This window comes from Punica granatum, chromosome 2 (assembly GCF_007655135.1).
Source record: "Punica granatum isolate Tunisia-2019 chromosome 2, ASM765513v2, whole genome shotgun sequence".
Taxonomy (NCBI): domain Eukaryota; kingdom Viridiplantae; phylum Streptophyta; class Magnoliopsida; order Myrtales; family Lythraceae; genus Punica; species Punica granatum.
In genome coordinates, this window is record NC_045128.1 from 28,115,140 (window position 1) to 28,186,750 (window position 71,611).

At 36.6% G+C, this 71,611-nt stretch overlaps 6 protein-coding genes and 1 long non-coding RNA gene across 8 annotated transcripts; 5 read left to right on the plus strand and 2 right to left on the minus strand.

Annotated features, from left to right (window-relative positions):
• Window positions 1-9,851: 9,851 nt before the first annotated feature.
• Window positions 9,852-12,046, plus strand: LOC116195115. The gene is made up of 3 exons (XR_004154583.1): window positions 9,852-10,604; window positions 11,024-11,271; window positions 11,438-12,046. It is a non-coding gene; the product is annotated as an uncharacterized LOC116195115 (long non-coding RNA).
• A 5,217-nt stretch (window positions 12,047-17,263) lies between these two features.
• LOC116194450 (serine carboxypeptidase-like 34) lies at window positions 17,264-22,666 on the plus strand. Its single transcript, XM_031523255.1, has 10 exons — window positions 17,264-17,561; window positions 18,197-18,304; window positions 20,249-20,344; window positions 20,440-20,532; window positions 20,651-20,739; window positions 20,979-21,287; window positions 21,525-21,661; window positions 21,789-21,878; window positions 21,992-22,097; window positions 22,315-22,666. The coding sequence occupies exons 1-10, from the start codon at window positions 17,279-17,281 to the stop codon at window positions 22,462-22,464; spliced, it is 1,461 nt and encodes a 486-aa protein (XP_031379115.1). The 5' UTR covers window positions 17,264-17,278; the 3' UTR covers window positions 22,465-22,666.
• A 10,935-nt stretch (window positions 22,667-33,601) lies between these two features.
• LOC116193516 (serine carboxypeptidase-like 34) lies at window positions 33,602-39,940 on the plus strand. The gene is made up of 10 exons (XM_031522251.1): window positions 33,602-33,950; window positions 37,026-37,133; window positions 37,266-37,361; window positions 37,502-37,594; window positions 37,929-38,017; window positions 38,246-38,539; window positions 38,885-39,021; window positions 39,162-39,254; window positions 39,375-39,480; window positions 39,587-39,940. The coding sequence occupies exons 1-10, from the start codon at window positions 33,644-33,646 to the stop codon at window positions 39,734-39,736; spliced, it is 1,473 nt and encodes a 490-aa protein (XP_031378111.1). The 5' UTR covers window positions 33,602-33,643; the 3' UTR covers window positions 39,737-39,940.
• Window positions 39,941-43,402: 3,462 nt separating this feature from the next.
• Window positions 43,403-45,386, plus strand: LOC116195493 (thioredoxin-like protein YLS8). 2 transcript variants are annotated; one of them, XM_031524726.1, is made up of 3 exons: window positions 43,427-43,771; window positions 43,860-43,997; window positions 44,771-45,386. In XM_031524726.1, the coding sequence occupies exon 3, from the start codon at window positions 44,771-44,773 to the stop codon at window positions 45,077-45,079; it is 309 nt and encodes a 102-aa protein (XP_031380586.1). In that variant the 5' UTR covers window positions 43,427-43,771; window positions 43,860-43,997; the 3' UTR covers window positions 45,080-45,386. The 2 variants fall into 2 exon arrangements, with proteins under 2 accessions (XP_031380585.1, XP_031380586.1); XM_031524725.1 differs by lacking the exon at window positions 43,860-43,997 and having other exon boundaries at window positions 43,403-43,771.
• Window positions 45,355-47,520, minus strand: LOC116195491 (chaperone protein dnaJ C76, chloroplastic). The gene is made up of 4 exons (XM_031524724.1): window positions 47,090-47,520; window positions 46,495-46,751; window positions 46,147-46,330; window positions 45,355-46,065 (listed from the first exon to the last, which is right to left on the minus strand). Exons 1-4 carry the CDS (start codon window positions 47,438-47,440, stop codon window positions 45,481-45,483), a joined length of 1,377 nt encoding a protein of 458 aa, XP_031380584.1. The 5' UTR covers window positions 47,441-47,520; the 3' UTR covers window positions 45,355-45,480.
• Window positions 47,521-47,938: 418 nt separating this feature from the next.
• LOC116195490 (pentatricopeptide repeat-containing protein At5g08305) lies at window positions 47,939-50,020 on the minus strand. Its single transcript, XM_031524723.1, has one exon. It carries the CDS (start codon window positions 49,648-49,650, stop codon window positions 48,013-48,015), a length of 1,638 nt encoding a protein of 545 aa, XP_031380583.1. The 5' UTR covers window positions 49,651-50,020; the 3' UTR covers window positions 47,939-48,012.
• A 916-nt stretch (window positions 50,021-50,936) lies between these two features.
• LOC116194850 (sugar transport protein MST6-like) lies at window positions 50,937-53,286 on the plus strand. The gene is made up of 4 exons (XM_031523751.1): window positions 50,937-51,375; window positions 51,499-51,824; window positions 51,933-52,562; window positions 52,658-53,286. The coding sequence occupies exons 1-4, from the start codon at window positions 51,246-51,248 to the stop codon at window positions 53,114-53,116; spliced, it is 1,545 nt and encodes a 514-aa protein (XP_031379611.1). The 5' UTR covers window positions 50,937-51,245; the 3' UTR covers window positions 53,117-53,286.
• The last annotated feature ends 18,325 nt before the right edge of the window (window positions 53,287-71,611 follow it).

Genomic DNA, 71,611 nt, shown 5'->3' on the forward strand with positions numbered 1-71,611 from the left:
ATCAAGAAGCCGAAGGCTCTTCAATTGTTAGCCTCTAAGCCATCTATCTCTGGTTCTTGTCTTGTTATTGAATCTGATTCACACAAATATCATTGGGTGGATTAGCAAGAACTCCGGCATTTCTTCGAAGTACCGAAATATCTTTGTCGACATTAATCTTTCGTCTCTTCACTTCAGTTTGATTTTGTACCAGCAGTCTTCCAGTAAACGCAATTCATTTAATTTGCAGATTGATTAGCTAAGTCAGGTGCTAGTAGAACATAAGATTTTATTGCTTGGTTATAATCCTTCCTTCCTTCGCATTTCTTTTCTTTATTCTTCTTTAGTCCTCTCTTGAGTTTTACACTTATAAGATCTCTTGATCTTTATTGATTGTAACGAGACTCCCTCTAATAGAGATTTATTGATATATCAAAAGACGAATAGAATTTGAAATCTTTTGATTTCGGAACCAAAAGGCATATGATATGCATTAGAACTTGTATTTCTCAATCCAGCTAATTTTGTATTGAAGTTCTATCATCCCATCTTTATGTCAAAATATTAGTACGTGAGTTATAGTAGTATTTGTTGGTAAAATATAATCTAAATGCTTACAAAAATATACTATGAATTTCTTATTTCAGATAACTGAATGTGGTAGGAAGATTAGTAAAAATATTCATCTTTTAAGATTTTTTTTAGATCTTTAAAATATTCATCTTTTCAATCTACTATGAATCTCAAGTTTTTTTTTAGATCTTCAAAATATTCATCTTTTCTTCGTATTTTTCATAGGATTAAGATCCTGCTGAGAGAATTATGAATCTAATAAATTGTAGATCTGCTAAGGATTAAATATAGACCTATTCAATCACATAATATATATATATATATATATATATATATATGCCTGTTGATGAAAAAATTATGTCCACTTTCCAGAATTTAATATTTATATATGGATAGGTAAGCAAAGATTATAACTTTTAAATTAAAAGCAAGTTTAAATAACAGAAAGAAGATGACGGGTGGTATTATATTTTAAGATGCCTAGATAATTTTCCTTTATATGTAATATAATATGTAAGATAAATGGAAGAATTAAATCATAGGTAATTTTTCTAATAATTGGAGTATATAGAAGAATATACAAATCTACATTACTATTTAATCATAAATGTTGCCATCATCGAGAGAAGTTAGCATAAAGGGAGTAGTTACTTCAGTTTTCACTCACTCCACGGATAATCTAGAATCATGATGCCTTCATCTCCAGATTCCAGGTTTGATTATCACGGTGAAAATTCTTTTTACTCATTTATTAGTTATTAAGATTTGTATTCATTGTACTTGGTCCATTGACTTTCCTGTAATTAAAAAAAACTTCTTATTCTTTTATCAACTATTTGAATTTATATTTCATTGTAAAAGGCTCATTGGCATCCCATGTGATAAAAAAATGTATCCATATTGAAATGCATAAATTTCTTTATAATATTCGTGAGTCTCTTTATAGAAAGAAAATTAAAAATGCATGAAGGTTATAAAATCTTCCGAGACTATTTTGGACTGGTATTTCCCCTTTCATTATAAGTTACCACAGCAATAGAAATTCTATCCAAAATTTCAAGAGAAAGAAGAGGAACCAAGAACACATCAGGGCTCATAGAAAGCAAATTTTTTCTCAACTTGCTGGGAATTGACTAAACAATCGACGAAGATAATGCAAAAGTAAGAAAAAATTGCACATAAAATATACATGGCAACGTGAAAATGTTTGAAGGAAACATCCACGGGTAAAGGATGCTCGGCGGTGACTTCTCATTAAGAAACAATCATGGAGTAGAGTACAATAGGAGTGTGTCCCTCACAGGCACAATGGCCAACCACAAACGAGGAACTCTAACTCTCAAAGAGATATCCCATTTCAGGAATACTCTCACTCTCTAAACGCTCACCCTCACTTTATATCAAAACTCTCGATACATATATGTAGTCTGATTTTCTCTCAACGTAATATTCCCTATAATCTCTATCAATAATATCCCAAAATATGTGTATTTTCAAGATATTACCTAACCAAAATATAGAGATTTGATTCTACAAAATAGAAAACAAAATCGGGTCAAAATTCAAGACACAATTCTCAACAATTCCAACGGTCCATGTATGTGAACATTCTGCTAGTCAATAGATGATCGAATAAGAAGTAATCTTTGCACACACATGACTTCGCAGTACGCAACTTGAACGTGACCTTCCACTGCCATGGATGCCAACCCCCCCAGGTGGATTAAGTTTCCATATTACATTATTAATTTAATTAGTTAAGATGTAGGCCCTGTTTGGTTTAGACTTTACAGGGAGTGGTTTCCTCAAACTATCTGGGAAAGAAAAGGGCATTCGATTAGTTGAGTACGGTCCCAATAGAAAATACAAAACAGGGAGCCTGTCCCACATTCTGTGAGGAACCTATCTTGATCATCATGCGATTTGTCAAACAACAATCTGAAATGGCTGGCAGGTATTTGTTTACGATCCCTTTAATTAGTTTTGGATGGTTTGATTTGATCTGTCCGAGTTTCATCTCATGACTTCACTTGTTCATCGAACCCCGGAGATGATCTTTCTGATTCCCAATTATTAATTAACCATCACGCTAGAAATGTGATTAATTATGTGATCCAAAACTTGTAATGTCAGGTCCAGTATGTTCGTGTCAATGGGCAATTGAGAAGCACAAGAACTTGGATTTTTTTTCTTTTGGCCCTCAGAACCATCAACTCAGAGCTCAAACTCAGCCACTGCTCTTGGAATAAAGATAGTCTACGTATACAGGGTTCGATCAAAGGGGGCCGAGGGGGAACTTACCCAATGAAATTTTGACATTTTAAAGAAATTTATGTATTATTTTTTAAATTTTCATGAAATTTCTTATATTAAATTGGCCTATTCAATTCACAAACAATATCTTCTTATTGGCCTCTCAAAAATCTCGTCCCCTCTAAAGTTGGCATTGGTTATGCCCGGACATATTTATTCCCTATATTAATTACAAAATCCTAACACATATACCAAAGTAGAACTGCTACCTACATGCATGTATGTATATAATATTGTAATTCGATGTGATCATACTTAGAAGAAGACATTTTTTTTTTCTCTGAGGAAAGCAGTTAATCTATTTTGAATCAAGTCCTTTAAAAAAAAAAGGTTCACTCTGTACAGAAAAATTATAGAACTAAATATTTTTATTCCAGAAAGATTTGTGAAATTATTAAGTATAGTAATTGTAAGTGAAATTTTATCTTTTATAATTGTAGCATTAACTTCAGTAAGTTTTAACTGTGGATATGTAATTTACACATATGTACGTCTACGTACATATATGATATTCATAACATAATTTATGAATGAAGAATATTTCTTTTTTTTTTAGTAGGAAACGAAGAATATTTCATTCTAGATACCTATTTATCTCCGCACATAATATATATATATATACATATATATTTTATGTTAATAGTTTATGAATAAGAATAAAAATAAATAGTTAAATTATTCATTAAAAAAAGCTAGTTAAATAGTAAAATAAAATTTTTGCTGTCCATAATGGATTTTCTTCCTTACCCTGAAATAATAAAAGAAAAAGAAAGATTGAAAAGACTCTTTGACCACTAACAATTTTTGCTCGGTATCGCTTTTGACGTTGTTACTTCAGGCGAGGGTGGTCCCGTGGCACCACGCCCAACCCATTTCATTCATCCCTGTGTTTTTCTTTTGAAAAGTTATTATTTTTTAATTATTTTTCTAAACTTAAAAAGATACTCTATCACAAAAATATATATTTTGGACAATTTCGACGATAACTTTCCCACAAAGTTAAAAGGTGGCAAGTGACAAGGGCAAATTGACATACTTTTGAAAATATTTATGACCAAAATGATAACAAAAGTGTTATTGGTTAATCTGACAAATTTTTCAAAACATGAGTTACCGAAGTGAGATAAACTAACGTTAATTGCCGAAAAAATGCTACACAAAACCATTTTACCTGTGAAAATAGGGAAAAAAATAGATGTTCTATTTTCTGAGTTTAGTTTCAATTTGCCACTTGAATTTTGAGACGTTCGATTGAAATGTACCATGTCATTGGCTTGTCTTCACTTAACCTTGGAAGTTAATTTCCAAGTCATCTTGATAATTCATCTCAACTAATTACCTGGAGAGATTCTCGTGTAGTCCTCTTCTAACTACCAAGACAAAATTATTGAATGATGATAACTATGATATAATATTGGTATGGACTATGGTTGATTTAATAATTTAAGTTTCCTTTTCTTAACAAAAAAAAAAGAGAGATCATGATACAATATAACTGTCATTTTGGGGTAAATTGAGATGAAATTCAAACTTCAGGGGATGGAACAGAAAAAATATAAATTATAGGGTAGATTTGGATGCTGCATGCATATAAGTTTCAAAATCACAAATCGATGGTATTTAACCCCCAAATTACCTTCCTCTTCCCCTCGTCTAGAACAAGGAGATCACATATATATCCCAATAGTCCATTTATACTTGGCATTGGAAATTATTCTGGGATCGGTTAGATTAAAATTGTGTAGACTGCAAAGGACGATTTACTCAATTTTAAATGTCTTTGGTAGGTCGGGGGATGGATAGTTACCTGCGAGGGCTTGATGATCGCAATGATTGGAAATGCAGGACATGAAGTCCCGAAGTTCATGCCCAAGAGGTCTCTCCAGCTGATCGGGCATTACTTGACCAACAAGAAACTGCCCATATTCTCCCGTCTAGCCAGATTGATATTCAGACTTATGCTTTTGTCAAAATTGAACACCGATTAAATAGTAATGTACAAGTAAACGATTTCATAGTACTAGACTCATGGGTCTCTCTTGTAACTGAAAAAAGAATATATGGGTAATGAGTGTTATAATCATATGACAAACTATTATAATTGTTGTTAATTCTAATAGTTCTATCAATTTCTTTTCTTACCATATTATCGTAGATATGATTTTCCTTTCCAATTGAAGAAAAAAAGAATTGTACCCACCTGGCTGAGGTCATGAAGAAGATTCTAAAGTATATATATGCATGGCCTCACATTTAAATTTGGTGACTATGTAAGATTAGGCAAGTTAAATAACGTTTCTTGATATCAATATGCATGAAGGGTATGGAATCCTCAATGGATTGAATTTTTAATTTTCAAATTCAATTACATATTAGCAAATGTGACTTGAAAATGATGTGGCCCTTAGACATATTTGGTATTAATAATTAATCCGAGCCATCACCATCGATAAAAAATTCTAGACGAAGAAGATCGATCAGAGAGATCAATTACAACATCATGGGTCATTGTTCAGCAGTCTTTTTCAACTGTATGCTTCTTGTATTGTCTTTATCACAATGCGTTGTGTGAATACCACGACCGGAATGACTCAGCCGTGCTGCCTTGGCCCGGCAAGAGGCGGACAGAGTCCACAGGCTCCCCGACCAGCCCAAGGTGGGGTTCAAGCAGTGCGCGAGCTATGTCACGGTGAACAAGAGCCACGGGAGGGCGCTGTTTTACTGGTTTTTCGAAGCCACTGACAAATTGGACGAGAAGCCGGTCCTCTTATGGCTCAATGGAGGTAAGTTTATCGGATCGGCTTTGTTTGGACTGCTCTATAGTCGAACCGATTAAGAGTATTTAGAAATGCATTTCCAAACCAAAATGCATAATAGAGCTCAAAGTATTCAGTTTGAAGCCGACACTCGAGGGCAAAAATTGAATTGTATCACTGCGATAAACCCTTAGTTTAGACTTTAGCGAGTGGTCACATTCTAATACCGATTTGGGGGGGTGATTAATTGAGTACGGTCCTAGCAGAAAGTAGAATTTGGTCCCACATTTTTTATGAGGAACGAACTGGATCATACGATTTGTCAATGGCAACCTACTATCAGCTGGTATGGATAAGATCTTTTTTAATTAGTTTGATTTGATTTGATTTGTCTCATTTTCATCCATTACTTTCATTTATTCATCGAAAAGGACGAAATTCAGTTCTTTTGCACATGTAACATGCTGCTTATGGTTTCTATGGCTTAATAATTGGTAATGCAGAAAAGAAAATCTCCGAGGATCGGCAGTTAAATAAGCCGACACTTCAAAAAAGGATTAAATTGAATTGTTGTGGTCCGCCTGTTTTTTGTAATGTCAGGTCCAGGATGCTCATCAATTGGATATGAAACAGCCGAGCTTGGGCCCTTCTTCCCTCAAAATCATCAGCCCAAGCTCAAGTTGAACCCATACTCGTGGAATAAAGGTAATCAGTTTACATATTTCTCAAATCAGTTTGAAATTTATAGCATATAATAATATCATCAAAGTATAAATTAGACATCCATTTTGACATTTTTCAATATAAGTATGCCTACGTATAAATTTTTTGTATATAAGATAATCACTAGTATAGCACATGAAAATAATGTAATTGCATGTGCTTTTTTGCATCATTTAAAATAAATATTAGCTATTATACAAATATAAAAATCATATATTTTTCATTTTTTCATATTATAATATATTGCTAAGTACCTTTTTTCCCTAATTTCTAAGTTTTTTTTTAAAGTGGGCTTTATTGGTAGCAAGGAAGAATTTTATCTCTACAACGTTCACGAACTCACTTATTAGAAATATGTGGGAGTTATCCAGCCAAAAAAAAAAACAAAAAACAGAAGAGAGAGAAATATGTGGAGTTGCTTCCCTTATTTTAATTAAAATTGGGATGTTAATTAATAAATGGGATGCTAAAATAAGAAATGGAAAGAAAAAGAGTAAAATAAAACTGAGTAATACATTCTAAAATCATTTTCATTTGTGTAAGAGATATACATATGTTTTAAGGCTAGGCCTACTTCCACTCCCATTTTAACTAATCCACTCAATTTGTTACCCATGGTACCAAAATGCCCTCAATAGCACATTAATTGCTCTAACTAAATATTGATAAAGCTCTTAAATCCCTATCTAATTTCTCATTCCTTCTTTTTTTAGACAATGTATTAAACTTTCTCATTTGGAAATATTCTCTGTCCTCTACAAACCTACTTACCACATAATAAATATTTAAAAATTATAACTTGTACATGGATGAGAAGAAAATGATTTAATCTGTAAAATCCAAAAATTATTTTTTTGTAGTATCCTTATTACTGGGGTGAAAAATCTTGATGCATAAAAAATGAAAATACAACCTATATCAGTTATTTGTAAAACACAAAAAATAAATATTTATAACATATATGCCCTCCATGGTGCAATGTTCTAGCTCATTGATTAATTATTCCTCCGAAGATAATTTTCAAATGGGTGGTTGGCGGAAATCACATGCTTTCTATAAGGGCGGTATATGTAGGGTGTTCATGGTGTGGTTCGGCTCGAAAACCAAACCGAACCATTCTAAACTGCAAAGATGGTTCGGTTTGATTACTTGAGTATCGATTCGAACTGAACCATTTGACAACCAAAGAATTTAACTATTTCGAATCGGTTATTTTGGTTCGTTTCGGTTTTGGTTCTTTTTTAACAACCCTAATGTCGAGGGTGAGTCGAAAAGAAAAGAAGAATAATATATATATTTACACTTAAAAGGTTCGGTGCGGTTAATCATAGTTAACCAACTGAAGATGGTTCAGCAACTAACCAAACCGTTCGTGCCCTGTTGAACCGGACTGAAACCGAACCAATTCGAGTGGTTCAATTCGAAATGGTTCGGTTCAGTTCTCCAATTCCGTTTGATATTTTGGTTCTTTTTGAACAGCTCTAGGTATATGTATTATTAATCTTGCATATGTGTTGTAGACTTAAGAGGGTTAAAGAAGAGCTGCGTAGTATTGCAAAAGCTGATAGAAAAGGACTCCAAGAACTTGAGAAGTTACAGGTTGAGCTCGAGGATATTCAGTCCGCAATCTTACATGGACAAGTGGACGAGAAAATTATTAAAGCTGAAAGAGAGAAAACTAAGTAAGGTGGTATTTGTTTCGGCTTAAATAATTAAGTGCTTAAAAGTTAGTTACAAGTTAATTATGAGAGAAAGTGAATGTAAGAAAGAGGGAAAGATGAGATAAAAATTTAAACTACTTAATCATTAAGTAAAAAATCACTTAATTCATTAAATAAAAAAATTTGACTTAATGAAATAAGTCATTCTTCACTTATTGGTGCTCTTTATCTTTCACAAATTATTTCTCATCCTCATTCATTCCTCCCTTCTTCCTATAACTTTCTTTCTTTAACTAATTAAGTGCTTAATCACTTAATTTATTAAACACCACCTAGTTAAACGTCTTTTAACAGTTGAGGAGGCAATTTCGAAGCGAAAGTCTTGTATTCAGTGGCTGCAGCTTGGAGATGGTAATAATGCCTTCTTCCAAAAATCAGTAAAAGCTAGGAATGCTCGTTCTACGATTAGATTTCTTGTTTCGGAGGAGGGTAGGAGACTGGAGGAAGTAAGTGATATAAGAATTGGATTTTTACGCCAAATATTCCATAGTTTCACCTAATTCTCAAATTTATTATATGTTTTAAAAATTACCTAGAAATATCCATGGTTTACATTTGGTTCCAAATCTATTCCAACATTAATTTTTCCGTTAACAATTAAAGGTGTTGCTGACATGGCACGTTTGAAAATTAACAGTACCTACGTGGAGCATTAATGGGATATATTTGAGAAAAAATAAAAACTCCAAGGTTGATTTTAAATAAAAATAAAAATTATGGGATAGATTTAGGAATGCTCGATATATATATATATAAAGAATATAATATCAATCAAAGCAGAATTTCGCAACAACAAGGAGAAAACATGACTCATACTAATCAACCATAGATGATAGATAAAGAAGGTTGTTTCTTCCTAAAGTCCATCTAAGGTTTCATGGCTATTGCATTCCTTGATATGTTTGGCCCCGATCAGTGCAATGACTAGTCCACTTGACTCGATATCACTGAAATCAGTACTAATTGTTTCAAAGCAAAAACAAAGATACTAGTGTAAACTAGCATTGCAGCTCATTGAAATGACAAATGTGCAGAACCATTTAATGAGATAGTGCTTTTTCAACTCTTTTAAAGGGGAATCTATTCCAAACATATATGCCATGGTTCCTTACCTTGACAAGGTACAAATATCTAAATTTAATATTCTTCTAGATACTTTTTCAGATCTATTGCCAATACTAAGTAGCAGTCAAATATTTATGCCCATTTTTCATGATATTATGCATGGTTTATATATATTATGGCGAATTCTTCTTTCTCTTCTATCTCTGCAAAGCTCGCAGCTTCTTCTTGTTCTTCAGGTTTTATATAAAGGGAGAAAAATAGAAGATTTTAGGGGTTGAATTAATATATTTCTTGCTTCTCATTCCTTCCTCTTTCTCTCTCTCTCTCACCGACCAGACCGTCGATCTCTCTCTCTCACGGAAAGATAAGTTTCAATCAACTAATCAAATCTATGATGTAATTTTTTATTTTTTTCTCAAATCTATCCCATAATTTTTATTTTTTTCTCAAATTTATCTTCTAGTTTTATTTTTTTCTCAAATCTATCACGGGCAACGGTCCACCATGACAAGGATAGGCCCACTAATGTTCCATGTAAGCGCCGTTAAATGTAAAACGTGCCATGTCATCAGCACCGTTAAATGTTGACGGAGAAATTAACGCCCGGATAGATTTAGAACCAAATGTAAATCATGAGCCTTTTTGGATAATTTTTAAAGCATGTGATAGATTTGAGAAACGAATGAAACTGTGGGATATTTGACGTAAAAACCCCGATAAGAAACGAAGCTCTAAAATTTTAAGAGACTTTGCTGGGCCATGCAAATAATGATGTTTCCGCCTCAGTCTCTCAATTAGAGAGGATCCTCCAGCACAGAATTTCTGCCAAACAAGCTGATTTTCTTGGAGTTGATGTATCGAGGGAGGAGATCAAAACTACTATGTTCTTTTTGCCCGAGAACAAAGCTCCGGGTCCCGTGGTTTCCCCGCTGAATTCTTTCAATCTACTTGGGACGTCACGTTGTCTTCTGTGGAACAAGCTTTACTAGAGTTCTTCTCTTATGGCAGGCTATTTAAGTAGGTAAACTCCACTATTATCACTCTGGTCCCTAGGAAGTTGAATGCAGATAAAATGAGGGACTTTAGGCCTATCTCATGTTGTAATACATTGTACAAATTCATCATTAAATTGACCGCAAATAGATTAAAATGTGTGGTGCCCTCTCTTGTAAGTAGGAATCAAAGTGCTTTTATAAAGGAGAGGCAGATTTCTGATAATATTCTGCTAGCCCACGAGCTTCTTTTTGAAATTATCACGCAAAAGAAATGAGCCCACGTTGTGCCATCAGGATAGACCTCACGAAAACTTTTGATTCTCTCGATTGGAGTTTCCTCTGTAATTTGTTACAGGCCGTGGGCTGTCCAGATAGGTTGATCAAGTGGATATCTGCTTGTATTACTTCCCCTTGGTATTCTGTTGCCATGAACGGATCGCTTCCAGGACATTTTAAGGGTGGAAAGGGTGTGAGGCAAGGTGACCCCCTTTCCCCATATCTGTTTGTTCTTGCCATGGAGGTATTCTCTTCTAGTGAGGTATCTTGGGTTGCCATTAATTTCTGGTAGCTCTCTGCTAAAGACTTTATTGCTCTCATGGACAAAAAATACCAAACAGAATCAGTTCTTGGACTTCTCGATATTTGTCTTATTCTGGAAGACTGAAATTGATAAATTCAGTCTTATTTAGCATGGCCCATAATTGGTGTTCAACTTTCATTTTGCCAAAGAAGGTTATCACCAGGGTGCAGCAGAGATGTAGTTCTTTCTTGTGGAGTGGGACGCAGACTCATTCTAAAGGGGCAAAAGTAAAATGGGCAGACATATGTGCTTCTAATAATGGAGGAGGTTTAGGTGTGAGGGAATTGGAATAATGGAATAAAGTTCTTATTAATGCAGGGTCCATTGGGTGGCTTGGATAAGGAATTATATGCTTAAGGGGCAGAACTTATGGCAGGCTAATCCTCAGAGGAATAGCTCATGGAGTTGGCGGAAGATATTAAAGCTGAGAGAGATCGCAAAATCTCTTGCAAGCTATAAGGTGGGGGACTAGGGAAAGCATTTCCTTCTGATTCGACAAATGGTGTGAGGAGGGTCCGTTGGTTGACCTCTGCACATCAGGTTTTAGATGCTTCCCTACAATTCCGGTGAGCCAAACTCTGAGTTTTGTCTTTAAAAGAGAACAATGGGAATGGCCTAGAAGTGATGATCAGCAGGCTACTCTTGTTCAGAGCATTACTATGAGTAGTACTGCGAGGCTTGCTGCAAATGATGTCCCTCTTTTGAATGGTAGATCATTGTTTGTCCTTGCAGAGATGTGGAAAGATATTTGCCCAAGCAGGTCAAGAGTGGAGTGGCACAAGCTTATATGGTTCTTTGGTCATGTCCCGAGAGCATCTTTTATTTGTTGGCTCGCGCTGCTTGATAGGCTTACAACAACGGACATGTTGAAGAAGTGGGGTCATTTGGTTACTGATGGTTGTTGCTGTTTTTGTCAAATGGAGGAGGAAAATAGAAGTCATCTATCTTTTACATGCTCATTTACGAAGAGCATATGGGAGAAAATCAGGAATATTTTGTTCCTTGCAGGTCCAACAGGGGATTGGGATAAGGAATACAATGAAGCTCTCGAATGGAAGGGTAAGAAGCTGGAAACTATAATTAAGAAACTGGCATGGACAGTTTATATATACATCGTTTGGAGCGAGAGGAATGTCCGTATCTTTCAGGGAAGGGCAAAATCTGCAGAGGTCTTAACTTGCTCTGAAGATTTTGTGCAGTTCTTTTATTGATTTATTTCGTTCAAGAGAGTTGCTGTAATTGAGTGTTTGAGATTGTTGCTGTACTTGGGTGTTTGAGTGAGGTGCTATATTTGGGTGGATTGTAAGTCAAGACATTGTACTTATTTCGGTTTGAATAGATACTGCATTCATCGAAAAAAATTAATTTTGCATATTATATATCTAATTTAGCGTGCACTGATTTTTATAATTACAAACTTTATGAATATTATTCAATTGGTATATTATAACTTAAAAGATTATGATTTAAATAAATGAAAAAAAATTAAAAGTACGATTATAAGTGCACAACTCCGTAAATCTATTATTTGAAAAAACACAACCCCATTACTTATATGCATTTAAAAAAGAAATATAATCATCAATGCAAATGAAAAATTCACAATTCATATAAACTTAGAGAATCTTTGATATATTCTTTTATTAATTTTAAATTTTTTTTCATGAAATAATTTTATTTGATTATGGAGTTTCCTTTCGTTTTCTTTTGGCATCAAGATTTTTAAATGAGTAATGAATCACAAAGCGAAAAACATTTTGGTTTTCTTGACTAACATTTTATTTGCTGTCAATTATTTTACAAAGGAAAAACATACTTTTTGTTACAAATAATTTTTCAGTCGTGGATATTTATAATAAAGAGAAGAAAAATATTCAAATGGAAATAAATTGTGAGCATAGATCAATAAATAAAGACAAAAGATTGATTTAAGGGTTCTATCCATATTAGTTAAAGTAATTAATATGGCATTGAGGGCATTTTTGTAAGGTGAATAACAAATAGGGTGGATCAGTCATAGAGGGGTGGAAATAATTCTAGCCATATTTTAGTTTCTAATTTAATAGACGTTATAAATCATATTTATATGAAATATCAACTGATTTATTAAGATGGGATCAATGATTTTTTTTTGCTAACCCAGGGTATCCGGGCTTCGCCCGACTAATTCCCGAGGCTCCGTGAACCCCCGGCGGCTCACGGAACAGGTAATCACGCCAAAGGCGCTCCGGTGGCCCCAAGGGGATTCGAAGCCAGGTCTCGGTGCAAACTTGAGTGCACATTAACCACTAGGCCAAATCTCTTGAGATTAGATGAGATCAGTGATGCAAGTTTCGATGTTTTGCTTTGGGATAGCTTCAGACGATGATAGTGGTTCGAGATGAACTTTTGGCGTAAAGTATTTATCGATAATGGTTATTGATAATGAACATTGGTTTCACTTATTATTAACTTATTAAGAATTAAGAAGAGGATAAAATTAGATTAGAATTATGAAAAGTCCGGGAAATATCCATTGAGCTCTATACTTTTACATTATTAATTTTTTTCATTAGGAAATGCTTCACACAAAAGAAATTTTACAACTATACATTTTAAATTCAACTTACAAAATAAGTAGTTGTCGCAAGTAGACTTTAACTTTTTCATTATAAAGTTGTAGCTTTAACATCGACAATAATCTATGATCGAAGAATTTTCAACATTACGAGTAAAAGGATAATCAACTAGATAAAATATTTAGTTTCCTAATTTAGCTCGTTGATAGGGCAGCATGATTTTGTTGCTTATTTCATTGTAATAAGGCCAAATTTATACTCAATTAGGGTTCCTAAGTCCGGCCTATAAAAGTTAGAAGGTGCCATTATTGTAATCTCTCTCGACAATACAAACACAAACCGACTTTACGCCAACGTGTCGTTACTTTTTCTTTATATTTCTTATCATTTTAATTTTGTGCCTTTCATCATTATCTCAATACCCGTTCAGTACTCTTCAATATCTCATTTATCGCATCATGCTCTTCGATATCTACTTTCTTGCAAATGCACATAACTAGATTTCCACACCGCTCCTTTCATCTTACATTCGAAGCTTTTGGTTCCATCCTCTCCACTGCTTCTCGCTTCCGAACAAGGATCGGACAATCTCTTCACTTCGGCTTCAGTGCTGGGGATTTTATCGACATTCAGTTGCATGAGCTGGATTACTTGCACTCAGTGCAGGTCAGTTAGCAGCTCAGCTGCACAGTGCTCGAGCTAGCTGATCAGCCGCTTATTCTATTCCCAAGCTTCAAGGTATACAAGTCACGTGCCCATGAGTACAACTTAGGCAGTCTAACCCTCAAGACCGTTTCACAATCTGACGCATTCGATACACCCGCAACACGTGACTATATTCACGAAACTCAGGTACCACTTACACCTGAGGTCTTCTATATCTTATTCTTTTTGATCTGTGAGGTCTTCTCTCTGCTACAAACAAGTACTTCATAAGGACTTTGCAAAGAAGAGATGAATGGACAATTCACTGTCAATCTGCATTACTAATTAGAACGAGTACATATAGGCCAGACACTAGAAGAAGAATCCCACAAAATCAGCTATCAACTAGGAAACTATAATGGTGCGTTTGGATTCAAAGTTAAAGTAACTTTAATTTTGATTTTGATTTTAATTGTGGAAAATGACAAATGAGATGTGATTATAAATTTGACTTAGGAAACGTGTGTTTTTGTTGTGTAGTGTGCTCAGTTAAAGTTAAAGTTAAAATTTTTGATTTGGGAAATGTGTGTTTTTGTTGTGTAGTGTATTGAATTAAAGTTAAAGTTAAAGTTAAAGTTAAAATTAAGTGTTTGGGAATCCAAACAGGGCATAAGTAACTAACCTAAAATATAGTAATGTACATAATGAGACAAGCTACTGAGAATATTCTAGATAATTCAATAACCGTAATACTCCCACTCAAGTTGGAGCGTGAGGATTCCGAACACCCAACTTGCTGAGGAGAAGATGGAATCTATCCCTGCCTAATGCCTTAGTGAAAATGTCCGCTAATTGATACTTCGTGGAGACATGAGCGGTAGTAATGATATTGAAGCGAATATGATCTCGAATGAAGTGACAATCGATTTCAATGTGCTTGGCCCGTTCGTGAAATACTGGATTTGCAACAATATGTAAAGCTGCCTTGTTGTCGCAAAATAGCTTCGTAGGGCGAGATGAGAGGACACCGAGAGAAGACAATAGACCGCGCAACCAAATTACTTCACTGACTGTAGCAGCCATTGCCCTGTATTCGGCTTCGGCAGAGGAACGAGAAATAGTGGTCTGTTTCTTCGTCTTCCAAGAAATAGGACTACCTCCAAGAGTGATAAAATAGCCAGTTAGCGACCGCTGCGTCATTGGACAACTGGCCCAATCAGAATCGCAGAAGGCAGAGAGCTCAAAAGAATTCGGCCGGAGGAAAATGCCTTGTCCAGGGGATTGCTTGATGTAACGCAAAATTCTAAGAGCTGCATCCCAATGATCTTGTCGTTCTGCAACAACCCGCCCTCAAGATCTAACTATGAGCCGGGACTGGACTTCCATGCTCGGGAGGAGGGGGGACGACAATTGACAATAAGGCCATGCTTGGGCCGGACTAATATGAGGCAGGTTTCTCTCCGCACTCAGATTTCAAAGAGACCACGAGCTCCACACTTGGGCTAAACATGGGTGCACTTCGGCTGCCCATCGACGAAGAGATATTTCAAATGACTAGATGTGAACCCACACACATGCGCGCGTAAGCATTACCTTCTCTGATACCATAAGGACTTTGCAAAGAAGAGATTAATGGACAATTCACTGTCAATCTGCATTACTGATTAGAACGAGTACATATAGGCCAGGCACTAGAAGAAGAATCCCACAAAATCAGCTATCAACTAGGAAACTATAAGTAACTAACCTAAAATATAGTAATGTACATAATGACATAAGATACTGAGAATATTCTAGATAATTCAATAACCGTAATACTTCAAACCACTACCAAAGTTCGGAAATTTGATCATTCTTGATCTTTGAAGGGACCTTACTAATCATCTATCATAAAATCGAATATGAAGAGAAGGAAATGGCAAAAAAGTTAATGTTTTAGGCTGCTCCATTTACTTGACTCAGTTTTAATCACAATCTTGAAAGGAAATGCTCAACTGGAATAACGAGGTCAACGCAAGTGACGAGGAATTTCTATAATTTGACACTTCTAATGTTTTCGTCACTAATCACAGTACTAACGTAGGTTAATGATAGTTTCATAATCTCCGATAAGTTACAATTTGAAGATGCAGGTTCGCTTCTTAGCTGATATCTGAAGTTTCTTTTTCTCCTTTCCAGGTAGGTAGGCATTATATTGTGGATCGATGCCACCCCCGAAGAAGAATCCCAGATGAGCTCCGCAGTTTCAATTTCCTTAAACAGGAAAGAGCACGCCTGCGGGCTGAGCAAAAGTACGAGGTACGGGGCTCGACCCCAGTGTTAATTCTGGACATGATATCCGTGGCAAAACATGTAAGTGAACACTGCTGATGAACAAGCTGGATATATTCTGACATATCTACTGCTGAGGCTATTGAAGATGACTCTTAATTTTCGTATTTAGAATAAGACCCTTCTACTTACGGATACGCAGTTGCAATGAAGGCCCGTTTGGTTTCACAAAATTTTTTAACTCTACTCCACTTAACTCGATTTATTTTCAATTCAATAATACAATTATTACTTTTTTCTTTTTCTTTAATTTTTTTAACCATTTAATTTAATTTTTAATACTAAATTCTCTCACATATTCATTACTTTTTTCAAAATTTAACAACACAATCATTACTTTCTCTCAACTATTCATTATTTTTTTTTACACTTTTTCTCATAATTCGACAACACAATCATTACAAACCAATTAAAACAAAAAATCAACTTTATTCAATTCTAAAACCAAACACAAGTAGTTTCATGATTCGATAATTCTTTTCAGTTTCAAGAGAGGCCTATGGGTCTATAATAATGAAAAAAAATTCTAATAATAAATAAAGGGATACAAGTAGTCTCACAACGGGGTATCAAACCTGAATCCTTTTAGTTACTAGGCCATAGAGTGTGTCGGTGCGCTACACCAAGGGCCAATCAAGATAGTGACAAACGGGTAAATGAATGTTGATTGTTATAATTGATGTTATAAATTGTAATAAGTCTATTAATTTTTTCTTACCATAGTATCTAAGACAAGAATTTACTTTCCAATTGAAGAAAAAAAGAATTGTACCCGCCTGGCCGAAATCATGAAGAAGATTCGAAAGTATATATATGCATGACCACACATTTAAATTTGGTGACTATGTAAGATTAGGCAAGTTAAATAACGTTTCTTGATATCAATATGCATGAAGGGTATGGAATCCCCATGAATCTATTTCGGATTGAATTTTTCCATTTCAAATCCAATTATATATTAGCAAATTAATCAGAGCCATTGCCATCGATAAAAAATTCTAGACGAAGAAGATCGATCAGAGAGACCAATTACAACATCATGGGTCATTGCTCAGCAGTCTTTCTCAACTGTATGCTTCTTGTCTTGTTTTTATCACACCGCATTGTGGGAATAGCACGTCCGGATCGACTCAGCCGTGCTGCCTTGGCCAGGCAAGAGGCGGACAGAGTCCACAGCCTCCCCGGCCAGCCCAAGGTGGGGTTCAAGCAGTACGCAGGCTATGTCACGGTGAACAAGAGCCACGGGAGGGCACTGTTCTATTGGTTCTTCGAAGCCACTGACAAACCGGACGAGAAGCCGGTCCTCTTATGGCTCAATGGAGGTAAGTCTATAGGATCGGCTTTGTTCGGACTGCTCTATAGTCGAACCGATTAAGAGTATTTAGAAATGCATTTCCAAACCAAAATGCATAATAGAGCTCAAAGTATTCTGTTTGAAACCGATACTCGATGACAAAAATTGAATTGTGTCACTGCGATAAACCCGATTTCTCTTGTTCTTTTGTTGTATTCATCTATGCCCTTAGTTTAGACTTTAGCGAATGGTCACATTCTAATACCGATTGGGGGGAAAAAGAAATGATTAATAATTGAGTACGGTCCCAGCAGAAAGCAGAATTTGGTCCCACATTTTTTATGAGGAATGAACTAGATCGTACGATTTGTCAATGGCAATATACAATGATCAACTGGTATTGATAAGGTCGATTTTTACTAACTTGATTTGATTTGATATGTCTCGTTTTCATCCATAACATCATTTATTCATCGAATAGGACGAAGTTTGGTTCTTTTGCACATGTAATGCTGCTTATGTTTTCTATGGCTTAATAATTGATCGTGCAGAAATGAAAATTTCCGAGGATCGACAGTTAAATAAGCGGACAATTCGAAAAGGGATTAAATTTAATCGCGATTAAATTGAATCGTGTGGTCTGTCTGGTTGTTGCAATGTCAGGTCCAGGATGCTCGTCAATTGGATATGGAGAAGCAGCCGAGCTTGGGCCGTTTTTCCCTCAAAAGCATCAGCCCAAGCTCAAATTGAACCCCTACTCATGGAACAAAGGTAGTCCATTTATATGTACCTCAAAACAATTAGGAACTTATAATAGAAAATAGTATTATCAAGGTATAAGTATGCGTAGGAATAAATCTTTTGAAAGTAAAATAATTGCAGCCATAGCATAAGAAAATAATATAATTTCATATGCTATTTCGCACAATATTTAAATAATTATTAGCTATTATACAAATATAAAAATAATATATTTTTCATTTTTTTCATATTATAATATATTGCTAAGTACCTTCTGATTTTTTTTTTAAATTTCAAAGTATTTTAATTTATTAACTTTTATATACCGTTTAAAACTTACTATTAAAAATTAACAATATAAATAACTCAAAATATTGATATTTATAATATAATATGCCAGAAAATATTTTTAAAAGTTGGCTTCTTATAGGTAGCAAGGAAGAATTTCGTGTCTACGAACGGTTGACAATCTCACTCATTACAAATATGCGGGAGTTGCATCCCTTATTTTAATTAATATTGGGATGTTAATTAAAAAAAATGGGATGTTAAAATAAGAAATGGAAAGAAAAAAAGTGAAATAAAATTGAGTAATACATTCTAAAAATATTTTTATTTGTATAAGATAAATAAATATTTTAGTTTCTAATTTAGTAGTCGTTATACATTGTACTTATATTAGATACCAGCTAATTTATTAAGATGTGATCATTGGTGCAAGTTTCGGTATTTTGATTTGGGATAACTTCAAAAGATGATAGGGGTTTGAGAGAATCCTCTAGCGTAAATTAAATATTTATTGATGTCAATGATTATCTAAGCAAGCTCCAGTCTTGCAGTTGGGATAACTCCAATCAGTGGCAGTGATTTTAGAAGAACATTTATCATCAATTTATTAAGATTAAGAACTAAAGAGTAAAACTAGAATTATGAAAAGTCAAAAAGAATCCATCGAGCTCTATACTTTTATATTATTAATTTTTTATTAGGAAATACTTTACACAAAAGAAATTTTACAACTATATATTTTTAGTTCAGCAAACTTACAAAATAAGTAGTCGTCGCAAGAAGACTTTAACTTCTTCATTATAAAGTTGTAGCTCTAACATCAACGATTCTTTTTCTTTTTTTGGTAAAATAACATCAACAGTGAATTATGAAATATTAATAATTTATGATCGAAGAATTTTCAACATTACGGGCAAAAGGATAATCAATGGAATACAAGCTATTTCCTCATCCGACAGAGTTTCCCCCTTACATACTCTCAAGAAAAAAACAATTATTTAAAAATCAGTAGCATGATGCTGAGTTAGTTCACATGAAAATTTAAGGTGTAGTCATTTTTTGGTGCAATCATTTTTTGAGATCATTGAATCACAATCATTAATGAATAGATAAATAATTAAGACTAATCATCCAATAATAAAAGGTGATTGGTGCGATCATCTTTTTATATCAATGATTACAATCGCTAATGAATAGATAAATAAATAATATTAATCATCCAAAGTTTAAAAAGTGATTGCACCTGACATTACCCCCATAGAATCTTCATTCTTTCTTTGTTGTCTCAAGTTAACTCCTGAAGTTCTCTGAATCGCCTTGTGCAATCATTTTTTGAATAGTTGGATCGCAATCATTAACAAGGACAAAATTAAATAATTGATCAATTAACGGTACAAAATTTGATGGCATTATACAATGATTGTACCATAGAAATTCCCAGATTGTCTACCCCTTAAACTGTTTGCTAAATTGCTAAATTTGGACAATCTACACCTTAGTAAAATGAAATCTTACCCTATGCTGATGACGATATGCTGCTCTATCATGTTTAGGGGTAAATTGAAATGAAATCTCAAACTTGTGGGATGAATTAAAAGTAAATAACTTGTAGGGTGCGCTGTGATATAGAATTATAATCATAAAAAAAATTATGAAATTCACCCCCAATACTTTTGCATTGTTCAGCGGCCAATTTGCTGTTCCTGGAAGCACCTGTTGGAGTTGGGTTTTCTTACACGAACACAAGCAGAGACTTAAGTGAACTTGGGGACACAGTCACTGGTAAAGTATACATATAAACCATTCTAAAGCAATCCAGTGCTTGGCAATTAATACATCTTACTCATCTGATCAATCGTGTCTCGTTGTTATATCAGCCAAGGACTCGTACAGATTTCTCGTCAATTGGTTCCATCGGTTTCCACAGTTCAAGTCCCACGAGTTCTACATTTCTGGAGAGAGCTATGCCGGTACGTGTGCATGTTCGACTTCTTTGCTGACTGCTGTTTGTGGTAGCATATGCCAGCTGCCAACATGAATGCGTGACTGAATTTTGTGTTCCATGACGCTGTTGTAATTTTCTTCCAGGACATTATGTTCCGCAGCTCTCAGAAGTGATTTTCGACAAGAACAAGGTGGCTCGAAGAAAGAATTACATCAACCTCAAAGGATTCATCGTGAGCTTTCTTCTACCGCATCGTTAACCTCTACGAAGCTACAGATATCTATTCTGTGCAATATTGGTTTGCTTGCTTTAAGTCGTGCTTTCATTCTCTTATTTGCTTCCAACATATTAATTCGAGAATTTTCAGTCTTGTGAAGCCTAAAACATAAATCCCAGGTCCATACGTGCTAATAAAGTTAAACAACATTTGACGTATATCGTATTTTTTTTCACAACTTTATCTTTTGGTAGATAGGGAATGCGGCGATAGACGAAGAGGCAGATAATAGAGGCATGATCGATTATGCGTGGGACCATGCAGTGATTTCTGATAGCCTTTACGATGAACTCAAGGGCTGCAACTTTACCAGCCAAAATATATCTTCAGAATGCATTTCCTCAATGAACAAGTTCTACAGTAGCTACGAAGTCATCGACATATATAGCTTGTACACCCCAACATGTGTTACAGTTGGACGCCGCTTGGGCCAGTTCCGACCTCTCAATATTGGACGTGTTCCGAATCAAAACTTGGTTTCCAAATCCATGAGTCCGATTAAGGTTAGAAATCCGAACTTTTTGGCATACCATTGATTACCCTTATAATATTTCATTTATCCTATATTGCAAGTGACGAAATCCCAACTTATTGTTGTACTTCCAAATCCAAGCCGCTGTTTTTCAATAGAAAATCATTGCCTGCCACGCTCATACCAAGCGGCCATGGCTAATTTATCATTCCGAGCTAAAGAAAATTCATTTTGGTGACTAAATTATGTATCTGATTCTTCCTCTTAGATGGGCCAGCACGAAAAACTGGCAGGCTATGACCCTTGCTCAAGTGACTACTGTGAGCTCTACTTCAACCGTCCTGATGTTCAGGTTGCTCTGCACGCCAACACCACACGAATTCCGTACCCATGGACTCATTGCAGGCATGTTCTGTTTTTCATTTTCTCCTTAATTTTCCACCCACGTTAACCTGAAGTAATTTCTCGTAATATATGAAGACGTCACACTAATTGGTTACTTATACCCCTTCAACTCCTTGACTTACAACAGCGAAGTGATTATGTGGCAAGAAGCACCGCAATCAGTTCTTCCTGTTATTGAGAAGCTACGAGCTGCAGGACTTCGAATTTGGATCTATAGGTAAATATCACACGCAGCACTGACATCCTCCTTTGGATGACTGAATAGAATCCGAGTTTTGGTTTTTCCTCATTTCTTTATAAGTTCATGGACATGGAATTGATTTTGGGCAGTGGGGACACCGACGGAAGAGTACCGGTGACCAGCACAAGATACTCACTGAAGAAGCTCGGATTGAAAACTATTGAAGAATGGACTCCTTGGTATAACCACCAGCAGGTACTGGTTAATTGCTTCATCAAGTAACTTTCCACCCGCCAGCTTCTTCTAGATGAAATCATATACACCGCAATAATCCTTCTGTTATATTGCTGCTGGAAATTCTTCAATGGCTCGAAATTTGAGAGTTGGATTGATGCTAGGCTACATGGGTGATTTAAATCAAAATTTTTATGAACAGAACAATGATGTAATTAATTTGAACTGTCTGCGTTAGGTTGGGGGATGGGCCGAGATCTATGAGGGCTTGACGTTCGTGACAATTAGAAATGCGGGACACCAAGTGCCGACATTCTCACCCAAGAGTTCTCTCCAGCTGATCAGGCATTACTTGGCTAACAAGAAACTGCCTGCTTCTCCATTTTAGACTGTATTGATCAAATTAATCGAGTGGGATCTCAGTACATCATCCCAACAATTCTAGGCCGACGTTGGCATATTTTCAGTTCAGTTTCTCAGAATTTGGTGGTAGCGTTCGTAAAGCCTGCGCGCTTAATATTTTTGACAAGAATGTTCTGGTTTTTCTTTTTTGGGCCTCCTGCATTTAGATTATCTGCTGTCTTTCTCCATTTCTTTTTCTTGATTTTGAATAGAAAGACCAAACCGTTTTCATCAATAAATAGATGAACAGTAAGACAGTAAGATCAAAATATGTCACCGTTTAATAAATTTCTTTTTTTTGGTTTAACCCAAAAAAAAAACATAGGGCTAATGAAGGAGAAAATCTTACATGCAACGGAAGTACCATGTCACTTCAACCAATTGATTCCATAAACCAATAGAAAATTGACAAGTCGCCTCCATTGACTTGTCAATGCCGTCGAAGAAATGTTAATGGAGAAAGAGTCATATTGACACCGTTCAAAAGCATCTTGTTGGTGGGATCATAAATTTTTTGTTGACACATACAGAGCAAGTCCTATAGATCTTTCCTTTTCAGCTGCAAAAATTGGTATTTTGGTCGGGACAGTAGCTTTTTGGAGGGAGAAAATAAAGAGCGAGTACTAAGGTTGGCTGTGGTCCTATTATATGTTTCCAAAAATTAAATGAACATATGTAACAAAATATAATGGAATTTTACCTGCTTTGGTTCCTGTGAAGAGAGTCTGCATCCTCCAATTGCCCACTATGTTCCCGAGGTTTTATCCTTTTTTTAAAAAAAATTCTCAAGAATTATATATTTTCAAAGACGTGCATGAAATGTGCAGGGAAAAAAATTAACCATCAGGATGTAATTTGGAAATAATGATAACAGTTATGTTTAAGGTAAATTTCGAAATTAACTAAACAATGAAAGTTTGAAAAGAAAAAGGAGCAGTGGCACACCCCATTGCCTGTTGACATACAGGTCGCAGGTTCGATACCTAGTGGAACTATTCATGTTCATATATTAGTTCTTTATGATTTTTCTTTCATTGTATTATGCATTAGGCATCCTTTGTGATCGAAAAGAAAAAGGGAATGGCCCAACACATGCATGTTAGCCTTATCTTGACATATGATTTCCATCTTCAATCTAAGAATTAACTAATACTCCTATTATTCACTTAATTAAACTCTCTGGGCATGAGCATGATTTGATTGTAATGTGTCACCGAACATGTTATCCATCATCGTAGTTGCTGTCTGTCTATGCATTGATTCCACTTTCAAAAAAGGCCAAAAGACCATAACCTGGAACCAAACTGGCGTAAGCCGACTGTTCCTATGAAAATCCCTATCTTTATCGCAGGAAGGTTCCTGCAAAACGATAATCTAATCAAACCAGGCTCGTGCCCATTCTGTGTTGAAAGCCGAGAAAATAATTAAAATTTTGCCCCTTTTGATTTTTAGAATTTAGAATTAGTCCAAGTGTATTGTAATACGGTTGCTGCTATAGCGTCGGTTTTGCCTCATTGGTGACGGCTGAACTCTTGGGTCTTAAGCATGCTTGGTCACTAGTGATCCGTTTGTTTTCAGGGTTAAAATCACAAAAATTTTAACTTTAACTTCAACTCAACTCACTACACAACAAAAATACACATTTTCCAAGTCAAAAATTTTAACTTTAACTTTAACTCAACACACTACACAACATTTGTTTTTGTCCATAATCAAAATCAAAATTATTTTAACTCTGAAACCAAACGCACTGTTACTTCCGGAGAGTTGTTTTCGAGGTTGACTCGCTAGGTGTTCGGAGCCTTATTATAGATAGGCACGACTGTGCGTTGCTTCTTCAGTCCCTAGTATTCGAGATTAGAAATATCCTAACTATAGACTGGGAGGTGACCGTCCAACATGTTTTTAGGGAAGGGAATTGTTGCACTGATTGGCTGACTTAAACGGTTGATTCACTTCAACATGACACTCAGTTTCTTGTTTCGGTTCCTAATAGTTAACACGGGGCGGCCATATCCCAACTATGCTACTTTTAATTTCCAGTATTGGGCTTTCGCCCCATTCTACCGAAAAAATTTGTTAACTATATTGAATGAGTGAATCTATATAATATATAAACTTGATTTCAATCTAATAAATAGGGGGAAATAGTAAATGTCTTACTAATTCATATTTAATATATTATAATGAAAATTAATGATAACAATTTATTATTATGAGTAATAATAGTATAAGAGAAATGAGAAACTAAAAGTTCATTAGATAAATTATCAAAATCAATTATATTTATTCAAATTTACAAACACTTAATAATACATAAGAAAAATGCATAAGAAAATATAGAAATTCAAGTTTAAAAGTTCTACGATTACTATTCTTTTACCCAATAAAATTGAGGATTTTGACTTAACAAAATTCTTTAAAATTATTTTATTAGAAATTTCATTGATAATTGAAATGATAAATATGCACACGAATCTTTACTTATAGTTCTCAAATTAAATATTTATTATTATAATATTGAAGTTTTTACGCTATATATCTCATGATTTTATCATTTTCTCAAATCTATCTCATACTTTAAAAATTACCAAAACAGGTTATGATTTACATCTTGTTCCAAATCCATCACGACATCAATTTGTTCATCAATGAAACGAAAGTGAGACCAAAATTTGTCCTATGGTTTTAATTGTTTTTTCAAATCTATCCCATTGTTTTAATTTTTTTTCTCAAATCTATCACGAACAAAGAGCCACAGTAGCAAGGATGGACCGACTTTCATTCCATGTCAGCAACACCATTAAATGTTGACAGATAAATTAACGCCATGATAGATTTGGAACCAAATATAAACTATGGATTTTTCTAGATAATTTTTAAACCATATGATAGATTTGAAAAACAGGTGAAACCATGTGATATCTAGCGTAAAAACCCTTATAATATTACCATATTCAAATCCGTAGGGAAAAAAGAAGAAGAAGAAGAAGAAGAATTGTAATGTTTCACAAACTTGATCTCTAATCTATTTCAATTATTATTCTCATACTTAATTTATTATTATGAAAATTTTTGAACAAAATCCGTGCAAAGCGCGGTTTCAACAACCTAGTCTTATAATAGTCATGATTTCCTCAATTAAGACATTCTTTTAACAATAGTGTCATCTAGCATGGAATAAATACCATATCCCTACATAAGATATATGTCATTATTCGAAAAATATGAGTTAGTGGTGAGAAGATTGTTTGTTGTTGTTAATTGCAAAACTTATAAAGTACAATACTAGGTCAGATAACTCCATTTTTCGGTTAAAATGGAGGCCCATGAGTACGGGCAGTCCCATTGATAGGGCATAAAACTTCCTAAATAAAGCAATTTCTATGCTTCAAAGTCGATTTATTTTCCAAATTCTTTCCTCTCGCACAGTTACATACGGTATACCCCAATATTCCCATGAAAAAATGAAATAGGCTCCAACCAAAAGCCACCAAGTCCAAACAATAATAGATACTTCTGTAATTCTTTTGGTTTTGAATTCACATATGGATTATTTTAAATTGGATCTAACACAATAAACCCTGATTTTGTTCTGATCTCACAGTGATGAAGCGAAAAAAAAATAAAATTCTTGTAAGTTTCAATACTAATTATTCCTAAAAGGACTGAAATGCCCCTACTTTTACATCTAGTTAATTTATAGAAATTTTATTGAAGTAGGAAAGAGAGGAGGACCATCGACAGGGGCGGTTCTGGCCCCCGTGCCACAGCATATGATTTTTGTTTTTTTCATTTCCAGAAAACTAAGCTTCAAGAGAATAGTGGTTTGATCACTTCAAAAGTAATTGCAACGTATATACAAGTAAATTATATTACTTAAATTTGTAGTAAAGTAGCTCAATATTAAATAAATTATACTTATTTTAAGAAATTATTTGAGATAAATTACTTAAATTATTAGTTTAAAGTAAATTGCATGGATTTCAAAGAGTTTTTACTTATACCGTAATAAATTACAACGGTTTTGAGAGAATTTTGCTTAAACTTTTTGGTAAACTATGTACGGTATCACTACTTTTCGCGATTTGACCGTAAAATCTCCAACAACCACAAATTAAAGGGATGAGTCCAGATTTGGTCCTCCTCCAATTCCGATTGGCTCCAGGTCCTACCATGCACACGCTAGAGAATACTTCCATAAATTTGCACTAAGCACATTGTTGACCAGCTTAGACCGGTTCAGTAAGGGATTAAACCGGGCGGGAATTTTTTCCCACTTGAATGCGACACCACACCAAAAGCTACTATCATAAATATCAGTATCAATATCATCAATTCAATATCAGATATCAGATATTAAAATTAAATTAAATTTAAAATTATTAAATCTTAAGTATAACTAAAACTCTTGTTCTATGGGGACACTGTCAAGCTATAATTCTTTTGTATTTTTTATTGTGTCAAACAATAGATTATAACCAAAGGTGTCAAACAACACGTTCCCCCTTCTTTTCATTTCCAACTTTTCTTTTCTCATTTTTAAAATCAACCCACAAAATTTTGATTCTTTTTCATTTTCATCCATTCTTTTTATTTTTTCTTGCATTCACCCAAATAATTTAAAAATTAACATGTCTTATCTATCAATCAGCTATAACATTTTGCATTTCTTTATTATGTCAAACAATATATCATAACCACAGGTGTCAAATAAGACATTCCATCTTCTTTCCATTTCCAACTTTTTCTTTTCTCATTTTAAAAATCAATCTACAAACTTTTGATTCTTTTTCATTTTTATCCATTCTTTTTCATTTTTCTTACGTTCACCCAAATAATTTAAAAATTAGCATGTCTTAGCTATCAACCATCAATCAATACAATTGATTAAAACATATCACATTCTCACCAATCCTATAAAAGTGAAGCAAACTATCGTTGTGTCAGTTACTCGCTTTTTTTTTACAATATTGTGCACAACTTGTCTCTATAAAATTAACGAAAATTTTAAGATAAAGTTAATTTTATTGCATTGTTCGAATATTTCTCGACGTAATATCTATAGTTCTAATCAATCCCTCAATTTTGTCATCTATCTTCACTTTTCTGTTTCAACAAAACGTTAATATTCTTATCAAATTATATATACTTTCAATAACATTTTAGCCAATAAAATTATAGATCTCGGCTAATCAATATTAGAAAAATATAGACAATACAATAAAATTAGTCAATTTTATTTGATGTATTGATAAACTCAAGTATCCATTTCTTCTCCCTCTTCTCCGTAAAGTTTTATTCCTTGTTAAGTTTTTTGATGATGTGTCGTAATAATTTCTTTCCAAGCAATAGATAAACTTCTCTTGCAATCATATTTTATCTTCCTATTTTCTTATAATAAGTTTCTGTTAATAATCATATTGTAATTATCGTATTAATTTACAAATTTTGATAATCTTTTCGTCATTATGGTATTAATTTAAAAAAAATTTATAACATTTTCAGCCTATATAACAAGTCCTAACAAATTATAATAATTTTCTTCTTATCAAAGACATTGGATAAAAATTTTCTTACATTTTAGTATCCCAAATGTAAATAGATTGAGCAAAATAACTTAATGAAATAAAGAAAAAAAAACCTATTAAAAATAAAATTTGGATAGAAGATAAAAGGATATTAGTTTTTTGGTTTGTGTTATAATAATTAATGAACATGCCTTATAAGAAGTCTAAAATTTTACTAACAATTAAGAGTTTATGACTTTACTTATGCTATTACCATATATTGAGGTCATGTGTTATATTGAGCATTAGCTAAATTAGACTACAATCGTAATCCTACGGCAATGCGCAACACTTTCCCCTAGTTAATTAAATTTTATTAAATTAAACCAACGACTATTACTCGTCTATAGAGTGGAGAGGGCGAGTAAGACCATAATTGACACAGGCGGATCTCTTTTCAATATTTTTATGATAGATTTTTTTTATCACCACTTAATATCTGAAAGTCCAATGAGTTCTACTAATTCAGGGTTGAGTCAAGTGGGTGCACTAAGGGATAAAACTCTTTCGATCATGAATTTTTTCTATTTATAAGATTAAAACTTGAGACCTTATTTAGATGGAAGACACACTGAAATACGAACCAACCCAAAATGTACTTTCTGATGAATAAGCTTAAAAAAAAAAAGCGAGAGAGAAAGAGGTATTAGAGCATCTGTTGTGGGCGTCTTGGCTCGTGGACCCTACACAGGCGGGGACGTCCCACTGCAGAAGGCTTCAATTGGAGCCTGCCACACGCGGCAGCAGATGCTGCAAAAAGCAAGTTTTTTTTTAAAGGACGACCCCATCTATATGTATATATAATATTTTTTAAAAAAATAAGTGGATTCCACAAGTAATTATTATTTGGGACTCACTATTGTAAGGGGGAGTGCCTTTTTCTGGCTAGTGCCAATTCTTTGACGCGGCTCTTACGTGACATCTAGTGGGGCTCCCAAAATAGCAAATGGGACTCCCTGTTGCGGATGCTCTTAGGGATGCCAACAATGCAAATACCGCATTGATACTACAAGAATTATATATGGACTGCCATCTAAAATCACACACCATATCCGTAGTAGTTTCAAAAACTTATAACCATACAATTTCAACACTGTATCTTCACTAGACCGCTGTGATTTTCACAATTACATATCATATACATACTATAATCATTTGGTGTGGTTATGCTTATGTGGTGCAATTATTTTCGACAACAGGCGTGGTTTTTAAGCCTCAGCCCCGACTTGGAATTCAATTAGTCCTTGTTTAATTACCTAGGACCCAATTGGATTGGAATCGCCACTATACCGTTTATTTGGCCGGTGAGTCACCTAGATCAACTAAAGGTTCAAGATACTGACCACATAAGTATTTGAATTTGACTTGGTCTTTGAATACTTGTGAATATTGGCCTGAATGTATGGCTCATTTATTTTTATGAATATTGGCCTGAATGTGTAGCCCATTTATTTTTTATATGAAGATATGGCCTATTTCTTATTCATTTGGCAAGAATGTGTGACCCATTTTTAGAGTCGACATGTATAATTTCTATATAAGCTTGTGGATTGTGCAGAATTTGCAATTTGTAATTTATTTATACATTTGCAACTAAGGCCATGACCCTAGATTAAACAACTCAACTTTAAAATAAAACGCTTTAAGGCCCGTTTAGTTTGATGAAATGATTTTAGAATCATAATTTTGATTTTAACTATACCCACTACACAACAAAAACACACGTTTCCCAAGTCAAATTTATAATACCATCTCATTTGTCCTTTTCCACAATCAAAATCAAAATCAAAATCAAAATTACTTTAATTCTGAAATCAAACGCACTCTTAGAAACTGATAGGATCCCATGAGGGTACCGAAAAAACGAGTTATTAGTTTGCTAAAAAATCCCCCGAACTCATTTCTCTTGTTCAAAGTTCGAGTCAAAGTATATTTCTCTAACCTAGGTCTCGAAAAGATGAAAATGGGCCTAAAACCCATAATCTAGAAAGATTCTAAGTATATTTCCCAGTACACCTTTTATTCACAATTTACCTAATTCCTATCCAATTTTTATTAACAAGGCCATATAAATGATGATTAGGCCAATTAATCCCCAAAAATCTACAAAAATTGTCTTAATTCCCTCAAGGTCAACTTGACCTTCAATTCGGATCCTAGGACTCGATTAGTGGGTTTATTACTCTTAATCCCCATAATTCATGTCAATTTACATGATTAACCATTTTTAATCAATTTACACACAAAATTGGGATTTTTTTTTATCCAATTAGGTCAAGTGATTGACTTTAACTTGTTCAAGGGACCCTGCATCCTAATGACCCATCCTCAAGGTCAGAAAGACCTTTCTAAGATTGGTTTTAGAATTAAGTAGAGTTGAGTTTTAATTTTAATTGATTTGTAATGATTGTACTGTTGAATTATGAGAAAAAGTATGAAAAAGTAATGAATAGTTGAGATAATTTAGTATTAAAAATTGAATTGAATGATAAAAAAATTGAAGAAAATGGAAAAGTAATAATTGTGTTGTTGATTTTTGTTATGTAGTGAATAGAGTTAAAAGTTAGAGTTAAAATTTTAAAAACATAACTCACAAACCAAACAGAGTGTTCCCTTAGTCCAATATGGTTGAGCCAAGTGTATGTGATTATTACAAATTAATACAACAATTTCACAGTTCGACCGATTTTAACTCAATTATTCACACAAAAATTCGGCCATATACACAAGAATGGTCATTTATGCTAATCAAGCCTAGGGACATCCAATTAGACTCAATTAGACTCTAACTCCTTCGACCGAAACACTAATTAGGTCAATTTTCACCTAAATTAATCTAATTACTCCTAATTAGACTCTAATTAAGTAAAATCGGATCTAATTGGGCACTATACCCACTCGGCCACATTTTCATCAAAACAATTAAAGGCTCCATTCATCAATTGGAGAAAAAAATCAAAATAATTGGTCATACTTAGGCCTTATTACACAAGGAAGTTGGCTAATTAACACAATTAGACCATAATCAAGCCTAGTTGACCTCTAAATCAACCAATTGACTCTTGGATCAACTCAGCAAAAAAATTTCAGCATGCTTAAGAGATCAATTTTAAGCTAACTAAGGTCAGTTGAACCTAATTAAGCCAAATCTCGAGAAATAAGTTGATAACCCCTAATTAAGCCTAATCAAGCCACAAATCATCAAATTGACTCATATAAGCCTAATTTACTAAAAATTAAAGAACGTACAAAAGTTCAATTTCATGCTAATTTTGATTAGTTAAGCAAATTCAAGCCTAATTATTCGCAACCAAGTTCATAATTAGTCTAACTACACACAATTTGAGCCAAATTAAACCTAATTGATTACAATTTGGACGAAATCACCACATGACCAGAATGTATCCGTAAGTAATTAATCACGATTAAGCCGAATTAGAACCTAATTCGCATACCACTACTCAATTAGTCCTATGGGGCTTTAATCATATGCAATCAAGGCATTTTTAGCGTTCTTTAACTAATCCTATTGTATATACACGTAATAGACATCCTAATCATATTCTAGTACATCCTATCAACATGATATTAGGCGTTTCTTCATCTAGCCTATGATCAATCATCATAAAAATAACCGAAAATCCTTATTTTTAGGAGATATTTACATAGGGGGAGTATCAAAGAAAAGAAGTGAGCCCACCCAAACCCGAACCAAAGGGGTCGGATTCGAAGTCGACCAACCTCTGGTCTAGTGGGTTTAACCTCGCTCTTCCACAAATCTTCAGGAAAATGGGCTCCATTTGACTAGATTGGGGCTTAATCAGGTTTTTCCTTACTAATTATGGAAGACCTATGCTTAATTTAGAAATTTTGGGTCATTAATTTGGCAGAACCTCCGCACATGAAGTTGACCAAAAATCGTTTCTTCAAGAAATAACCATCTATTTCTAGAAAAAGGAGAGTCTGGGACCATTTTGCAAATAACGAAAGCTCAAGGGCGAAAAGAAAGATTTTTTTAAAAAATTTTCAGGGGTCGGACTAGTGCCAGCTAGCCATCCGGATGAGGATGGCCAGTTGGCCCTTGGGTGCGGTTACTAACTGCGCCCAAGGTCCCGAGCGCAGGTAGTGACCACGTCCCCATCCTAAATTTCACATTTATGTAGAAGTCGGTTCAACTACTTCGAGCTGAACTGGTTTTGTCGAGAGTAATAATGTGTCCGCCCTCAAACTTGTTTAAAAATTTCATTTGTACCATTATTGGGATTTTAGAGCACACTTGAGCGGAGAAGAATTATCAAAAAAATCCTCAGGTCCAAAAAATAGTTTCTGATTGAAAAACACCTCGACATGAATATTTATCGCGACGTGAGAACACCGATTTCTCCATCTCAAACCCTTTCCCTACTGAATAAATTATATAAATCAAAGGGTTTTAATCAGAGAAAATTAATGTGCCTTTTTTTGTTAAATATACGAGTATATTAGGGTTTAAAAACAAAGTCTCCGAAGGGTGGGCGACACGTTTCACAATTCCTTTTACACGCGCTCCCCCGGAGAATAAAATCTTACCTATTAACCCGTATTGTTTTAAAAATAGACACTCAAGGTTGAAATTAAGTACTTAGCACTCGAGAACTTATCTTTTTACTCTCGAAAGTCTATCTTTTGATGTGCGTTCCCTAGATGCTTTTATCTGCTCTCAAATCCGATGTGCTCCCCAAATGTTAGGCCTAGCCCAGACCGGAACGAGATTATTACAATTATCAGTGAATATGCTTTTCAATCTACGCCACTACCACATGTGTGAAGTGTGATACAAGAAACCAAAGTTTATGCATACAAATATATATACTTGTGTTGAGGGACGGAGCCAGAAATTATATTTAAGGTGAGCAAATGAGACTTTTCTAATGTTTGCTAGGACTTGCAATAAAATTTTGGGGGTAAAATTTATTACAAGTTGCCGGCCGGATCTTTATTAGCTCCGTCCCTGCATGTGTTTTATACGATACAGAGTCTAAATTTTTCTAATATATGACACTGTGTCAACATAATTGGTGCTAAGGTATTGGGAAAATTTTATGGTAGAACATAAATGGATTAAACTTCAAATTTTATATAAATAAAATACATAGAAAATAGATTGAGTAATTAAAACAGTGACCAATTAAAAGTAAAGATTTTGTACAGCATAAAATTTTTATATCTCCTAATTATCGAGAATTTATGAAACTTTAATAGACTACTTTTATATGAAGTTAGTGTTAATATTTATAAATCATCCTATAAATTAATGTGTACTTACTATATTATTGATCAGAGGAACTTCTTTGGCCCATGACATCATGCAGGATTTTTTTCCCCCAAGTTTTCTATTTATAAGGTGGAAAAAGAAATATAGCAATTTCTTTTTAAATGTGATTTTTCTTGACAGTGTTAGCCCAAAGTAACGGAAGGATGGAATTGCCCCTGCTGTAGAAGATGAAGGACCAAATTGGAACATAGTCCTGAGCAAGAAGACCCCAAGAAAAGGAGAATCTGCCCTATGCCATTCATATATGTAAGTAGAGAACAACAAGACAGGCACACAGAGAGATGGATTTTGTTTCGTCAATGATCTATCTGAAACTTCTCCTTCTACTTCTTCTCTTGTCTATACCTAGTAGCATCACTGCTAATACTCAGCCTGACAGGATAACTCGGCCAAAACTCAGCCTCGCAGAGCTAACTCAGCAAGAAGCAGACCGAGTACACAGGCTCCCCGGGCAGCCAGAGGTGAGCTTCGAGCAGTATGCAGGCTATATCACGGTGAACGAGAGCCACGGGAGGGCACTCTTCTACTGGTTCTTCGAAGCCACCGAAGAGCCCGAGAAGAAGCCAGTCCTCTTATGGCTCAATGGAGGTACGTATGGTTAAATTCAATTCAATCACTGTCATGATATCATTTCATGAACTCTATGTCTTGTCTCATGTTTGAAACGTCCAATGGCGTACCAATTCTTCTAATAATAAATAAAACTTATTCTCTTTAGATTATAAGGAAGTTAATAAAACTAATATGGAAAAATTAAAAGAAAAAAGACACGAGTAGGATTACTAATGAGAAGCAAATTCTATAAAAATGTATATATAACACTATATTACGTTCTTTTCTCTATAAAAGTTGTTTCTTAACTAGAATTTCGACCAAAAAAAAATAGAACAATTTTTCTTTTTCGGTACAAGCTGATTTATGATAGCTTGGAAAATATTTTTAAAAATTTATATATACTTCTAGCTAATTAAATTGATTCGATAAGTTTTTTTTCTGTTAGAATTGCTTGCTGAATCATCTTGGTCAATATATATATATATATATAGATATATATGCATATATATAACTTCTTTGTTACTTGTGGAAAAAAAAAATTGGCCAATTACGCGGCTTCATACTTAATGACCAGCATTTTGTCTTTGCCTTTATTGTGATATATCTAAATATCTACTTCCATAAATTTCAAAATATCATAATATATATGCTCAGAAAAACAAACAAGATCATATGTCAAAATAGTACATCGATACACATCCTTGACTTAAAATCAAGATTTTTTTTTATTTAATTTTCATCAGTGAAACTTTTCATATCTTTTATTTTATATTTTCTTATTATCCTTTGAGCTCATTTTGTAACTTAAGAAAAAAATAGTAAAATTTGTCTATAAGATATACTCAATTACAGCTTATTAATTATCCCAAATGATTAATTAGTTATTTAATTTACATAAATTTTCTTGAACCTTGAAATGAAAGTGTGGGTGTCTTTTGTTTTTTTCTGTCTTGAATGCATGTAATGCAAGCTAGGGAGCATCAACCTCTCTGAGATTAACGATTTAACTATGACAATGAAAGTTTAGTGTAATTGTTAAATATAATCATAATTATATTTGCCTCACCAGTCTGGCACATTGTATATATTTACATCTATTTCGACGTAAACAACATTTACCAATCCATGAACATACAAACTAAATTCAACAAATTAAATTACTTTGACAATGATTAGCATGTTATCCTTTTAATTAATTGCTCACAGGCCTAACGCATAACGAATGGTTAAAGGTCCTTCAATAGAAAAGTGCCAGGCCTTACTCCGTTATCCGGCTTGCAAATAATTGTTTTTGTGTTTCGTGTGCATATTCAAACGCCATGTGAGCATGTTCATCATTTGGTTCTATGCGTACCGTTCCAAGCATCGTTTGTTCGTTGAACAACTTTCGGATCAATACCCGTGTTATTACCACTTGCCTTTCAAATCAAAAGCTACCTTAATTGGTTTCTTTCTTCCTTATAATCAAGAACCGTGCATTTTGGTCCAAGCTTGTGTCCATACAACTAACCGATATTGTGTAAAACTTCTACGAGTGATAATAACCTGTTGAAAGTTTGGGCATGTCTTGTCCATCATGAGAATAATAATGATCAATCCAATCCATGTCTTGACTTCTTAATTACAACAATTTTTGGTCCCCATTGATTTTGCGTAGTTTTCAAAATTGGTCCCCGCAAACAATAAATGAGCCAACCCATATTGCTCGTGGGGGTGGGGCAGAGTATACTGTGTGGTATTGGAAGGAAATACGAAGTTGCCCATATTTCTTACTCATGCTTTTTCGTTATTTAATGCATAATATTCAACACATTCGAAGAGATGGTCGGGTTAGAAGTTAATGTATCAGTAAATTTTAGTACTGATCGAATGGATCGACTTAAGGTTTCTCTTATTGCGTATATTTCTTGTCTTCATTATTCATATCGTTAACATACTGAGCCGAGTACATGTTCGTACATAATAAAGTGGAAGTCAGCTCTAACCATTCCATCCCCGTTAGCAAAACCTTGTTAATGGGAAATGTTTCAAAAGTAGTATGCATGTGTATATGTCGTAAAAAAGGTCAAAACCCTTCATTCTCTAAAGGTAGGTTGATCGGACAGCCCAATAACTATTCCATCTTAATCGTCCGTTGAGTCTGCGCTTTTGCATCTATAAAATTGAAAGGGTCCAGTTCGTCAAGATAGCAACTTGCAAGGTAGTCTATGGAGATACCTAGTGTACTATATATACTATGCACTGTGGCTTGGGCCTCGTGCTTGAAAATATGGCATTCCAGATCTATACTTTGTTCGTATATATACCTATACAGTGTCCGAAACTTAAATATGTTGCATATGTTTCATCTTTATAAATGGACGTTGCTTATGTTTTTCATGAAATATGTTATCAAAGTCGACAAAATCACATCAACCAAAAAAAAAGAAGTCCATAAAATCAAAGTCGTCAGAAATTTTTGAATTACTTAATTGTTATTCCCACATTATCCTTTTTGGGGGGATGAGATTGGATACTAAAAATATTTCAATTATGCTGAAAATTAAAACGGCCGGGAATCTAATGATTCAATGAAGAATAAAATAAAGGAAGACAAATGCAAAAACTAAACACAATTAGACAAAAGATAATGAGAAGGGATGTCACTGTCCCTAATTATATGATAGCGATTGATGATATATATAGAAAGAAATCTGTATAGCCGAATGCCATCAACTAATGATCAATGAACGTGGGTTGGTTCAAGCGGTTCGGCGCTTGTTCCGCTTAAGTATGGTCTCGGATTTGAGTCATTGTGAATATAAAAAATCCATGTTGGGAGAGTTTTATCCTTTAGTGGGCTGACCCGGCTCAACTGGATTAGTCGGGTCAATTGAGCTTCCGGATATCAGGTTTACACCAAAATAATAATAATAATAATAATCGGGCTAGCTAAATTTCTTGCTCATTCAGGTTGACCATATAAGATTACTTCTGTTTTTTTCTTTTTTCCTTTCACTTTGGTGAAACATACGGGGTGATCCTTTTAAAAAAAAATATGACAACCTTTAAAAAAATTAAAAATAGAGCTTGATTATTTATCCATTGTATGGTTGGTTATATTTTCAGGTCCGGGGTGTTCCTCTATTGCATTTGGAGCAGCTGAGGAGATTGGGCCTTTCTTTCCTCAGAAGGAACAACCCATCCTTAAGTTCAACCCTTATACATGGAATAAAGGTTTACGCAAAATCAATAATGGGGATTTCAAATCCATTTGACCTTTCGACTCTTCCCTAACAGCATATTGAAATATAAACCTAATTAAGTCTGATGAATGCTGCTCTGTAAAATTAATGTTCCCTTATTCAGCCGCCAATTTGTTGTTCCTGGAATCGCCCGTTGGAGTCGGATTTTCATACACCAACACGAGCTCAGATATACTTGAACTTGGAGACACAATCGCTGGTAAATATATATTTTGACCACATGCATGGTCGATATGATGATCAAGCCATGCATTTATTCTATTTTATATGGATAAGTATCCTTTATTGGTATCAACAATAATGATAAGTATATTTTGTTTTTGTGATGTGGTTAACTAGCTAAGGACTCGTACACATTTCTCATCAACTGGTTCCGAAGATTTCCACAATTCAAGTCCCATGATTTCTACATTGCTGGAGAGAGCTATGCCGGTGAACATTCCCTGCCATGAATTTCATTCAAAGAATGATTTAATTCTTGCAATTGGGTTTCTTCAAAGGACCCTGAGCTATGGAGGCTTTGCAAAAGATGCGCTTTTGACCGAACTAATGACCCGTTATGTGACTCGTGATAAACTTGAGATGATTTATGATCATTTCAAAATGATGAGTCGTGTGGAAAGCAAATTAATTGTTACGTATTTAGCCACGCATCTTACTTTATCCGGTTTCCGGGTGATGGTTTTAGTAATTCCTTTGTCGAAGATATGTAGTCTTTGTTAAAGGTTATTTATATATTGAAATATGGATATGCACATTCTTGTAGGACACTATGTTCCGCAGCTCTCTGAGGTCATATTTGACAACAACAAAATTGTTGCAAAAGAAGATTACATTAACTTGAAGGGTTTCATGGTCAGTTATATATCATTTTCCTTATTTATTTATTTATTTATTTGGTTTACAACAGTAATGACATTAATTATTCAATTTGGTTTGCAGAAAAAGGGGAATATAATGAAATTGCATGTGGAAATTCTATCGTAAAATTATTTTGTGTTATATATATATATATATATTGTTGAAGTAGGAACAACTACTTCAATTTAAGATGAATCTGATCATGGCATGTCAATCTTCCAGATAGGTAATGCAGCGTTGGATGAGGACACAGACCAGACAGGAATGGTCGATTACGCGTGGGACCATGCGGTGATGTCCGATGAACTCTATGCAGACTTAAAGCTCGAATGTGACTTCAGCAAGCGGAACCAATCTACCAAATGCGACATGGCCATCATGCAGTACTTCGACATTTACAGGATCATTGACATGTACAGCTTGTACACTCCCGTCTGCATTAGCAACAGTAGCACCGGTCGACCCCGTCAGCTCCCTTTTGTCCGTGGCGCAGTTCCGAGCATACTCTCTAAGTTTGTGAGTGCACTTGCCCCGTATAAATTTGTTTTCTCTTACGTGCTTGTAATTTAATTAATGGACTCTTACAAAATTAATAGATCATTTTTCCACGATGATTCTATTTCATTATACCCCTATAATTAGTTAGTTCGTGTCAAACGTAACATTAGATTATTTTGTCAGACTGAGGATACCGTGGAAGTGCAACACATATGATGATGTTAAATTATATGTTGTATATCCATGATGAAAGTAGAGTTGTTATAGGGAACCAAACTGCATTGATCTTTTCCTTTGGAAGTTGAGAATCTAGCTAGATGCATGATATATAAGACTATTCTGATTCTGAATATGGATTTGCAGGTACGATGGTACGAGAGACCGGAGGGTTATGACCCGTGCGCATCAGAGTACACCGAGGCCTACTTCAACCGACCTGATGTCCAAGCTGCGCTGCATGCAAATACCACAAAAATTCCATATCCATGGGTTTCCTGCAGGTAAGAAACTCAGTAGCTTTCTGCTCAAATGCATTCCAATATATATATATATGCGTGTTTAATCTTAGAGTTGATATTAAAGCATGTTAGATCGATAAAAGGTTTTTGTATAGCTTTTATTTCTCTACTTGCACTTGTAGTATGCATATATCCTTCTGGAATGATGCTCCGATGTCGATTCTTCCCATAATCAAGAAGCTAAGAGCTGGAGGTCTTCGGATATGGGTCTACAGGTACACAAACTTCATATTATATATCATCTGTTGACAATTGACCTCATTCGATGACTCATGTGAAATATCACGATTAATCGGTCTAACTAAGAAAATTTTTCGACAAAAATTTGTTGGCAGTGGAGACACTGATGGAAGGGTCCCAGTGACTGGAACAAGATATACATTGAGGAAGCTTGGGCTCAAAACCGTTGAAAAATGGACTCCTTGGTACAATCGCCAACAGGTAATAAGATACTCGTCTATTTCATACAATCAAGATTTCAAATTCAATTATCATCTTTTGTAAATCGAGATTCCAGATTCGATTGACACCCTCGGTCCATTATTAGGTTGGTGGATGGACAGTAACCTACGACGGGCTGATGTTCGTGACAGTAAGAGGAGCAGGGCACCAAGTCCCCACATTTGCCCCAAAGAGGTCTCTACAACTTGTCAGACACTTCCTGGCCAATGAGAAACTGCCATCTGCACCCTTCTAGCCAGCATTTTCTGATGAATCATCGTCAATAGATTCTTGTTCGTGATTTTATAATCATAAAAACAACAGAAAACAGAAAGAAATTAAATCAAAATAAAATCCATCCTCTGTACAGCAAGTCTCTTTTGCCTGGTCCTCATAGGCCGTTTGTACGAGGAACAACTCGATGAAATAAATATTCATGATTTAATCTTTCTTATGGCTAGATTTTCAATTTTTTCTCTTTTTACTATAGACAATAGACTGTCCGCCGCAAGAGTTATTGATGATATCAAGTCGAAGTACGTACTGGAAGATATATAGTGGCAGGTCCTTTTGAAGATTTCACATTTAATTTATCTGTCTTGACATGAAATAATAATAATTAGTTTAACTGCAACTAAAAATCCCTCTAAGATTTTCTATGGCCGGTCCGACTAACTAGTAATTTGAGCTTGAATTTTTTATAGGGAAGAAAAAAAATTCAAACGAAATCAATGGAACATGGGTTACCGCGGCTTGCTCCCATAAATAAGAAAAAGAAAAATTTGTGACCTGTGAAGTGATTTTTTTAGGATGATGATCTCATACCTCTCAATTTTTCACTAGCCACCCTTAATAATTGTACGTGGTTATGAAACTGGAAGAGGATATCGAAATCCAATTTGATAGATCAAAATAAAAACCAGAAATCTGAACAATTTTTCTCGAAAATCTCAGCTAAGATTGTAAAATATTTTTCTCATAGATCACTTCTATGAGAAAAAACGAAAGGAATGCATTAGTAAGTTAAAATCTTAATTACAAAACAGAATGCCCCTATACATACAGAAAAGTTGCACGCCAACTTGTTTGGACTTTATCAAATTTTTTTTTTTTGGATAAGTAATGAACTTGAAGCTTAGCATAAACCGAAAGCAGAAACACAACAATGGCAGAAGGAACTTCGTACCTTAATTGTGCTTTTTTGCATTTTGGAGAAACTGGAGAGTTCAAAAGTGGTTTTTTTTGTAATCTTAGATTACTTTTAAGGTTAGTATCCGGAAATATTAAAAAATCTAACATATAATTGTATTGAGAGTTTAATAGTTATTTAATTTTAGGTTAAACTTGAGAATATAAAAGAATGTATTTAAGCAAAATGATTTTTTTCCAAAATATCATTCTATACATATTTTTCAATATACGAAATTACAAGAAAATACATAATGCTTATATAAAATTTAGAGGAAGCTGTGGAATTGACCAAATACTTGAACATTTTGATTGAAAGATCATTCATCAAGTTTAAAGAAAAATGTGCAGGAAGTAGAACCATGTTTTTAACTCATAAAAGTAACTCTATTTGAAGAGAGAGGGTGGGAGATCCGAGGGGAAATGCCACCCAAACGAGATCGCCGACCATGGCGCTGTCGGAGGTGGTGGTGGCTGGTACCGATGGAGCTGCCTCCACATACTCCCATCACCCCCACCTCAACTTATTATTTTTCGATCCAATTCCTTTTTTTATGGGCCGGTTCAACTAGCGACTAGCTTATTAAACTAATCGATCTTTTCGGACATGTGGTGAATGTTGATTTGGACATCAACGACCCTCTAAATTTTTTGAAATTTAGATGTGACCGAATAAACTTGTGACGCGATTGAAAAATCTGGAGATAAAATAATATTTAAATGTCAACAGATTTTATATATATATAAAAAAATTAACTTACTATACCATCAATAGTATAAGAGCGCGTACCATCTTAGAATTTGCCTAAATTTTTGGATTTTTTTTTTTTGGCAAGAGAATTTATGGATTGCCACTATATTTGCACGATGTGGTCCACGTGTATCTGATTGCCTCAGCCAATCTCCTCCTTCGAGCTTCTTGCAAGATCCAAGAAACTTTCTCCTTTGGGTGCATGGGCTTTATCTAATTGGATGAGTTAGTCTCCCCACTTTGGGCCTCTGGAAAACACTCGACCAATAATTTCGCGATATCAGTAGACACGCTCAAACCGTTAACTTTGCGAAGTAGGAAAAATGAGGGTAGAAAATTTATGAGTTATGAGTATAATTTAACATCGAACGAGGCTAAAGTTACCAAGTAAGTGGATCTTACATTCATAAATCATATGAAAATAATGATAGTAATTACGCAAATTTAAAATTTCAAGAAGAAAAAAACCAAAATCAAAATTTTGATTGGTCCTTACCAGTTTACCAACCATGACACGTTCTGACTGGCTTGCGTGCGTGGTGGCAAGTAGCAGCAGGGACGGTCAGCGCCCGAGAAGTGAAGTGAGTCAAAGCGACAGCGATTCACCACTTCGTCCGAGTCATGGCCACCGCTCATGACGATGGGAAGAAGAGGAAGAAGACAGGCAAGGAGCTTTCTGATTCGTGCTTCACATTCCAACATCTTAAGAACACTCGAAGGCAACCCTTTTTTCTTTTTCTTTTTTTTTTTACTTTTTGAGTCTTTCCTATGAAAATGCATGGTGGTTTTGTATGTGGAATGTTTGTTGAGCATCTGGTAGGGCCGAATAATATTTGACACGACATGATTACGCGATTTGGATATGACACGGAGTTAAACGGGTTCCGGTTGGGCTTTTTTATATTCGGTCTAAACGGATCCAATCCGTTTGTTAATAAGCGTGTCTTCCTGGCGGAGGAAGAGCGGGTCGTCATCATCCGCTTCGGCCACGACTGGGACGACACCTGCATGCAGGTAACGTTAAACAACTCGATCCCTTCCCTTGCCTTCCATTCATACTCTGCTCCATCTTTTTCTCACATTTCAATCGAATGCGGTTGAATCGATATTCGCGGTCTGGCCCATTGCCCGTGATGCCTCTCTTCTTGTTATGATTCGTACCTAATTTTTGCTGACGCAGAATTAGCGGATGGTGAAGGTTCCATGGTTTACGATTATCGAAGTGTAATGGTATTACCAAAAATATATCATATCGGGTTGATGTTAATTATGAATTGCGGTGCACGCTGTAGTTCGTCGGATTCAATCATTTCAATGGACGATTAACCGGAAATTTTTTACCATCCCTAATAAAGGGTGCGATTAAGTCCTCTTGAAGGATTCCTGGAGCTTGCCCCCCCCCCCCCCCCCCCCCCCCCCCCCGGCCAAACAAGGGAGTTCTCATCCAATAGTGACAGTCTCTTGGTCTTGAATGGTCTATAGCCCGTTGTCGTCTGAGACAAACTATCGCTGCAAAAAATGTTGATAATTTGTTAGTACAGTTTCAGTCTATTAGGGTAGTAATCACGTAAAAAAAGGAACCGATTCTCGCAAAGTATAATCTTTGACTCGACAAATAGATAATTGCCAGACTCGAGAAATGAATGACTAGCAAAGTTTCGGTACATCGACAAAATTATCTGCTGCTGAAATCAATCCTGAGAGGAGGTCCAAATCCCGAAAATTTGCACGTTGCATAATCAGAGAACGTAGTAGTTTTGCTTTGGGCCAGAGGGCGTGAGTGATAACACCGTAGGCTATAGTTACTTGGAGGATTTTATTATTGGAGATTGGAAGGCTAGGCTAGTCTAGAAAAGCAAATAGAAAATAATATATATATATATATATATATATATATCTTTTTTTGATGAATAAATAAAAAACAAATAAATAAATCTAAAATCTAACCCAAAAACAAATAAATAAATCTAACCAACAGCAGCTTCACACGTGTGGAGAATGCTTCGGATTGCTCAGTACCCCAAGTGGGGAGGGAAGTGGGGCGCGTGTGAACGGCGCAATCGAAATTGCTAGACTGAGAAGCCCTCCTTTTCCCCTCGGTCGTCGTCTCCGTCTCCTTGCTGCTGCTGCTTGTCGCTGCCGCCTTAGCAAATCCCACCTTGAAGGGGGAAGAAAGCCCAAAGCCTAATCGCGAGAGTTGGGGAGAGAGAGAGGGAAGTTTGGTGGTGAACGATGTCGTATCTTCTGCCGCATCTGCACTCGGGATGGGCTGTGGATCAGGCCATCCTGGCCGAGGAGGAGCGCCTCGTCGTCATCCGATTCGGCCACGATTGGGACGAAACCTGTATGCAGGTATCGCAAAAATTGAGCTTGAAAATTGATATCGAGTTCGATTGAATTGTGATTGATTCCCTTCCCCATCTCTTCCTCTCCGAGTTAGGGTTTCTTGCCTTCTGCTGTTCTCTTCGCTGCTCCCGATCACCGATATAAGGGCTCTTGGCTGCTGAAATCTCTACTTTTGAGATGGTCTTGGAACGATTTCTTTGCTTGGCGTTGATTGAAATTATTAGAATACAAGGTCAATCACTTTCGCTTTTATTCAATTTTCCTCTGTTTCTCAAGCGTTCAGCTGCCTTGGATTCCTACCCCCCATTTCTATTGTGCAAAGCAGCCTCTTTGGTTAATTAATAATCAAGAGCCCATCTAGGTGTTCAGCTGTATCTTATGTAATATTGAAATTGAGTGATCTTGAAATCTGCTGTCAGGGGTATAGGATTGGTCTGCACAAGTCATGGAATTCCGCAACATACTTCGTGTTTGTTTTTCGGATTCTTTGCTCAGTCAACCCTTACAGCTCATGACAAATAATTTTGAGAAAGGGCATAATCAGTGATGAGTTTACAATACATTTATCTGTACATTTCATTTCAGCCACTGGAGTTGTGTTCCATTCTAGATTGAATAAATATTGAAATAAGGCTATCAATATTATTATTGGCAGTAGTTTCATTGTAGGGATGGGATATTGCCATAACTTTGTAAATCCAAGGCCGCATTATCTTGCCCCGCTGGAACTGTTTAGCTTGACTGGATTTATCGCCCTCCAATTTAGTGTAGTTTGACTCTGGATTATGGGCTTTAAAACGGTTCGGGTATGAAGTGGTAGTTTCTCTTATGATCGGTGATGTAGTAAAGCTGTTGAATCGTTTGGAAGTTGGAGAGAAGGTTCTTTGATAGCCACCAGCTCCGGTGTTCTTTTGTTGAAATCCTCTTACTTGAAGGCTTGTTTTTTGATCGAGCTGTATCATGTTTTTTACACGCATGCGTCATTTCTGATTTTTTTCGTTGCAGATGGATGAAGTGCTTGCATCTGTAGCCGAGACCATAAAGAACTTTGCAGTGATATACCTAGTGGATATCACGGAAGTGCCCGACTTCAACACCATGTACGAGCTCTATGACCCGTCCACGGTCATGTTCTTCTTCAGGAACAAGCACATAATGATTGATCTTGGGACTGGTAACAACAACAAAATCAACTGGGCCCTAAAGGACAAGCAAGAGTTCATAGATATCGTGGAGACGGTGTACAGAGGTGCGAGGAAGGGCCGTGGTCTTGTCATTGCTCCTAAGGACTACTCTACCAAATACCGTTACTAAAGGCCGTTTTTGTGCGGTGCTTTCAGTTTCTCAGAAACTAATGAGATTCCATTAGTTGAACTTTGCTTTATCTACTCTACTCGGGTGCTGATTGATTTTAATACAAGCATCTTAAGTTCTATTGGCTAATTTCGAGTGTACTCTGAGTCTGTCTCGTGGAACACTTGATGTGTTTCATTTGTATCAGCAAATTTAGTTTTCAGTGATGTTCCAACTTTGATGCGGATGGCATGAATAGATAGTAAACTTGCCCCTTCAATGAATATGTATGGTAATTACGTATGAGAGACCTAGAATGTTTATGATAGATAATGTATGGTAATTACGAATGAGAGACCTAGAATGTTTATGATAGCTACTGTTATCAATTGTGGTACAGCCTATACTGAGTTGCCCTATCTTCATTCCTTGTCATTGCCGACAGCTGCAATTAGTTCCACGATCGCCATCCCGATAAGAAACCATGTGAACCCAGCCAAAATCACCTGCAACCATGAACTGTTCACGATCTCCAGTGCCAATGATCCCCCGATATGATCTTCGAGTCTACCTATTTTCCCCCCTCCACTGTATAACTTCACTATAGCCACAGCAATGGCGGATGTACAGAACGGGATTGCCAATCTTATCGGACTGACCTTTCCCGGGCTGTAGTCTGCATCGTTGCGCCCTTTCTCTCGTTCCTTGGTGTTTGAAAGTCTTGAGGTGGCTTTCGGGGTAGGTATCTCCTTGGTGGCCGGTGGAAGTGCATGATTCGAAGGGATCCAGTACTCGTCGTGGAATGAGTGATTAGATTTGATCTGATGGACCTTTTTCCTTGCAGCTGCAGCATCACGGAGTTTTCTGATGTTTGGATCGTCAAGTTTTCTGGTTGATCGCGTGAGCTCTTGGGGTCCACTGCTGGTGGGTGCTCGCCACTGTAGCCAGTTTGAGAGCGACCGGATCGCATGAATGGCTGAGAACCTTGCTTCCCTTTGGAGGTCCGTCTGCATATTAAGAGATCAAATTTCAGAGAGCAGTCGGGATGGAATATGCTTTTGATTCATGAAAATGGACAAGGAACTAACCTCGGTGTTTTGCGTAGCAGATTTCTCCGCCACGTCCTTAACTCGGCTTTGGAATTTCTTCACCTCGACAAATATGTTTGAGACACGCGAACCAACTGCATTACTTGTACCAACTCTGACATTGCCTCGCAGTTGCTTAGACATCAGAAATTCGAGAGCAGCGAGGTCCGATCTCTCCACAAGACTGCATTAAGTTTGATAAAGATCAATAATAAAGAAGACTAGAAAAATCAACCCAGATCTAATAGTGCTAGATCAGAAATTCCAGCATGTAAACAGGCTGCTTTTCATATTTAGTCAGTCTCCGTAAATCTCTATTGATTCCTCTTAGGAAGCAAGATTACTTACGAAATGCAGTCCACTGGACATGAGCCGATGGCTTCTTGGATCTTATGCTCGGGATCTGCCCACTGTGCGACGACGCGTGCTCTTCCATAAACCGACTCAATAGCAAAGGTCTTCCCAGCAAACAAGGCGCACTTCAAGCAGCCCACGCACTTGACTTCATCCACGAAAACTGCCCTCTGCTCGCTCTCCGAGCCGAGCCACACCGAATAAAGAGGCCTTCCCGTGTATCCTCGTAGTTCAGACAACTTTGCTAGCTCCTGCATATCATATACCCAGTCAACCTTACAGTAAGTCATTCCTCGATGATTTTTATATATCAGTGACTGCCTATGGTCATTTTGTATTCTTCAAATACAATCTAAGAGTCGAGTAGGCAAGTTCTTGCCCAACCCTGGGGTTAAACGAATCATATCCCAAAACTTGATTGGTATGGATGATCAATCATATAACTATGAACGCGGAACCTGCGAGAATCTATTGTTTATACGCCCCGGACTGTTGGGGAACTCCTTGTGCATCTTGTTGGAGCACAGGACAAATTCTGTGCTACAGAGAGTTCGCGTGATGTGAGTTAGTAGTAACCGAATATACTAGCCTTGTCATAAGCCAAGCGAGAGTTCGGATCCGATAGGAGTGCATAAGCCTCGTTGAGGATGATGGACATGTCGTGGCCCGTAGGCCCAGCGATGTCGGGGTGGCACCTCTTCTGGAGAGAGCGGTAGGCCAGCTTTATCTGGGACTGGGTGGAGGAGCTGTCGAGCCCGAGGAGCTCATACAGGTCGAAGTCCGTGATCGAAGAAGACGAGGTAGAAGCCTTGCAACGGACGAACAACTTCCTCGGAGCGGTAGAGCCAGCAAGAAGATTAGACTTCGTTCGGTATGATGAAATTCTGGTTGGGAGAGTCGAAGGTGTTGGAGCGTGGAGGAAGAGGCATGTTGCAGGCATTGTTCTATCCAAACAAATTACGGACAGAGAGAGAGAGAGAGAGAGAGAGAAGAAAATGGAACTTTTGTGTCGACTCTACGAACTTAGATATTTTTGGGGAAATTGTTCTTTCTCGGGAGATATTTTGTTTTAGTCACTCATTCCCAACAAGTACCTATCGAAGTGGTTCGATTAGTCGGGACACGCTGTCCCGTTTGGAAAATTCTACCATTCTTGTCATGAACGGCTTAGTAGGTATGAAATCCATTTTCATGTATTGATTCAATAAGTGGCAGATCCCCATGAACCGTTCATATTATGAACGTAAAATTTTCCAATCCAACATCGAAGGATTGTACTGCCAAAACTCTATTCTACTATCTCGGGCGCAAGATTTTCCATCCTATTTCGAAGGTAGAATGCATCCGTACGACCTCTCATCCATTAGATCTAAAGTTCAACGGCCGGGACGAGCCATATCATACGAAACCGATCATGTCAGAAATGTACAAGCTGCAGTATGGTAAGGTGAAATTTTGGTTGAGTATATCCATCCATTCTATGGTAATTAATTTTGACAGTGGAAATCAGTATCAGTTAGCTGCAATATCACATAAATGACTCTCCTCATCTTCCATATCACCCTTAGACGATGGTCTCACTTGGCTTAGGATAAGATCCAACATCCTGTAAATCCCTTCCGAACTCGGATGCGTCTTGTCATGCGCGATGAACCGGTGAACAGAACCGCACGACTCGACACAACTGAACCCTGCTGACTTCTTCAATCCCCTCCTCTCCATCTCTTCTCTCATCACCTTTGCCTCCTCCCATCTCTTCACCAATGCATAAGCGTTTGATAACCCGACATACCTCCCGTCATGATCGGGCTCTAACTCTATGAGCCTCCTCCCCACGATCTCTGCAATATCGAGCCTCCCATGGTTCAAGCAACCATTGAGTAGAGCACCGAGCATCGAGCCCGTGAGCTCCAGAGGGATTTTTCTGAGAAACTGGTAGGCCTCCTCGATTCTCCCCGATCGCGATAGTGCATCAATGACGCAGGCGTAATGCTCGCTCTTCGGCTCCATTCCGTGCCTTTTAAGGCTTTCGAGGAAATAAAAGGCTTCCCTCACTAATCCACCGTGGGCACACGTGCTTAGGAGGCACAAGTACGTGATCTCGTCGGGAACTATCCCAACCCTCAGCATCTCTGTGAAGAGATCAAGCGACTCAACTACCAGCCCATGCGTCGCAAGCCCTCCAATCATAGCATTCCAGAGCAGCACATCCGTCCGCTCCGCCCGGGCACCACGGAAAACTGCCATCGCCTCATCAATGGCCCCGCACTTGGCGTACATGTCCACGAGGGAAGTCCGGAGTGCCAAGGTTAAGGGCAAGCGATTCTCAGATAAGTACTGATGCATGAGCCGTCCTCTCTCGATCGCACCAAGGTGGGCGCAGGCAGACAGCACGCTCACCATCGTCACATCATTTGCTCTGGGCCCCACCGCCCGCATCCTCTCGAACAAGGCCATCGCCTCACTGTACTCCTTGGCTTTCACGTACCTGTCGATCAGGGAGCTCCACGACACAACGTCCCGCTCGGGCATGGATTCGAACAGAGCCCGCGCCAATCCCATATCTCCACACTTTGCGTACCCATCCAACATTACATTCCACGAGACCACATTCCTCTTGGGAATTCCGTCGAACAACTTGCGCGCACTCGCTATGTCCCCGCAGGAAGCGTACATGTGGATCAGCGAGTTGGCGATGAACCGATCGGGTTCGAGCCCCGACCTAGCCACCTGGCAGTGGACGGCGGCCCCGTGCTTGCGGTCCAATAACCGGGCGGTGGCCTTCGCGAGGAACGGGTAAGTCAGATGGTCGGGCGAAGCTTCGGCCCTCAGCATCCGAACAAAGACCAAAAGAGACCTGCTGGGATTCCTGCTCTTCGAGTAACCTCTGATGGTCGTGTTCCAGTAAAAGGTTGCCGGGTTCGGGAGGCTAAGCAAGAAACGGTGAGAGTAATCGACGTCGCCGGAATCGGAGAGGGAAGAAAAGGAGATCACTCTCGACGCAAAAGTGTCTTCCTCTGAGAGGCCCAAAGTGATGAGCAGGGAGTGGACCCGCTTCAGATCTGCCATTGTTTTGCATTTGTCGAGAAGGGCGAGGAGGGTTTGGGCTGTCGGACAATGGCTTTTACAGAGGTGTGATGCATTCAGCATTTACAAAGAGCTCAGCAGCTTCAATGGCGGGAATTTCTATCGTCTCCTCAAAGAACTTCCTTTAAAAATCAGTCCAACAACTTCCGTTTGAGCTCTGTTCCAGTCGATAAAAAAAAAAAAAGTTCACTTAAGGTTCGATTTTCCCCAAGTCATTTTCCGGATAAGTCGTGATACCGACATTGGCTCGGGTCGTGACTCCGGCCTCTGCTACCTTTTGCCCACTGAAGCTTTACGACTCTATCGTGGCCGGGACCATATATCTAGCAGGGTCATCATATTTGTTGATCCTAGCGAAGGCTAGAGCTCTAGCGAAATGCTGCAGAATGCCTTGCCGGGTTTCTGGCGCTCGTGATATCTTTAGTGAGGTCTCCTATGGACCATGACTCTAACGCGAGCCAAATTTAAATTGTTATGGAATTGGTAACGATAAAGCATGCGGATAACAACCTCGGCACATAGGTTCCTTTGAACATGTGAACGAGCAATATTTTCACGTTGCACTACCAATGCTAATGACTACTTTTCTCCATATGCAAAAAGATTTTGAAAAACTTAAAAAAGGAGTCCTAAGATATATATATATATTTTCACCAACAAGAATCTCGCCATAATCATCATTCTTTTTTTGGTCCAAAGAAAAAGGAAAGGAAACGCAATGTTAGGTTAGCCATATACGTGGATCCTACCTCAAATCTGATACTAGTTTCGACTAGAAACTATTATGAAAAAAATATTGATATTAATGCATCGGACGCCCATCATTTTTCATCGGCAATCGGGGTTCACAAATGGTGTTAACATGATTAAAAGCCATTCCAAAAAAAAGATATGCCGATTTTTTTAATTCATCTTTGATGTAAATTCTAATTAGAAACTATTATGAGGAAGATTTTGATATTCACGAGTCACATACCATCAAGTTTCATCGACAAGCAGGGTCCATAAATGGTGTAAAGTGCCCCCCGCCATTTCTTTTGTTCGACAAATTAATCATGACGATAGTAGCAACACCTTCCCCATACTTTCTGGAACATGAGATCAAAAACATCAGATCAGTTGATTCGATCCATAAAACAGGGCGCATGGCACGACAACATTGTGGTTTGATTGACCGGCTAAAACAGGAAAAACTGAGGCAACGGTACACAACATCTGAATAGAGTCAGGGTGTTCAAAAGCATCAGATTAGCCAAAACAATAGCTGTGGATAGGAGCTTTCCGAAAACAAGTGGATAAAAACAGAGAAAACCGTTAGTGCAGATCCACCGCTTTTGTTGGTCCTGAATTTACTGACAATTCTGTCGATCACGACGAAACTCATCGTGATATTTAAGTAACTGTTGAACTGATTAAATCGACCTAATACAAAATGATAGTGAAGAAAAGAATTCAACAGTGTTCTTAACTGTATCTTAACTTGATCGGATCGGGCAATCAACTGTTACCGTATGGAGAGCAATCTTTCACTTCTTAAGTGATATGTAGTGACACGGGCCGCCGAATAGAATCTTGAAGCTGTCTCTAGATCGGCTCCAGTCCTCCTCGGTTTTCATTTGCCAGTATATTTAGGGGTGCGTGATTTTCCGCTTTTTAGTATGGCAGGAGGAGCATTTGTTTCAAGTGGTGGAGGGAACTATGAAGGTCGTGTCACTGCTAATGTTGTTATCACTTGCATTGTTGCGGCCATGGGCGGTCTCATCTTTGGATACGATATCGGAATTTCAGGTCTTAGCTTGGATCTCTCCATCGATTGCTCATCATAGATAATGTCCCACATGTTTCCTACAGATCAATTACACTGAAGAAGATTTATTTCTTCGCTTTTTCTTAATTATATGTTTCTTGCAGGAGGAGTGACTTCAATGAGACCGTTCTTGCAGAAGTTCTTCCCCGCCGTGTACAGAAAGGAGACTAGCCCGAAACTTCGTGAGAACAACTACTGCAAGTTCGACAGCCAACTGCTTCAGCTGTTCACCTCGTCTCTCTATATTGCGGCGCTGATAGCCTCCTTCTTTGCCGCCACAGTAACGAGAAGGTTCGGACGGAAATTATCCATGGTTTCTGGAGGAGTGATCTTCCTTGCTGGAGCAATCCTCAATGGTGCTGCAGTGAATGTTGTGATGCTTATCATCGGCCGTATATTCCTTGGTATAGGCGTCGGATTCGCCAATCAGGTACTCCAGTTCACGATTCTTTATCTTTTCAATAGTTCGATTTGATATGCGTTCTTTTATATGCTTCATAATACGTCTGATAGTCGGATTCTTCTACATTTATGCTAGTCTGTGCCAGTCTACCTGTCTGAAATGGCACCACCAAAAATTAGAGGAGCCCTGAACATGGGATTCCAGTTGGCCGTCACAATCGGAAACCTAGCAGCGAATGTGATAAACTATGGGACTAACAAAATCAAGGGGGGATGGGGCTGGAGGGTCTCACTCGGTCTCGCGGGTGTCCCTGCTCTGATGATGATCATCGGATCCATCTTCCTGCCAGACACTCCCAACTCGCTCATCGAGAGAGGCTTCCATGAAAAGGCAAGAGCCATGTTGCAGCGGATCCGCGGCACCCCTAATGTGGACGAGGAGTTCCAAGATATGATCAGCGCCAGCGAGGCCGCAAAGTTGGTTCGGCATCCATGGAAGAACATCAGACAGCCAAGATATAGGCCTCAACTCGTCATTAACTCCTTGATCCCAGCATTCCAGCAGCTCACTGGCATTAATGTCATCATGTTTTACGCACCGGTCCTCTTCAAGACAATAGGATTCGGAGACGATGCGTCACTCATGTCTGCTGTTGTCACGGGCACTGTGAACGTCCTATGTACTTTTGTCTCGATAGTCCTGGTGGACCGGCTCGGAAGAAGGTTTTTGTTCTTGGAAGGTGGAATTCAAATGCTTATTTGCCAGGTAATTAAAACATTAACTGTCACTGCACTTATTTATCTTAATCCTAGGATGAAGTTCGGGATGATTGACAGCGATTTTTCGATGAAATCTCGTAGGTTGCTGTTGGGGTTGTCCTAGGATTGAAGTTTGGGGATTCCGGCAGCCTATCAAAAGGTTTTGCCGATTTTGTGCTAATCCTGATTTGCTTCTATGTGGGGGCATTCGCGTGGTCATGGGGCCCGTTGGGTTGGTTGGTTCCAAGCGAGATATGCCCCCTGGAGATCCGATCGGCCGGGCAGTCGATCAACGTATCCATGAACATGGCCTTCACGTTCCTGATAGCCCAAGCTTTCCTCACGATGCTCTGCCGTATGAAGTTCGGCCTCTTCTTCTTCTTCGCCGCCTTCGTGGTAATCATGACCGTCTTCACCTACTTTTTTGTACCGGAGACGAAGAATGTCCCCATTGAAGAGATGAACAGAGTGTGGAAGGCGCATTGGTTCTGGGGCAGTTTCATTCCCGATGACGCTCCAGGGTTGGCGCTCGGCGAAGTACCGACTAGCAAAAACACTTGATCGACAACGACTTTGGGTAGGTCGTTGGGTTTTATTATTCGATTTTGGTTGATCGATTAGGGCTTAACTCTGGTGAGACTTTGAGAGATAGTTTGTGCACTTTAATTAGATTGAAAAATAAAATTTCTAATGAGATGAATGCAGAAAGGGATATCTTGTTGGCCCTCCAATTTGCATCTGATTTTTATATATGTAGACACGAGTGTTGGGCCGGTTTCTCTCCTATATAGAGAATAGTGAGGGTAGGTGTTGGAGATAGTCCCACATAGAAAAGTTGAGAGGAAATTCATAGGTTTATAATCCATAAGTTTATAAGAAATAATGGTCTAGCAATCCATTAGCTTAAGCTTTTGAGTTACGGATGGGTCCGAGTCCAAAGTAGGCCTGTGAATTTTTACTAACAAGTGGTATCAGAGCCCAAAGTAACAATTCTGGAGAAGCGCACACGCTATGCGTGGAAACCCACATCACACCAAGGCCCGAGTGTAGAATTCGTGACTAGTGAAGGGCCTAACAATTGGTATTCGAGTCCGGAAGTGGAAGTCCGGCTCGAAGTCCTCCATATAGTCGAGAAGGGGGGAATTGTTGGGCCGATTTCTCTCCTATATAGAGAATAGTGAAGGTAGGTGTTGAAGGTAATTTCACATAGAAAAGTTGAGAGGAAATTCATAAATTTATAAGAGATAATGGTCTAGCAACCCATTAGCTTAAACTTTTGAATTGCGGATGGATCCGAATTCGAAGTAGGCTCGTAAATTTTTCCTAACAATGAGAAAATTTCATGAAGGTTAGCAGCCCAGCCCAAGCTGCGGGGCGTGTTGCGGGAATTCATTCCACGTGAAGAAAAGGATTTCGAGACTTGCCCACTTACACTCAACCAAATGTGCAAGTCTCGGTAAAGTACTGATGTTTGCGATTTGACGTGTTATTTTATTATGACACATGTCATATAAGAACAAAATAGATATTCACCATACAAATATTTGGTGGATAATTGGTTTACGATATATTATTTGAAATAATACAATAATTTAAGATAATTTGTATCCAATTAAATCCAAAAGATTTTAGAAGACTCCAGAAGATTCTAGGAATACCTTATGTAGCTAATTATCTATTTAAAAAATGAATAATTATCTACAACCGACCAAACATATAAGAGCATACAAATTACTAGTCTCTCTCTTCTCCACTATAAATAGAAGACTCCTCTTCAGAAGTGAGAGAGGAGAAGAGGGCACAAAGACCTGTAAAAGCTTTGCAGGAGTCGACTCTTGAAATCCTCTCGAAGCCTTGCCGAACCAAACGCCCGAAGGCCCCAGTGGTTCCACGAAGCTCCCTCAAAGAGACCAAGGTACACCAGCCCTTGCTCGAGACCCCATATCGAAGTCAAGTCCGAAGGCCCCGGTGATTCCACGAAGCTCCCTCAATGAGACCAAGCTACACTAGCCCTCGCTCGAGTTTCTACCTCGGATCAAGCCCGAAGGCTCTGGTGGTTCCAGGACGAACATCCCTCGAGGAGACAAAGCTATGCAACCCTCGCTCGAGACCTCTCATCCGATTCAAGCCCGAAAGCCCCAGTGTAAACAATCATCATTTGACGAGAACAAGCTATGAAGCCCTCGTTCGACGTCCCACGAATGAAGGAGAATCAAAGGATTTTTATTTACTTGTATTTTCATTTGCAAGTTTCCATTTAGAGATATTACCGGCACAATTAAATACATAAACATTTGTAGCATTATTTCTTATCCTTTGCAGTGACTCAAAATTAGCCGCGCACAATATATATATATATATATGCACTAATGACGATGAAGAGTTTGATCTCTTGGAATGTAGCCAAGGGACACATTTTAAGCTATGATCAGCCAATAGATCAGGTCGTTGATGAGCCCAAGAAAATTTATTAACAAAAAAAATCCTACTTAAGCAGATTGTGATATATAGTAATTTGTGTATAAGGATGAAATGGCCTCCAATCCATCTTTAAATATTATCAAATTTTCCATTTGTATTGAGAGAAAACCTAGCTTAACTTCCCGAAAATTTTAGTAGCTCAGAATATTTTGAATATGTTGAACGTGTAATGATTTGTAAATAAATTTCATTAATTTTATTCTCCATCCGATTTATCAAATATATATGTGTATATATATATATTGTTCATGAGATAAATTTCAAAACTGATTAATTTTCCATGTGTTATCACCATCTCTATTTCTTCGGCCAACTAATCAATTATACTGCCACTCATCCATACTCACCAGAAAACACCGCCAAAATCTTTCCCCTTAAATTTGCCTTTTCAACTCTTCTTGATCACTTCGTTTCTTTCGGCCAAATTTCAAACACAAAAGAGAGAGCTCGAGGGGCGATGAGAGAATTTGAGAGGAAAAACTTACTGAAAAATAGCATCGTACAGTTTTCGATGTTTTGATGTGTTTGGGGCTTATCTTTGTTATTATTATTATTGTTATGATGGTATTTTTATAACTGTATTGTCATAGTCATATCAGTGTCATAGATCATGCATATATTTTTATACGATCAATTACGATATTTGGAAATGAGTAGTGAGGTTTTGAGTTATGTAACTGAGATTGATGAAAGTTGGTGAGTCATGTGGCCCTGAGCCAGTCGTAAGTCGAACAGTAGGAAATGGCTGCCTGGAGCAGAAAAACTGTCAGTGTGGAGCCACCATTGTGGTCGGGAGCTGGGAATGAGCACAGGAACGATCCGAGTTCTTGAGGTCTCGACAATATTCTTATTATATTAATAAACTCGTGTCATGATCCGGCTAGTTTAGATTATGATTATTCACTAAGCGTCTAGCTCATTCCAAAATATATTTTCTCAGTTGTTTTACAGGTTAAAATGGCAGTGGATTCGAGGCATTTTATTGAGATTTTTACTCATTTGGTCAAATTCATAATTTTCTGAATATTCCTTATGTGTATGGAAATTAATATGCATTTATCGATTTTTATTGTATGTATTTTTCAATTTTTTTTTTGGGATTTTAGACCTAGGGGGCGGGCTCTGATGCCGGCCACCACCCCCTTCATGAGATCGTCGGCAACATCATCTAAATCAATGATGACCGGCATCGAGGCCGCACAAATCATCCCTCCCCTCTCTTCGAGCAAGAGAGGGAGAAAGGAGGGAAATCCGTCTCTTAGAGGGAAGATGATCAAAAGCGGTTGGGCCGCAACGCTGGCCACTCTTGTCATTTTTATTCTTCGTAATCCACCTCTTATATTCCATCCCGTTTTGTTTAACCAAACGTAGTTTATGAGTCTTAAGTCGGGTCTGACAAAACAATCAATTCTTGTTCTTCTTAACTCGAATGTAGGATCTATTATAGATGCAAAACCAGTATTGACAATATAAATCTGAAAGATCTTTTCAGTTTACACACCATACTAATTAAGGGTGGACACGAGTTCGAATGCATTCAGTTTCATATATTAGTTGTAAGCTATATGTAATAGTACAATACAGATTTTCGAAACTCAGGGCACCGAAGCTGAAGCAAGTACTAACCTTAGGCAATAGGTTGAGAATATCTCGTGATCTCATGCATGCCTCGTGATTTCAACCCCAAAAAAAAATCGAAGTATACCTAGTTAAAAACTACCAATATAGTACAGTGGTGCACCTCTCGCTTTGTAACCAAAAAGTCTCAGGTTCGATACTTAATGGGATTATCCGTGTCCCTTTATTAGATATTTAGGATTTTGATTTCAATGTACTAGACTCATAGGCCTCCCTTGTAACCGAGAAAAAGAAAAATGAAAAGAAGACCACCACCAATTCTCCAAGGGGTTCTTATTCTTTGGACCCACCCCCGTTTGAGCCCAATGGGGACCCGATTTCATGCTGGGCCAACTCGAGCACCAGTTGAAGGCCCAAAACAGAACATTCTTACGAAGTTCTGATTCTGAAAGGGGCTTCTTCTTTTCAAAAGGAGAAAAGAAAGGTTTTGTTTACCGTAATTAAAAGTCTTATCTATATATATATATATATACACAAACATACATGCATATACATATATATATATATACATATATACACTCGCCCGGCCGCATGCACGAATGCCTTCATGTTATTGTCCAAACCGCAGTGTTTTGGCTAAAATTCACAATTAAATTTGATATATTATTTATATTTTATTTCATTAAAAAAAAGTAATCAATACACGGAGATCATAAGTATTTATTTCTGAGAAGATCGAGAGGTTATTTCTTATTTTTTTAGTAAAATCGACACATATTCAGTGAAAGAAAATATCTCTTTTACCTTAAGCTTGAGTATAAGAAATTTACGTGGCCGATACGAAATTCCCTTTTAACTAACAGGGTAATATATAAGTATTCATATATATAAGTCTATAACCTACGACAACAAATTTAAGCTTAGCCAAATGATTAAGCAAAAATCTATGGATTCTATCCTATAAGCCTAGAGATTCATGTAGGTCCATTAGAGTCCCAAGCTGTGTTTGTTTCCATAATTAATAGGGGGGAAAAATCTATGGATGTGACTCATTAAAGCCGCAGATGTAATGTAATGTAATGGCTTTTGTATTATCCACTAAATGATTAAACCGATCGCAAAAACTTTGGTGATTTTATGTAAGGCTACCCTTTGACTTTGGTCTCCGATCATGAGGTATACATATATGCCTGTGCGTGTATTAATTATATCCATGGGATTGATTAATCATGTTGAAAAGATTGGACCGACACATGACAACCTATTCCAGGTTCCAATTGCTCGACCGTTTCTCATTTCGGGCCCTATATATGGCTATCAATTAGGTTCTCGAAAGAAAGTTAAACTTACACGAAAGGTCCACGCATGGTACATGAAACCAAGAACAATAAAAATTACGTGCTATCAAAGCTGATAATTAGGATTCATCTTTACTAGCAAGATCGACAGCATATATTAATGATAATGTGATTTATTTTATTTATTTTTGGTGTGAGAATTCGTTATAGCAGGCATGCGATTTGTGAATTTTTGATATAATAGGACAGTAGATACTTCTCAAGGAGAAATATATATTATTGTTAGAATATCGTAGGAATAGTTACGTTGCATAATAATGCATTTACGTTCTAAAGTCCTTATCAAATATAATGACTCCAAAAGCTGGTGAAATGGGCTCCAGCTGTATCCCATCTTGCTGAAGATTTTCCATTTTCCCATTCCAATCAGTGCTGGTTCAAAGGATAGGAAGTGTGGTTTTACTTACGAGTCCTGTAAATAAAATAACAAAAAAATTTAAAATGGAAGAGATTTCTTCTTTAGTGTTTTGTTTAGTGAATCGATTCAGCTCCGACCTATATTAGTTGAAATTTATTGATATTTCGAATAGTAAGTTGTGGAACTCAAATGGTTATTCTCTATACTTCGATTTGAGATAGGATCCCTGTCGGGAATATTACGTATTAACCAAACAATTGCGGGCAACTGTTTTCTCTTTTTATATTTAAGTCTTTTTCTTTCTCTCTTTTTTTTTTTTTGCTGAAAGTCTTTTTCTCTTTTCTTATAAACACTTTCTTCTTTATCTCCCCTTGTTTAGCACAAACGTTATGAAATTCGAATGCATATGTGCAAAATGTGAACCACCGCACTAGGGCTGATCAAAATAATTTACTGCTCCGAAAATTCGATCCAAACCGTCCCAAATTTTCAGATCTTCTAGAATATGGTCGGGTTCTTGGTTGGGGAGGGGGGGGTGTTTGTCGGTTTTCGGTTACGGGGTTAGGTTTAGAAATTACATCCCTGAAGACCCCGATCCAAACGGAGTTTACATCCCTAATTTTTCATCTCCTCACTCCGGCCTCTCAGTTGCACGGCGCGCCTCACAATCTCAAAGTCAAAGGGGGCAACTCTCGAAGATCTTTCATGTGCATTTGGTTTCAAAGTTAAAATAATTTTGATTTTGATCGTGGAAAATGACAAATGATTGTGTAGTGTGTTGAGTTAAAGTTAAAGTTAAAATTTTTTACTTGAGAAATGTGTATTTTTATTGTGTAGTGTATTGAGTTAAAGTTAAAATTTAAATTTTTATTATTTTAATTACGAAACCAAATGGAGTGTTCATTTCTCCACTCTCTCTATGTACGTGCAGTGCCGGTAATTAAGAACTAGGAATTATGATCTTTGTTTGCATTTCACACGCCTCAGCTGAACAACAGCTCGTTGAATGTCTTGTTTTATGCTGATTTTTTTTTTATTTTTCCAACAATGCAGATGTCTTCAGATGATTTCCTGAGTCCAATGCTCAACAAAGTTTGTGGGAGCACCATGGGCTCTACTTCAAAGTTTGTGTCTTTTGTTGAGCAGTAAGTTACTGCTTCGTGGTTATGGTTATGAATGCTTGCAGAATATTTTGATCCGTTGAATCTATTGAAGAATTATAGTGGCGTGATGAATCTGTAATTTTTTGTTTTAATTTTCTGTTGCGTTACTCGGGTAAACCGACGTGAAAAATTGTATACGAAAGGGGTTGGTTATTATGTTTGTTTCGGTTTCGCTTCTCGGGGACAGGTTTTGAAATTCCCGAACTGATGAAAGTGGTGCCTCGAAATTTTACCCGAAACCGACCCAATCCGAACCGTGATCACCCTTACACGGCACAAAGAGGTGCATCGCATCATAGAGAAAGGAGATAATGTATAGTAACACATTTGCTTGTTTAGCAATCTAACGATTCTAGATTTGATTTTTATCGTGAGATTTGTCGTATCCCTTTATTAGGTATTCTATTTTCTTATATTAGGCCTATGACTTAGGGTGTGTTTGTTTTATGAACAAAGTTTAATTCACCTTAACTCAACTCCACTTATCTTTAATTCAACATCACAATCATTACTTCTTTTATTTTTTAAATATTTTTAACCATTCAATTCAATTTTTAATATTAAATTCTCTCAACTATTCATTACTTTTTCACAATTCAACAACACAATAATTACTTAATCATTATTTTATCTCAATTATTTATTACTTTTTCACACTTTTTCTCATAATTCAACAATACAATCATTACAAACCAATTAAAACTAAAACTCAACTCAACTCTCAATCCAAACGCATTCTTAGTCTCTTGTATAATCGGAAAAAAAAGTGTAGTGTAATTGTGTATGCTTTTACTTGGCAATCAACAAGTTCCAAATTCGATACTCGTCAGGGACTAACTATGATCTTTATTAGCGATTAGGATTTCTATTTTTATTACCCTACACTCATGAGCATTCTTATACAATCAAAAAGAAAATATGTGGTGCAGTCATATTCGTTATGATTTTCAACAGATAAGTTAATTATTGTTTGGTAAAGATATAGAAAATATATGCATATCTATATATATATATATATATATATATATATAATTGCTCCCCTAAATGCATAATCAAAGTTCCAGTATTCGTCAAGTATAGTTTCAGTTCATCATGATCCCACCAGCACCTTTCTCATTTTAATTAACCTTTTACCTTTGCATTTAAATATTACGCAAATATGGTCCGACATTTCACTATCCCACCAAAGTGCTTATCCACAAGAACAGCTCAACTATTTCATAAATTTTAGCCTAATGCGTTAATTGCTGTACTCACTGGAAAACTTCATAGGTCCATACAGCTGAGTCCAATGTCTAGATCCCCAACTTGTGTATGTACCATGCACACATTGCGCAGATACGTTGCCACTCGAAAGTGCATAGCCACAAGAAATTTAAGCAGCACTGGCATTGAATTATGCCATGGTTCCCCCCCCCCCCAAAAAAAAAAAAGTTACATTTACATTAGTGTACGAAGGTACTAGGATATATAAATAAAATTAAACAACGAGAGTTATAGAACATCAAGGCATGCTTGATGCGGGTCGAGCAAGAAGGCTTAACTTGATATACGATCAGATTAAAGGCTTTCATACGAGATGTACTGAAAGCTATAGTTGAGACGAATGGCAATGGAATTGGTTTGTACATCATATAGGATGTATTTATAACATATCTTATTTTCGAACAAAAATACAATAACATTTTATTTGATATTTCATCTGATACATAATGTTGAGAGTTATTCCGATACGGGAAAATAAAATAGAAAAGTATGGGTTTATAAGAGATTAGGTTTTACAACCTACCAACTCGAGGTTTTGGATTGGAGATGCACCCAATAATTTATACGCTCAGTGGATATTTTACATGGTATCAGTGCGGATTAGGCTTAGCGTGCTCATATCGGATCACACGTGGCATGTGTTCGTGAAATGTCAAAACCACACATTGTCACGTGAGAGTGGGTATTGAGAGTTAATCCCACACGGAAAAATAAAATAGAAAAGTATATCTTTATAAGAGATAAAATATCAAAATCACGAGTTGTCACATAAAGGCGGATGTTAAGAGTTAATCCCACACGGAAAAATAAAATAGAAAAGTATCTATTTTATAAGAGAGGCCGAATGTTGAGAATTAATCCCACACAAAAACATAGAATTGAAGATTTTACAACAATTGGTATCCAAAAATAATGACCACTTTTTTTTATTCTTGACCGTCGGATTCAATAATATACGATCATCACCGTACAAATGTCCTATACTTTTTTTTAAGATTCGCATGTTATATTTTGACTATTTATACTTTCGGCCACATATCTTCTTGTCGATGTTCAGTCTCGCCCATGAACGAGCCGTATCCAATTCGATATTAAATCAAACCCAATTGGACCGATTCAACCAAATTAAAAATTATTTAATTACTTAAAAAAAGAAACAAAACAAAGGTACAACAATCAAACAAGAAACAATTCAAACGAAAAAAAAAAAAGTCGCCCTCTCATGCTCCTCATCTCCAATTGATCATTCAATCCCTCCTCTACAATCGAACAAGAAGCTTCAATCGAACGACAATCGTCACCACCGCCTTTCCCGGCTCTGGCCCCAACTCCGAGCCTGATTTCTTCCCTTCCTCCCCTTTTCCAGCTGCAAAAATTTGGCGTGTACCATCATAGGAAGTGTGATGAAAAACACATGTCGTCAATTCTTGATTGACGAGTAACAGGTACTAATTACTTCCACAAACAATCCAATCTCAATTAAAATGAAGATAAGAATCACATTTTGAAGTCAAATCTTAGAACTGCACAGCTTCATTGAGTTCTGTCACCTTAATAGACCGATTCAACACAAACTTCCAACTGTTTGTAATGCCAAACCACACTAGGCAAAATCAGCATTAAGAATATATATATAAAATTCGACAACTTCACAAACTAGATGGAATTGGCATTCTCGGTGTGAATCCACATTGACGAGCTACTTGAAAGGCACACTGATGTTTGTTTGCTCAACAGTTCAATCCACAACTGAGACAAATCGAATATCAAAAGCTCAATAACCAAAACCAGCAATCCGAAGAACAATCCTAGCTAAATCGAATGTCCAGAAGCCATTGAACAGAATCTAGGTCAAAAGCATTACTTTAGAGACTGCAAGAAGTCAAAGAGATGCTATTAAACTCACAATGAACCGCTAGTAAGACTTCCGCTTGAAATGATCGATGACGTTGGAACGAGACGCCATGTGAGAAGGAATGAGGATGTTGGACCAGTAATCGGCCCATCTCAGATTGTTCTCGTAGTCGTAAGCCACCACCACCGCTCTCTTCAGCTTCTGCAATTGGGAAGGGGGAGGAAGGGGAGGAGTCAGGCTCAGAGCTAGAGGTAGAACTGGGAAGGGCGGGCAATGACGATTGTTGTTTGATTGAAGTTTAATATCGAACCTGATCCAGCTCGTTCACGGACGAGACTGAACTTTGACTAGAAGATATGTGGTCGAAAGTATAACTAGTCAAAATATAAGGGGTGAATCTTAACATCAAAAGTTTAAGACACTTGTACGGTTATGATAGTATGTAATGGAATCCAACTGTCATTAATAAAACAATCGCGATGATTATTTTTTAATGCCAACTGCTGTAGTGTCACCCAAAATAGAATAGAAAAATATATTTTTATAAGAGATTGAATTTCACAACTTATCAACATAAACTTTTTAATTGGAGATTGACCTAACTGTTTACGAGTCCAGTGGATATTTTATAATTAACAAGAATGAGTAGATATATATACAGATTCTAAGAAAGGACAGATTTGTTCACTCCGTCAGTAGCCAGGCTGGATTCGATATATTATATAAGGGATGTCAAGAGATGATGTAGTACAGTAGCGCACCTTTTATAGTGTGATTAAAAAGTCACAGGTTTGATATGAAGGTGGAACTATTCTGTACCATTTTATTAGATATTTTAATATTTCTATTTTAATATATTAAACTTATGAATCTTCTTTGTAATTAAAAAAAAAAAAAGCCTCCATCTTAAATGTCTTTTTTTTTCTTTTTTTTTTTAAAGTAAGATTAGTCCAACTTCGTTTGAAAAGCCACAAAAGGAAAGTAGAAAATTACCCCAATCGGAGTTGACTAGTAGCTGAATGACGCGACTCTCTTGATAAGTAGCCATCCAACTAGCAATATCATGTTGGAGAATACCCCTGTTGAACCATTTCCGTAATTTTTTGTGCAAGAATTTACTTATCTTGTGATATTGCAAGAACTTAATATAAACGGTGTAGAATTAGTCGGGTGAAACTTAGAAGTATTTAGGTGGGTTTTTCCAACTTTAATATGCATGCCAAGCTAGAATTCAAGATCTAGAATGTGAAGAAACTAATTTTCAGACTTGCTTATCTGCTTGTATGATGTATCATCTTATGAGAACGGTATACATTAGCTATAATATTTTTCTTCATCCTCTCTTTTTCCAAGGGTTATTGTCAACAATTCAATCCACTTTCCCTTCTCCATTTAATGCTTGATGGGGAAAAATTAGACCGGATGTCTCACAAGGGATCAGTACCAATCCAAATCAATTACCTTTCCAAGCCAAAAAAAGAAAAAAACCAATCCGAATAGACAGACATTTGGAATATAATTCATCCTCTGTTTGGGGACAATTTTCCCTAAAACTACATGAAATGCAATCACCGTTGACCCATAAAATCAGCCTAAACCCGACAAATTTCTAATCGCTCGATACGGATGAAGTGACAAAAAGCTATATAAAGTGGCACATGATCAGGACGGGTAAATTGATAAATATTACATGTCGGTCGCCATAAAACTAACTTCTCCATCATCTAAATCTTTCCCTCGAAATTCAATTTCGATCTTCGATGCAAGCATCATAGTCCCGAGTTGGGTCATCACCTCCAATTTTTGTTCTTGGCTGTTTCTGGTTGTCGGAGAATCGCTCCGAGCTTAGAAGACCATCAGAATATCATCCAAGCTGAATGACGATCTCACCAGTCTATATGCTGGTTTAACAAGAGAACATTCTTCATGCCATAAGTTGTTTATTCATATATGTGAAAATTTCTACTTGGACCTATACAGATTTGAATCCATTTGCAATTCAAAAACTTAAACTGATAGATTACTAGACCTAAACCTCATATAAGCTTGTGTTTTCTTTTTCAATTTTTCCATATGGAATAATATATTTCAACACCCGCCCCCACGTGGCAATGTGTGGTCCAACACATGCCATGTGCCCTTAAACACCCGTCCTTAACAACTGACCACAAGTCGGACATCTTCTTCCGTGCTCGTGCAATGGGGGACAAATATCAAACTAGCCTCGAGCTTTACACTCGGGCCTAACTATAGTTGTACCTTTAACTACTCCGAAATTGGACCAGGCCACTCTTGGACTCATTAACATGAGGCGCATTTTTTGCTTGCCTCGAAACCGAATCTGGCGTGGTGAGCTCACACGAGCGTGCGAAAGCATAACCCACTCTGATACCATGTAAAAATTTACACTTTAGCCTACTCAGGCTTGAGCGCATTTGCAATCCAAAAGCTTAATCTGATAGATTGCTGGACCCAAGTCTCATATAAACTTGTGGTTTCTTTCTCAATTTTTTCATGTGGGATAACATATCTCAACACCATACATATACTATTATCCAAAAATGTGTTATCGGATACATTAGAGTTCGTGAGGTTGACTCATCATCATATCGGTGAAACGTTTTGCCCCTTAAAAGAAGGTGTAAGTGCTCTTAGATTACATGAATCTAAATCCCATTCCTAAATTATTTTAGTGAATAAATATCAGTGTTATTAGAACCAGATCGGACGTTGAATCGGATAGGGTATGGGTTTATGGGTTCAACCAGGGGTTCGATGAGTCGAACCGCATATTTATTTAATCATAATATTTTAATATTTAAAGTAATATTAATGATAATTAAATGCATAATATCTATTTAATTTCATTAAAAAAATGTATAATATCTAGGGAACAAAACTAATTGATGAAGCAACAAATATATGTTGCATAGTTGGTTAAGGAGTGGGCATAGTTGTACATATGGAGTGAGGGGAGAGGTTCAAGACCCGCCGGTCGATTCTATGAATTTTTAGATTTAAACCGGTAGGTTATGTGAGTTCAACCTTTCAAAGGTGCATTTTCGGTTTGAAGGTGGAACTGGATTGATCATGATGCCGATTCCTCGTCCGACCGGTCGAACCGGCCAGTCCAATCCGATTCTAATAACAATGACAAATATCTATACTTTTATTAGCTAACCAAAGTTTTAAAGAGGTTTACAAAGAAAAGTAGCAAAAAAAATATCTACTCTCAAGCGTGGGTTGAATTTGTCCGCTCACTCCCTTTCTTTTATTATTTTTTTTATCTTTACATGCACTTATAATATTAAATATTTATATTTTTAATATTAAAATACACTCATGTACTAGTATCAAATCCTTCATTTCTTATTCATTTTTAGGACCTCTCTAGCGTAACTCCGTGTCATGCTAACACGGTTTCTCCCGCGTTGGATGCACATGGCTGAGTGGGGAGACTTCGTATCACGGTGACACGGAATCATACTAGAAATTCCCTTATTTTTAATATTATTGTACTTTTTACTAAATTCCCCCGTTCTCCATCTTTTCACTAGCAAAATCCCATAAAATTATCATAACAACTCCCTTTTCTTTTTATTTCTTTTTTGTTTTTATTTTTCTCTCTTATTTAAGTTTCACAAAATGTATATATTATTTCAGTGAAGAAGACATATATTTTTCATTAAGAAAAGTCTTTGAAACACCTTATGTATTTTTATTATTTAACAATTTACGTATATAACTGAAACTTCAATAGATTTTATTTCACACTGTTCAAATTGAATATCATATAATCATTTAGTCAGTTCTTTTATAATGTACTATCTTTTATTTTCTAATTCTTTCACAGTTTCCAACATATGTATCAATTTAGAATAAGAAATTATAGAACTCAATCTTTGATATGCAACAACGTGTGGCGGGTAATTACCAGTTAGTGTTCCAATATCTAGTATGCAGATCCAACGATCCAACGAAGAACCTGAGACTTGAACCCAAATTCTACCTCATGTCAAGATTTTTCATTTATTTCGCTAAAAGGTAAAAATTTTACCTTATCAAGTTTTATTTTGGATTAATTACCTAAAATTATACAAACTTCACACTTTTTTTTTCATTTTAAGACGAACTTTTTTCGTTGACCTAAAAATTTAGAAGCTATCCATTTGATATCAATTCTAGCACGATATCAAGTTTTCCATTAATTTAAATGGAAATTTCTGATGTATGTTATCGATGACACGAGACTGAAGATGATAGGTTGAGTGACACCCTCTGTGGTTATCGGCGACCCCAATCGAGGGGGTAGTAGCCGCGATCAAGGCCCCCACTACCGGCCGTTGCCCCTCCTCCGATTTTCCTTTTTTTATTTTTTATTTTTTGTGAAATTTTTTTTATTAAGAAATGTATGTGGGTTACACTCAATCTATAATCTTCAATCACGTTTCGTCGGTATCATACATCAACAATTTCCGTTCAAATTAATGGAAAATTTGACTTTGTGTTACAACTGATATCAAATAAATAGTTTGTGTATACTTAGGTCAAGAAAAAAAGTTCGTACTAGAATTAAAAAAAGCGTAAAATTTATGCATTTTTGGGTAATTAATCCTTTTATTTTTGGTGAAATATGGGGTAGAATTGCAAAACCTCGGTGATGTACGGCTCCGACCTTGATAATTTATGGTTTCATTCTTTTCGAATAAATTGTCTCTTTGAATGTATGGCTTCTTCCCAACCTTAACGAATGCAGAAAGTTCCTATTTGGATCGTACGAAGGATAAATAAAGAAAATAAAAGCCATTAGGAGTTTTGACCATATTTAGAAAGGAAAAAAGGCTTAAAAAAAAGGGGAACATTAGAGGATCAAAATTGGACCACGCCCAGCATGCCCTACACCGAGCAATATCCGCACGAACCATGATCCGAGGAATAGTTTTATATTTATAGGTACAGAAACGCTGCGTTTTGGGGCCCCACGTTGAAGATTACTATAACTAATCATCATCATCATCACACCATATAATAAAAAGATTATGATCCTTTATTATAATGCCCTCACCTTGGAATGTTCCATCACCTAGTCGTAATTAAATTTTTTTTATAAGAAAAACAAAGACAGGTGCAATAAAACCCCAAAAGTAAATCAAATCCGTGGCACAATTATCGAACGCCGTTTGTCGAATTAACCATTATATTATATGGTAGTGGTTGGGGGAAAACTAACACTAAATTAATTGGCACTATTCGATTTTTAATTTATATACTAATACGCCCTTGCATTGCGCGCGAAAATGAAAAAAATGATTGCTTTTCGTACGGGGAATATATGTGCCCTCGTGTGATCCAGTAACTTTTTTTTTTTTTGTCTCGTGGACCAAGCATTTTGTGTGTCTCGTGTTAAACCGCGTTACGCCGACAAGCCGAGTGGGGCCACGGGGTTGAAGACCCATGCATGGGTGAAAAACTAATTCATATACTAATCTTTCTGTTGGGGAAAAATATGGGGAGGTGCTGGACCAAAGTGATGTCATTAATTTGCTCGAGTTAACTATATAGAAGGGGGTTGAATATTTTAATTAGCGAATTGTTTGACCCCAAGGGACAGGCTAATTTGGATAATGAGGCCCACAATGGACGAAAAGTATAGTCCAACAGGGAACTCCGTTGAATGTCACGGAATCAAATTGACCATTAAAATATTTTTTTTAAAAAAATATTTAATTTAAAGTGCCGCATTTTGAGGAGGAGATCTTCAAGTATTCTGATGGGCATGTCCTATCGATTGTATGGTTAATTTAGTAATAGGGTAACTTATGTCTTTCTCTTCTAAGTATTTTAGGTTTATATTTACTTAGGAAAGGAAGTACAAAATGGCGCTTGAAGAAAATTACAAGATGAAATATTCGAGGGATCCTTTAGACCAAACCACAAGGACAATATTGGTGAGAAAGTCAAGTATAAATTCATATATGTATATAGACGTATATGTATGTATAAATATATATGTGAACGTGGCTTAACAGTAAATTAAGCTCTAGCAAACGGATTTTATCTACAGAATTATAAGGGCTCAAAATCTATTAGAAGTATCTCGTGGTTAGACCAATCCAATATTCGAACGGAATTTGTCTGAGTCAATAAATTTAAAATACTGGTGAATTAACAAAAGTCCAAATAAGCAGGACCAAACCAAGCTAATGTTATTTTTCGTAAAACTACAATTGTTGGGACGCCTTACAGTAAATGCCTGGAAAGGAGCAAGAAATGACAGAAGAATCAAGGAGACGAAGTTGCAGTTGTGACAGCAATCAAAGAGCACAGTACGTGGATATCGTGGTCGCGGCCCTTGTGAGCACAGCCTTAAGCCGCAAATTTGACGAGATTCTATTCTATTTTCTTATTATTCATGATTTCCTATAACTTCAGAATCAATTAATGCCCCGTTTGGATTCAAAGATTCCTGATTTTAACTTTAACTTTAACTTTAACTCAACACACTACACAACAAAAATACACATTTCTCAATTCAAAAATTTTAACTTTAACTTTAACTCAACACACTACACAACAAAAACACACGTTTTCCAAGTCAAATTTATAATCATATCTCATTTGTCATTTTCCACGATCAAAATCAAAATAAAAATCAAAGTAACTTTAACTCTGAATCCAAACGGCCCCTAAAATCTCCTACGAAGAGATACTTGGAAAAATATATTACGATATCTCTCGACATATTATGGTTGAGGTCGTCAACATGTCGAATTTTTAGGTAAAATCGATTCAATTAAAAAATATTGAAACGCGGAATCAAATTGTACAAGGAATAACCCTAACAAAGCTAAAATTAAAGCGCAATAAATATAGGTCCCTACTGATGTCATATATATATTAAGAGTATAGTCATGTTCGAGTTTTGTGAATGGAGAGAATCCATGTTAGGAGAGCTTTACCTTATAAGTGGATTGACCCGACTCGAACTAGATTAGTCGGAATCCCGTTGAGCTTCTAAATATCAAAGTATACACCAAAAAAAAAATTTCTCGTTCGATAATTTTAGAAAATCAATTGTAAGAGATTCCGTTAATTGTACTTTAAAAATCACAATAAATTATATTAGTTTTAAATTTGGTATGCATAAATCACATTTCTATGTGAGTTTATCAGATTTAAGCTTTCATGGAGATTTGACAAGAGTAATTGCGATGTATTATAAGATTCTAAAATTAGAATCGATTTTGATGACAATGATTTAGATATATTCTTGAAAATATTATTATATAGGGACTTGTACGATTTAAGTAAGCATGTTGGGGCCGTAAAGTCGTGGGCCTCTAAGAAGCCAGTGCAATGGAGTCTGCAGCAACACGCATAGTGATGTGTGATTTATGAAGTTATGTAATGAGTTTCTATGAAGCTTCAATCTTTATATGGTATTGGTGAGTCGTCATTTATTGTCGGTGCAGATTTTAGTTACGAAATGGTCAGGACCTGCGTGCATGATTTGTATCCACAAACATCGGACTGTCTTGAAAGGATTTTTTACGATGATTATCCGATACTTATGTCAGAATCTGGTCAAAAAATAAACATAATAATTGAAACTACTTTACTTGACTTGAATAGTGAAGAATGCAACCTGCAAGGAGCTCCTAATGAATTTTATTGAAGAGTTCTTCTTGCCTAATAAATTTTGTAATTTCAGTCATATATGGTTTTCTTTTTTTCGTTTTAATCGCATTATTTACGGATGTAAGATTTTCCATTCAGCTGACTGCCTTCGATAATTGGTCTGAGTGGCTGAATATAGCAAATGGGGCTACCAAGGCCTTTTGATGTTGCAGACAGTGCTTGCAGCCTTGGAAGGTTGGAGGAGGCGGCCGGCAGATGACACCATCGGCAGCGCTGAACGCTAATGGCAACCTCGGTCATTGATACTAGTCAGCTGGCAATGCCGGTTGGGCAGTGAAAGATGGAATGGAACCAGCACATCATACATCCTACGTCCTCGATTGAATGCATGGAATGTACGTATATGGATAAGGTTAGGCAGCTTCCTGCTGTTTTGGCGAATAAGGAATTAAATCACAAGAGCGGCCAAGATCATCAAATTATTGGCCAAAACGGAGAATTGACAAGGACATAATGTCATCAGTGTCTCCGGATCCGAAGAGTGGGGATTGATACCGGTGTCCAAGATAGTGCATTGTTGTAGGGATTAGTCGAGGTTACTAGCCGCTTTGGGAGCCATGGTTTATGGTTCGTATGTCACCCATTGCCATTGATAGGTTATGGTTCTTTGTCGGTGCATATACCTCGACCACGAACTGTGCTCACGATGACCTGTGTCTCCAACGTCGATGTGCATATCTATAAAACATCCTTAGAATTCCTCGGGTTTCCAGAGCATCGTAGGATCAATTAGAGACGAGACTGCATTTAATAATTATAATACATCAAGTAAAGTGTTCTCTCTTTCGATAAGTGCATTCATTACTCTACCTTGAATGTTCACCAAATGTATAAGCCACCGGTAAGATATCTGGTAGGTATATCATAGCTAAGAGAAAAATTAATTTTGAAATGCTAGTACAAATGTATGAAGCTCAAAATTATATTTCTGAATTTTTTATAATTTTATTTTTGCTCAATTGATTTATTTAGACTTAATATTTTACCATGTCAATGTATTTTAACTAACATTAATTTTATCTATCTAACTTATCATTGTTGTATCTAGACTAATTATTATATTATATAATAATAACTCGAGCACTTCAAATATCGACAATAATTTTAATTCTCACTCTTCGTCAACATATATAATAATTTTCATTTGTTCATTGTTCGCTTCTAAATTAATGAGCAAGGCACAGCCTTGAAACCAGGAGGTCCTGAATTTAATTCTCATCGGTAAAACTTATGTATCCTTTTATTTCGTCATATTTCATATCCTTATACTAAATTTTTAAGCCTCCATTATGATAGGAA

What these genes read in the sequence shown, in the direction of transcription:
- LOC116194850 (XM_031523751.1), top strand. Translation starts at nt 51,246, where the DNA reads ATGGCAGGAGGAGCATTTGTTTCAAGTGGTGGAGGGAACTATGAAGGT. An exon ending in ATACGATATCGGAATTTCAG is followed by an intron (nt 51,376 to 51,498) that starts GTCTTAGCTTGG and finishes TGTTTCTTGCAG; the next exon opens with GAGGAGTGACTTCAATGAGA. An exon ending in GCGTCGGATTCGCCAATCAG is followed by an intron (nt 51,825 to 51,932) that starts GTACTCCAGTTC and finishes CATTTATGCTAG; the next exon opens with TCTGTGCCAGTCTACCTGTC.
- LOC116193516 (XM_031522251.1), top strand. Translation starts at nt 33,644, where the DNA reads ATGGATTTTGTTTCGTCAATGATCTATCTGAAACTTCTCCTTCTACTT. An exon ending in ACTTGGAGACACAATCGCTG is followed by an intron (nt 37,362 to 37,501) that starts GTAAATATATAT and finishes GTGGTTAACTAG; the next exon opens with CTAAGGACTCGTACACATTT. An exon ending in CTTGGTACAATCGCCAACAG is followed by an intron (nt 39,481 to 39,586) that starts GTAATAAGATAC and finishes GTCCATTATTAG; the next exon opens with GTTGGTGGATGGACAGTAAC.
- LOC116194450 (XM_031523255.1), top strand. Translation starts at nt 17,279, where the DNA reads ATGGGTCATTGCTCAGCAGTCTTTCTCAACTGTATGCTTCTTGTCTTG. An exon ending in CCCCTACTCATGGAACAAAG is followed by an intron (nt 18,305 to 20,248) that starts GTAGTCCATTTA and finishes TGCATTGTTCAG; the next exon opens with CGGCCAATTTGCTGTTCCTG. An exon ending in TACCCATGGACTCATTGCAG is followed by an intron (nt 21,662 to 21,788) that starts GCATGTTCTGTT and finishes GACTTACAACAG; the next exon opens with CGAAGTGATTATGTGGCAAG.
- LOC116195490 (XM_031524723.1), bottom strand. Translation starts at nt 49,650, where the DNA reads ATGCTGAATGCATCACACCTCTGTAAAAGCCATTGTCCGACAGCCCAA.
- LOC116195491 (XM_031524724.1), bottom strand. Translation starts at nt 47,440, where the DNA reads ATGCCTGCAACATGCCTCTTCCTCCACGCTCCAACACCTTCGACTCTC. An exon ending in CTCGCTTGGCTTATGACAAG is followed by an intron (nt 46,752 to 47,089) that starts GCTAGTATATTC and finishes TATGATATGCAG; the next exon opens with GAGCTAGCAAAGTTGTCTGA. An exon ending in CTGCTACGCAAAACACCGAG is followed by an intron (nt 46,066 to 46,146) that starts GTTAGTTCCTTG and finishes CTTAATATGCAG; the next exon opens with ACGGACCTCCAAAGGGAAGC.
- LOC116195493 (XM_031524725.1), top strand. Translation starts at nt 43,652, where the DNA reads ATGTCGTATCTTCTGCCGCATCTGCACTCGGGATGGGCTGTGGATCAG. An exon ending in GGGACGAAACCTGTATGCAG is followed by an intron (nt 43,772 to 44,770) that starts GTATCGCAAAAA and finishes TTTTCGTTGCAG; the next exon opens with ATGGATGAAGTGCTTGCATC.